The sequence below is a fragment of the Pelobates fuscus genome, chromosome 1 (assembly GCF_036172605.1).
Source record: "Pelobates fuscus isolate aPelFus1 chromosome 1, aPelFus1.pri, whole genome shotgun sequence".
Taxonomy (NCBI): Eukaryota; Metazoa; Chordata; class Amphibia; order Anura; family Pelobatidae; genus Pelobates; species Pelobates fuscus.
Window position 1 is genome coordinate 162,370,440 of NC_086317.1, and position 72,089 is coordinate 162,442,528.

General features: G+C 41.4%; 1 protein-coding gene across 1 annotated transcript; it reads left to right on the forward strand.

The window, feature by feature from the left end:
• Positions 1 to 10,117: 10,117 nt before the first annotated feature.
• Positions 10,118 to 51,747, forward strand: LOC134589771 (N-fatty-acyl-amino acid synthase/hydrolase PM20D1-like). The gene is made up of 13 exons (XM_063444357.1): positions 10,118 to 10,413; positions 28,098 to 28,184; positions 29,100 to 29,332; positions 32,570 to 32,656; positions 32,773 to 32,906; positions 33,921 to 34,040; positions 45,900 to 45,975; positions 47,199 to 47,260; positions 48,248 to 48,326; positions 49,750 to 49,821; positions 50,037 to 50,202; positions 50,458 to 50,557; positions 51,415 to 51,747. Exons 1-13 carry the CDS (start codon positions 10,221 to 10,223, stop codon positions 51,542 to 51,544), a joined length of 1,539 nt encoding a protein of 512 aa, XP_063300427.1. The 5' UTR covers positions 10,118 to 10,220; the 3' UTR covers positions 51,545 to 51,747.
• The last annotated feature ends 20,342 nt before the right edge of the window (positions 51,748 to 72,089 follow it).

Here is a 72,089-nt window from a genome sequence, read left to right on the forward strand (position 1 = left end):
TGACCTGTGGCCTGAGCTATCCCAATTTGCGATAGAACTTCTGGCCTGCCCCGCTTCAAGTGTCCTGTCAGAAAGGACCTTCAGTGCAGCAGGAGGTATTGTCACTGAGAAGAGAAGTCGCCTAGGTCAAAAAAGTCTAGATTACCTCACCTTTATTAAGATGAATGAGGGATGGATCCCGAAGGGACTGACACTGGGCGATACATTTGATTAAAAAAGGCCTGATGAGATGAGCTGCCTTGGGCTAAAAATGGTCCACATGCTGCTGTATTTTAGCTCTGAATGACGTTTGACTTGCGGGACTTATCCGCCACCAACTAGGGTTCAAGCCGCCATGTTTTAGGGCACTTTCTGCCTGTGAAACAAACATCAATTTTTCTGGCCGCTGCTACAGCGGCCTAATTTTTAGGCCCACTGGTGCAGCACTGTGGCTTCAAAAACCAAACCAAAAAAAAAATTCTCCAAGATGGCACCAATATACCAGTGGTCTAAGCATCTTCCCACCTTGGCCTAAAAAGGGGAGGTGATTCAACAATTAAAAATCTCTGCCATTTACACGTCCACTGATAGGAGACGCGGAAGGTATTAAACTGATATGAACAATACTAAACTCACCACTCCTATCTGGTGGCACATTAGCTTGCCCGCGCAGTGCCCCAAATTTCAAGTAAGAGGACCGACCAAGCATCTTCTTCCATCTCCCTGTTACAGAAATCACTGCCATATCCATAGAAATTGTACATAATATCCAGGATAGTTTTACAGGGCCAAATCATGTCGCCTGTTGAAAGAGGTGACCTTGCTCGGGTCCCAGGTGTGCGGTTCCTAAAATGGCTGCCATATACATGTCCACTGATAGGAGACGCGGAAGGTATTAAACTGATATGAACATTTACTAAACTCACCACTCCGAGTGCTGTTATTTATTTAATTTTTTTGTGGTGAGGCTTTACAGGACAGAGTGCTTCTCCACGGGACATGTTAACTCACGGGCAGCTGGCTCATCAAGGAACCAGAGCAGCTTGAACGAGGTGACCTTGCTCGGGTCCCAGGTGTGCGGTTCCTAAAATGGCTGCCATATACACGTCCACTGATAGGAGACGCGGAAGGTATTAAACTGATATGAACAATACTCCACTCCTATCAGTAGGTCCGTCCCATTGTGATTTATGCCCCCACCCACCGCGCAGGGATGGGGGCCGGGGGGGGAGTAAAGTAGGCCCCCCCATTGTGATTTATGGCCCCCACCCACCGCGCAGGTGTGGGGGCCGAGGGGGGGAGGACAGTAGGTCCCCCATTGTGATTTATTGCCCCCACCCACCGCGCAGGGGTTGGGGAGGACAGTAGCTCCCCCCAGTGTGTATCATGGGCTTTGAGGACAGGTGTCAATCCATACCTGCCAAGTGACCCTATGTAGGGGTAACAGTCCCTATTCTGCTCTGTGTCAGTGTGTATCATGGTCTCTGTGGACGGGGAACAGTCTCTATTCTGCTCTGTGTCAGTGTGTATCGTGGACTCTGTGGACAGGGAACAGTCTCTATTCTGCTCTGTGTCAGTGTGTATCAGGGGCTTTGAGGACAGGTGTCAATCCATACCTGCCAAGTGACCCTATGTAGGGGGAACAGTCTCTATTCTGCTCTGTGTCAGTGTGTATCATGGTCTCTGTGGACAGGGAACAGTCTCTATTCTGCTCTGTGTCAGTGTGTATCAGGGGTTTTGAGGACAGGTGTCAATCCATATCTGCCAAGTGACCCTATGTAGGGGGAACAGTCCCTATTCTGCTCTGTGTGAGGAGGAGGAACGGGAAATGAGTAGCTCGGCATCCAACCTTGTGCAAATGGGGTCTTTCATGCTGTCGTGCCTGTTGAGAGACCCTCGTATAAAAAGGCTGAAGGAGAACAACCTGTGCTGGGTGTCCACGCTACTAGACCCCAGGTCTCTATTCTGCTCTGTGTCAGTGTGTATCAGGGGTTTTGAGGACAGGTGTCAATCCATATCTGCCAAGTGACCCTATGTAGGAGGAACATTCCCTATTCTGCTCTGTGTCAGTGTGTATCAGGGGTTTTGAGGACAGGTGTCAATCCATATCTGCCAAGTGACCCTATGTAGGGGGAACAGTCTCTATTCTGCTCTGTGTCAGTGTGTATCAGGGATCATTAGGATAGGTGTCAATCCATATCTGCCAAGTGACCCTATGTAGGGGGAACAGTCCCTATTCTGCTCTGTGTCAGTGTGTATCAGGGATTTGACTATCTTTATTCAGATTGAAAAATTACAATTCCAGGAAAAATTTAACAAACATTTACAAGAACATGTTATGCACATCATAGAAACAACGTGAACCTCTTTAAAGCCACAAACTTAAGACAAAAAATACGTACACACAATGTGTAAGGGTTTGAAAGCATATTCTGAATCCTTACATGTTTACTTTATCGTTTGTTTGATTTTTGTGAACCATATATAAACTACAAGCAGCGTGAAAACTATAAAAACTCAAGTGGCCATGCTGATCAAATTAAATAGTATGCTTTACACAGCGTATAAGGGTGATGTCACAGCACAACGGGAATCTAACAGGGGAAGAGGTGAAAGTCATCCTCCCCCTCCCACGACCCCGCCATATCTGCCAAGTGACCCTATGTAGGGGTAACAGTCTCTATTCTGCTCTGTGTCAGTGTGTATCATGGTCTCTGAGGACGGGGAACAGTCTCTATTCTGCTCTGTGTCAGTGTGTATCAGGGGCTTTGAGGACAGGTGTAAATGTTAGGCGATTTCTGCCCTTTATGGATTAAAAGCAGACTCTGCATCAACTGTGTAATTTTCCATGGGAGTTTTGCCATGGATCCCCCTCCGGCATGCCACAGTCCAGGTGTTAGTCCCCTTGAAACAACTTTTCCATCACTTTTGTGGCCAGAAAGAGTCCCTGTTGGTTTTAAAATTCGCCTGCCCATTGAAGTCAATGGCGGTTCGCGCGGTTCGCGCGGTTCGCCGGTTCGCGAACATTTGCGGAAGTTCGCGTTCGCCATTCGCGAACCGAAAATTTCGGGTTCGCGACAACACTACTGTGAAATAATAGCAGTCAGTTTCCTTCACACGTGTGCGTTTCAGGGCCTGCCAGGGCACAGTGTTACACCAGTGCAACTCATATCTGGTGTAACAGTAGTGTACATTTAAAAAAAAAAATACAGGGGGCTTGTTGTCACCTTTCGGGGACCCTTGGTGTGGTACGTGGCTGGGTGGAGGAAGAGACCTTCAATGACATCAGTGAGGACAAGGAACGGGACATGGCTAGCTTGATATCCAACCTTGTGCAAATGGGGAGTTTGCGGTTGTGCAAGTTGACTGTTTGCGGTTGTTTGGGGTGCATTAAAAAGGGAGTTTGGTCTGTCACTGCGAAGCGGGCGTAACCCTTACACTACCTGATCGATACAACATCATACCTGATGTTTTAAAGCACGTTATTCCAAATAATGTAGGAATGTTAGGTGATTTATGCCCTTTATGGATTAAAACCAGACTCTGCATCAACTATTTAATTTTCCATGGTAGTTTTGCCATGGATCCCCCTCCGGCATGCCACAGTACAGGTGTTAGTCCCCTTGAAACAACTTTTCCATCACTATTGTGGCCAGAAAGAGTCCCTGTGGGTTTTAAAATTCACCTGCCTATTGAAGTCTATGGCGGTTCGCCCGGTTCGCCCGTTCGCGAACATTTGCGGAAGTTCGCGTTCGCCGCTTGTGAATGGAAAATTTTATGTTCGCGACATCACTACTCACTAATATCGATATATTCTTTCTATGGTTTCCTAGATTTTGGTAACCAAGTTCTTGATTGTTTGTAATAATGCACTGTTATGCCTAGATTGTTTGGTAATACATTTTGATCTGTGCTCGTTTAGTAAGGTCTGCTGTCAGTTTTTCTTATTTGCTTCTGTTAATTTCAGAGAAAGTAAATTTTACGCAAAAGAGACCTATGGTGTAAGGAGAAAAATTGTAGGAGAGAAAATAATAATCATAAGCTATCAACCAGACATAGCCTAATTAATTATTGTCTTAATGATATTACCATATCACTCAGGGCATCGGCAGTATACTAGAATGAGATAATGCTATATCTATGTCTGAAAGTCCATACAGATCGGGTCCTAAATAAATGACCAGATTGGATTGTTTTTCAGATCTCCTGCAATATAGATTAGTGTCAAAAGGAGGAAAGCTGGCTACTGAGGACCGAGTTTAGATACTTTTGTGCCTTAAAGAAATATCTAGTGTAGATCTCTTCGTACATATGACCCCCAAATCCATAGAATCACTTCCACCATTAGATAATCCGAAGGACAATCTATCAAAGGGAGAAAGAAAAGCACTAATGGACTTAAGCAAAAATAAAGACCTAGTGATTAAACCCTCAGACAAAGGAGGAAATGTAGTCTTCTTTCTACTGTCTATCATAGGAAAACAAATGTCTCACTGACCCCCCTTGTAGACCAATCATCTCCGGTAACAATTCGCTAATGGAGAGAGCGAGCAAATTCCTGGAAAAACTGCTTCCTCTGCTTGTGATCAATCTGGACTTGTATGTCTAGGAAACCAAGCGAGCACTTTTGATATTGGAAAACCTAATTGTTCGACCATATACACTGTTGCCAAGTCTCGATGTAGTATCTTTATATAATAATATCCCCCATGACAAGGGTTTAAGGGCTACAGCATAATTTTTAAACAAATCTACAAAATTTAACTCTGAACAAATTGAACTCATATTACAACTTTTGGAGTTTATTCACACTCACAATTTTTTTTGTTTTTGATGGTAAATTTTATCTCCAATTACAGGGCACAGCAATAGGCACAGCCTGTGCCCCAAGCTACGCAAATCTCTATCTAGACTGGTGGGAGCAATAATAAACAAACAATACTAAAAGAAACAATAATAAACAAATGCAATCAATTCATCCACAAATGGTCAAGATATATTGATGACATCCTACTAATTTGGACTGGATCATATACAGATTTCAACAACATGGTCCAAGAACTAAATAACAACCAAATTGTACTACAACTTTCCCACATGATCCAAGAAAGACAGTTGGAATTCCTAGATCTGAGGATTTTATTAAATCTGGATGGATTAGTTAAGTTAAGTTAATTTTTAATTAGGGCACTCAATTTTCATCTTCTTATATAAATTTCTACAGCACCTTATACATACACAATGAACCCCTATTTATTTTCACTTTGGGTGTTAGTGGGGCCTCATGTTTGAGTTTCGCCTAAGGCCTCACAAAGTCTAGAGCAGCCACTGCTGCCAGGGTATGCAAACGTTTAAAGCACAACTGTATCTGCTTCACCACAAAACAAAATCTTGTACAGAAAAATTGCCACATACCTAATGCAGATTTCAGTATACAATTCGTATGAACTGTGCAAAACAATAAATACATAAATAAAACAGCCACAGGGAACTACACTTTCCTATTATTCACCAAGGTGGCACTTCCTTGTAGTCTTCCCTCCACAGCCCACAAAAAAATTACACTAAAAAATGTAGTCTGTTAAAAAAGAGCAGTTAGGAAGAACTCTACATACTATTGCCCTTCCTGCCCATCTCTACCTGACCTGTGTGTTTCTGACTGTTTTAAAATGTACCATTATTGACTTCTTAGAATGACTACTCTGATTTCTGCATCCTCTGACCTTGGCCTGTTCTTGATTACAGGAATGTTACTTTTATCTGGATAGTGAAAGATAAATGTGGATACAATTCATAAGAACCTATTTGATTAATACAGTAACTCTTTGTTTTCCAAGACACAGATAAAGAGAATTTCCAGGAAATATTACAAAAAATTAAAATGAAGGTGAGTAACAATTTATTTAATTTTTCAAATATTATCTTTGACTTACAATATTTTAGGCAGATGGAATTTGGAACAGCAAAGATAGAAGTGGTTTGGAAAAGCAGGTGAGTAAATAGCTTTTGAATAGAAGCAAAGTTGAATCTTTACCAACAATTAGGGGTTAAACTAAAGAGTAATCCAGGAATCGGTTTTATGTAATCAGTCTGTCAGAGGGGTACAGCAGGAGCAATAATCCAGTATTCAAAGTCGAGAATTCTGTACATTTCGGGGGTAAGTAATATAGCAGCACCCAGTCTCCAGCCAGGTTATAAATAGAAGTATCAGTCTGTTCAGGTGCAGAATTTAAAGTGACCCTCCACATTCCTAAACTACTTTAGCTTGCGTCCCATTTTTTTCATTTTGGAAAAGTGCAGATTTCAGTAGAAACTGATCCGGTTACGCAAATCGTGTGGGGGGAAGAGACACATGAACACATGTACTCCAACTGAGTACCTCAGCCCAGTCCACCTCCTAGTCACTTGCCAGGACCCTGTAGTGCTTAAACCCCAGTCGCTGAGGCATGACTGGGTCTCTGTGGAGATCCCCTCAGCCTATTCATCTGCAGCTTTCCTTCCAGGCAGGTATGCACCTTTGCCTGCCAGGTCTTTGTGCTGTGTCGGAACGTAGCTGTGGTAGCCATGGTATGCAATGCTCCAAGCTGCCCAAGCTTGCAAAAGGAATATTCAGCCTCCTGAGTCCTCCTCTCTCCTCCAACTCCGCAATGAATTGCTAGTGGGCCAATGAGGGAGATCGTTGATGCTCGTAAAGGCATATAGCAAGGCTAGCACTTATTGCCGCTCTTGTGGACTAGAGGGGTAGATCCGTTAATCTTCCCTGTCAGCCTCATCCCATGGCCATTGCAACAAGTGGGTATTTGCCTGGTTTGCCCGATGGCCAAACCGGGCATGCTCCATTGGCAGGCAATTGTTCAAGAGCACCTGCCTTGAAAATACTTCTCATTGAGCTGCATTAAGATGTCTCTGATTAGGCAGCCACGGGAGTCTGGATGGGATTAGGAAGCATGAAATAATGCACAACTAAACGCACATATTTTCATTGGGGAATGTCTACTAAACATTTATTTTTGTTTTTTTTATTTTGGCAGCGGAGTGTCCCTTTAAGGTTTTAAACAGCTCATATATTAATGAAACGATTTGACCCATTTAAGATGGGATGGTTTTGGAGAGTATAGTGTAATATAGTTTTAGAGACTGCGATATTCATTTTATTTTAGATATTTGAAAGTCTTTTATTCTTAAAAGTCCTCCTTTTTTGAACAAAAAGTTCTGCCTCAAAAATTTATCACCTGGTAACCCCTAGCTTAAATAATCCTGAATCCCTAATAATTCACAGTCCAGCAGTTTCTACGAGTCCCAGCGTTTTGCTGACACACATTGTCACACAGTGACGGCTTTAGCAGCTGGGTTTACACTGTGGGTGTATCCTCCCTAGTTGAACCTTGGCCACTTGTATTGTTCCTCCCCACCTGGTCTAGTGAGTGACAGATAAATCATGAGAATCAGATTGAAGCTCTCTGATTCATATTTATACTCACATTACCAGTGACCACAAGATACAGCATCAGTACAGACAGCAGCACAGCAGCACTCCAACTGAGAACCATTCTCCCCAGGCAGACCCCAAGGTACATAAATGGTCTGTAAATAATAACCTATGACACATCTATTACATGTTTTTGTGTTACGTATCACATATATGAAATAATGACGGTTATGTACTAAATGTCTGGTGCATGTTGTATACAATGAAAATATTTTTCATTGTTTACAATACACCGGAATATTGGACAGGGACCTTTTCACCTACAGTTCCCAGAGGTCAGGCATAGGCAATCTTTGGTACTCCAGATGTTTCAGACTACACCTCCCATGATGCTTTGCCGGCATTATGGGTGAAAGAGCATTATAGGGGATGTAGTCCACAACATCCAGAGTACCAAAGGTTGCCTAGCCCTGCCCTAGGTCATATGTGTTTTGTTAGAATTAAATGTTTGTCTTGTTTACCTATTGTACAGCAGTGCAGAATATGTTTGTGCTATATATATTTAATTATAATTGTAATATAAGACACACCGTTATATTTTAACTAGAAATTTACAATAAAAAAATAAATAAAACAACCAGTATTATTGTTACTGTAACTCTCAACTTATGTGTACAATGCACATACCATGTGTGGTGTTCTGCTTTATGGGATGTAGTGAATGTGTGTGTGCATAGGTGATGTGGTGTGTACATTTAGAGAATGTAGTGAATGTGTGCTTAGGGTACATAGTTTGTGTAGGGGAAGTGGTGTGTGTGAGAGAGGAAGTGTGGTAAAATAAATCTGTGTCCTATATTTTGAAAAACAAAAGGTATGTTAAATTGATATATATTATAGAGTTGTAATCAAAATTATTCAAGCACCATTGGAAATCCGGTTTATTGTCAAAATGTGCAGGCTTTCAGCTTTTTGCAATTAACAAATAAAACAAGCAATTAAAATAGCTCAACACAACTAATGCTTCAAGTGGTTTCACCAAATTTAACACAAAATGCAACTTATAATGACTTCTCCAGTCTCAAAATTATTCAACCAATTAATGGAAAGCATCTTTAGGACTTAGTGGAGCACCCTGTTTCTGTTATGACCTGCTGCAAATGAGATGCATAGCCAGACACCAGCTTCTGGCAGCGTTTCGTAGGATCTTTGTTGTGATCGTTGCCTTGTTGGATGGTCCAATTACGGCCAAGCTTTAGCTACCTCCCAAACGGCATGATATTTTCTCTTAGGATTTCCTGATACTTCAATTATTGCATCTTACCTTCTACATGCTGCAGGTTTCTGTCACGTGTAATACCCCAACACACAGAGATTAGGATAGCAAGGGACAAGACTAGGATATAACGTATGATCAGGCCTTAGAATGGCCGGACTAAATGTCAGATAGAGATAAAGCGCAATCAGAGACGAGAGGAGGTCAGGGTAACTGTAACGTACAACTCAACACGCAGAGTGTAAACCCACCAGGAGAAAATAGAGACAGAAAGAATGTCCCTAAACCGGTCCTTAGAACATGCGTGTGTGGAGGTGCCGGAAGGACGTGGGCCAATAGGAGCCTGAATCCACTTGTGGCCCCCACTGCCCCTTGTGACATAAGCCATGCTCCTAGTACCAGACGGGCAGTGTGACCGCAGGGCCCTTGGATAAAGTAAGTATCACCACAGTTTCCAGTTCCAGAGGATGCAAAGCAGCACCAGAGCACCACCATACTTAACTGTAAGCAGAGTGTTCTTTTTAGTGTATGCTTCACTTTTCTACTTCCAGACATACCACTGATCCATTGGGCTGAAAAGTTCCAGTCTTGTTTCATCGCTCCACAAAAAGAATCCAAAAACTTGAGTGGCTTATTTATATGATTTTGAGCATATTGGTGCAGACGTTTCTTTCGCTTTTGGGTCAGTAGTGGTGTACATCTTGGAGTTCTGACATGGAAACCTTCTGGGCTTAGTACGCAGCTTACTGTGCTCACTGAAACTTCAGTTCCTGTTGCCACCAAGTCGTACTGCAGGTGTTTTGCAGTCACTCAAGGGTTTTTCACAACCTGCCTTCTCAGAAATCTGGTTGCAACCATTGATAGCTTTCTTTTTCTGTCCCGTCCAGGTAGTGTAACCACTGTTCCTTCAACTTTAAACTTGGGTATCATGCTTCCAATGGTGTCTCTAGGAAAATTAAGTGCAATCACTATCTTTTTGTATTCTGTCCACTGTTTGTGAAGGGTGATGATCTCTTCTCTTAATTTTGTTGAGTATTCTTTTGACTTGGCAATACTTCTAACATGCAGTTAAACTTGACACTCAACCAACCCCTAGCCAGAACAGGTATTTTTAAGTATTCTAGCTCAAGCACACCTAGTGCAACTAATGAAGCCCTTGATTAAGTGCATTAGGTGTGCTTGAGACAACAACTGATTTGCATATGTGTGCTGTTGTAAGATGTTGAATAATTTTGAGACTGGAGAACCCATTCTAAGTTGCATTTTAACTTGAATTTGGGAAACCACTTGAAGCATTTCTTTTTTTCCCTGTCCAGGCCTGCTTACCACTGCTTACTGCTGGTTTGCCCCTGCCTGGAAATATACCACACAAATTATCTTCCACTGCAACTAATGAATGGAATTCTTGTTACTCTCCACAGGTGGATCTTGTAGATAATTTGTTTTTCAAAGCAGAATAGACCTTGAGCGCAATCCTGCTGGCAGCAGGAGTGATCACCGTGTTGCAAGGAGGAATACACTGACTGGGTTGGGGTCACTATGACAGCTCGCTGGAAGAAACCTGTAGGAACCTTGCTGGGGGTGCTCGCAGTTGGGGTGGCATTGTTGTTTGCAGTGTTACTGATCAGGACATACACTCTGGCCGAAACCAAGAGAGCCTGGCTGGGCAAAAGGGCTCCGGCTGCCGAGCTGAGCAAGGAGGAGAGAGAACATCTCATGGAGTCACTGAAAGGTGAGTGAATGATGGTAAGCTATGGATCCCTAAGTCCAGCATGCCCAGCAAGCCTGACACTTTGTAAAATAGGGTGGTTGTGACCACTTTGTTTCTACTGAAATAGCAGGAGCATGGTATTGTACTGATTTAGAAGAGTAAACTTCTTATTTGTCGCCAAAGTATTTTTTAAAAAGGAACAAAATAAACGTTTGTCTTGTTTTTGCAACGCTTTTATCTACCTTTATCTTTTTATCTTTATATTGTCTATCTTAGAAACATCGAAACATAGAATCTGACAGCAGATAAGAACCAATTGACCCATCTAGTCTGCCCAATTTTCTAAATACTTTCATTAGTCCATGCGTAATGTAATGTGGAGACCGGAGCTCTATTAAAAAAAAGCTAAAACAAAAAAGTAAAACTACCCCACACCAATGTATATTAATACTGTTTGTTTTCTTTCCAGTCTTCCCTCTGGTCTTCTCTTCCAGTTTAATCCAACATGAAGTTGTGGGTGGTTACAGTCACCTTTTTACCGTTCGAGGCCCAGACAGCAATTTACAGCCATACATGCTTCTTGCTCACTTTGATGTGGTCAAGTGGGAGATACACAATGAATCTTCCCTGGTGGTCGAGTGTATAATGCTCCTGTGAGGTCTGGTGTTCACAGCATTGCTGTGGTAACCCCAGTGGTGTATTCTGGTTTTGTGCTGCCCTAGGCATGACAAAACTCTTGCACCCCCCACCCCTGTTCCAAATTTCTCTTCCTGACAGACATGCCCTCTCTGATGCATGCACCGACATACACTCACTGACAGATACACAGTCATTGTCACACACATTGTTTAACCAACACACTTTCACTGAAACATACACGTTCACAGTTACACACACTCACATGCATCGACAGACACACACATTCACCGACAGACACACATTCCCACTAACTGACAGACGCACACTCACCGACAAGACACACATCCACACTCACTGACAGATGCACACTCAATGATAGAAATGCATACACACTCACTGACAGATGCACACTCACTCAGTGTCAGACCCACACACACTGAGACACATATATACTTACTGACAGAAACATACTGGCAAACACACATACACACTCACTGACAGACATATATACACTCAGTGTCAGACACACACCACTCAGTGTGAGGCACACACATTTACAGACATACACATTCACTACCTGAGATACACACAGTGACATACGCATACACACACCGACAGACACGGATACACACACCAAAACACGCATACACACACTGATAGACATGCCTACACACACTGACAGGCACACACTCTGAGTGTCAGCTACACACACACTGACAGACACACATACACTCTCGATGACAAACACATATACACTCTCAGTGGTAGACATTAACACTCTTTGACAGACAAATACACACTCACTAACAGACACACACTGACACTCACTAACAGAGACTCTAACTTACTCACTAACAGACACAAGCTAACACTCACTAGCAGACACACACTAACATACTCACTAACAGACACATGCTAGAACTCTCACTAACAGAAACACGCTAACACTCTCACTAACAGACACACACTAAGACTCTCACTAACACACACTCACTAACACTCTCACTGACACAGACTAACACTCTCACTAAGAAACACACTAACACACTCACTAACAGACGCACACTAACACTCTCACTGACACACACTAATACACTCACTAACACTCTCACTAACACACGCACTAACACTCTCACTCTCACTAACACACACATTCACTAACACACTCACTAACAGACACACACTAACACTCTCACTGACACACACTAACACACTCACTAACACACTCACTAACACTCTCACTAACACACACACCAACACTCTTACTAGCACACTCACTAGCACACTCACTAAGAGACACACTCACAATTTTTAATGTCAAATCAATCCAGCCTCCCTAATTTTGGGAGCTGGAGTTGATTCTTCCCTGGGGTCCAGTGGGGCTGGCAGGCAGGCATGGTCATTCGAACAATGGAAGCCAGAGTGACATCATATTCCGGCTCCGGCATCACTGCGGTGCGCGTGAGGTAGCTGAGCAGGAAGAGCTCAGAGGAGAGTGCTCCCTCGCCACCTGGGCACAAACAAAACAGATGCCAGCCGTGGTGGGTCCCTGAAGTGGCCAGACGGCCACTTCTTGAGCCCCCAGGACAAGAGGCTGACCAGGCATCTGCCGGGGCTTTTTTGCCGCCCCCCTGAAAGTGCCACCAAGGCAAATGCCTGGTCAGCCTCACACTAGATACAACGCTGGGTAACCCACAGCAACACTCTAAACACTGGCACTTAAAGGAGCAATGCTAGGCCAAGCACTTCCTGAGCAATGTACGGAGGCCATCTTTAACAAAAGAGCACAGTGGTCAGTCCCCGTCAGCCATCCTCTCAATGGCAAGTCTGTCCCAGGGTTGCAAGGCAGAGCCCTGTAAGTTACTCCCCTCTGATGAGCTTAACAGGCGCAGTTTCGCAAACACTAGCATCTAAATTTAACAAGTGCTACCAGGCAAATTGGTGATATCTCTGACAGCATATTTCCTATTTTGTTTCCATTAGTACATATTTTCGGAGAGTCTGGCAGCCTTTCAGTACTATAGGCAGGGGCTATTTTGCTTATACCAGCGTCTAACTTAAGTGTAACAAGGCAGTTTGTCTAGCAGCCACGTAGTACTGCAGGCAGCGAGCTATACTTTTCCTGTATCCAGAAGGTCATTAGACCCTGTAGGAGTGCTCTGTACTGCTAACCCCTTGTAAGCCACAGCTTCCACAGCTGCCGACTACCGGCATCACCGCCGGATCGAGATCCATCTCCTTCCTATAGCCCCTCTTTTTTCATCACGGGGGGTGGTTTATTCACCAACTAGCGAAGACAGGGAAATTTTCTTCAGGGTAAGGGGTGTCATCGAAGTCACTGTAGGGTGAGATGCTGTCCCTTTTCCATACCTTCCACCTTATAAACCTCCTCTCCAAATAACTGGTAACAACCCATCATTTTTTTTATATTTAACAGGGCATATTAATTGTGCCCTTAATTCCGATATCCGCTTTGCTCACAATCTCTTCCACTTCATATCCACTTATTGTTATTTATTCTAGTTATTTAGTGCCCATATACAATAATTTCAGATCTGTTCGGAACATAGCGTGTTCGCGTTCGCCACGGCGGGCGAACACATGCGCGGTTCGATCCGCCCCCTATTCGTCATCATTGAGCAAACTTTGACCCTGTGCCTCACGGTCAGCAGACACATTCCAGCAAATTAGCAGCAGACCCACCCTTCCAGACCCTCCCACCTCCTGTACAGCATCCACTTTAGATTCATTCTGAAGCTGCATTCTTAGATAGAGGAGGGAAAGTGTAGCTGCTGCTCATTAGATAGGAAAATTGATAGCTAGGCTAGGGTATTCAGTGTCCACTACAGTCCTGAAGGACTCATCTGATCTCTGCTGTAAGAACAGCACCCCAAAAAGCCCTTTTTAGGGCTAGAACATCAGTCTGCTTTTTTTTCCTGTGTAATCTAATTGCAGTTGCCTGCCTGCCAGCTTTTGTGTCAGGCTCACAGTGGATACTGTGCCCACTTGCCCAGTGCCACCACTCATATCTGGTGTCACAATAGCTTAAGCTTGACATTTAATTTTTTTTTTTAACTGTAATAGATTGAATAGCAGTTAGTTGTCTGCCAGCATCTGTGTCAGGCTCACAGTGGATACTGTACCCACTTGCCCAGTGCCACCACTCATATCTGGTGTCACAATAGCTTAAGCTTGACATTTAAAAAAAAAAATTTTTGTCACTGTAATAGATTGAATAGCAGTTAGTTGTCTTCCAGCTTCTGTGTCAGGCTCACAGTGGATACTGTGCCCACTTGCCCAGTGCCACCACTCATATCTGGTGTCACAATAGCTTAAGCTTGACATTTAAAAACAAAAAACGTTTTTCACTGTTATAGATTGAATAGCAGTTAGTTGTCTTCAAGCGGGTGTCAGGCCTTCAGCGTGTACTCTGCCAACCTCAGCAAGTGCACTTTGCCACTCATACCTGGTGTGACTATAGCGTGCCTTTAAAAACAAAAAACTTTTTTCACTGTAAGCTAATAGCAGTTAGTTGTCTGCAAGCGTCTGGGTGTCAGGCCTTCAGCGTGTACTCTGCCAACCTCTGCCAGTCCACTTTGTCACTCATATCTGGTGTGACAATAGCGTGCCTTTAAAAACAAAAAACTTTTTTCACTGTTATTGATTGAATAGCAGTTAGTTGTCTTCAAGCGGGTGTCAGGCCTTCAGCGTGTACTCTGCCAACCTCAGCAAGTGCACTTTGCCACTCATACCTGGTGTGACTATAGCGTGCCTTTAAAAACAAAAAACTTTTTTCACTGTAAGCTAATAGCAGTTAGTTCTCTGCAAGCGTCTGGGTGTCAGGCCTTCAGCGTGTACTCTGCCAACCTCTGCCAGTCCACTTTGTCACTCATATATGGTGTGACAATAGCGTGCCTTTAAAAACAAAAAACTTGGTGGCTTGACCGGGAACCAAGCTGGACGCATCTGTCTAGCGCTCCTCACTAACCCCGTTACAGAAAGCTCATAAAGGCAGAAAATAACACGAATTTGGGTACATCACCTTACCCACCCTACTCCCCAAACACCATGGACAAACGCACGCCTCGCAGACAAACCAAAAAGCAACCAGGCGGGATGGCCACAGTGAGAGATCTTTTCGCGGCCTCGCGGCAAACCCGCCAAGATGGCGGCCGGACCAGCCCGAGGGCCTCAGCCTCACCAACGGACAGCGAACCCGACCAACTACAGCATACCCCAACATCGGAAACGGCCCACATTATAGCCGAGATGGCTGCAATGAAAACCTTCCTTGCCCGAGAAATCGAACGCAGCTCTAAAGCGGTAATGGCAGAGATCCACACACTAGGGGCCCGGACCGCTGAACTAGAGCAACGGGTCGAATCCACCGTGGTAGCTCACAACTTGGCCACAGACCACATCAACCGTCTTACCACACGCTTGGAGGCCTCAGAAGCAGCGCTGGACGATCTAGCAAACCGCTCACGCCGCAACAATGTGCGCATACGTGGCCTCCCCGAACAAGCAGATGAAGGCCCACTGTCAGCCACCATCCTCGCAATTCTCCGACCTCTATTGCCAGACATCCCGGATGAGCACTGGCACATCGATAGGGCGCATAGGGCCCTACGCGCTCGAAGAGAGGATAACACGAGGCCCAGGGATGTCGTCGTGCGCTTCCTCCACTACCAAACGAAGGAAGCGGTGCTGCGACGGGCCCGGGAGATCCCGGTGAAACACAACAATGCGGAACTGGCTTTCTATCAAGACCTAACTCCGCTCACCCTCCAACGCAGGAGAGACTGGCGACCGGTCACAGATCTATTAAGGGCTAACGCAGTGAGGTACGCGTGGGGTCATCCCTTCAAGTTACAAGTTTTCAAACAGGGCAGACCCCACGTCCTCCTACCAGGGGCAAATCCAACCCCCTTTCTACGAAGCCTGGGTATCATACCACCCGACAACATCACTCTACCAACCTCTGCGCTCCCGGCCCTGCAAGCACTACCTCGAGATTGGTATGATGCAGCCGAGTAAGACCTCTCCGCCCGCAATCCTGTGCCCTCCCTATACTTCAGACTTACCAAACTAGTCGTGCACCCACCCCTGCATAGGACTCCAGTCCCGCAGACTCTCTCATAGACATTTTGCGACTCAGCAAGACACTCTTCTCCACACATCACAGACGACCGGCAACGAGAGAAAGAGCAGCCCTGATCGACACTTGCCCCAACGCTTCAACCACCCACCTCCCCTGAGATCCTTCTTGAGACACCTGCTGCAGAATCCCCTGATATTCCAACTCACCATGCGAATACCACAGCGGTCCACCGCAGCACCCTCTCAATGCGAGAGGAGTTGGGGGGCTCACCAACGGACAGCGCAGCAGCACAGCCCAGCAGCACAGTTCAGCAGCACAGCGGACATAGACGGACCTTCACTGCCCGATAGATGGATTAGGAAGATGTTGTCGCCCATCAGGACCGGACTGATCGGCCTCTCACCGGAACTGTAATGTATAAGGTCATATGATGCACCAGATACCAGACACCACTGATCACACACCTAGATAAAACCGCTAGGCACACACAGCACATCAAACATATGTGCCCCCACCAACGCTAACCCGGCTAAGCGTGAACGAGCCTTTGGTAAAGGCCTCGTAAGCTATTTCACTATTCTGATACGACTCCGCATGGCTTTGCCTTGACGTAACTTACCCCCACGCTCACCTCACTAGTGGGCCCTGGGCACATTACTGTTTCCATATTCGACCACAGACAGAGAACACCTATAGTACACCCTCAGACAAAACATCCTGACGATACATTTGGGACACCCATAAATACAAAAAAAAATAAATAAATAAATAAATATAAAAAAAAAAAAAAAAAAAAAAAAGAAACAAATATATATAATACTAAGACTGCATGTCTCAGACAATGGGAAAAAGGGAAAAAATAATTAAAAAAAAAAATAATAAAAAAAAAAAAAACAATAAAAAAATAAAATAAAAAAAAGGGAAAAAATAAATAAAAAATAAATAAAATAAAAAAACACTGTAAAAAACAAACACAAAAACACACATGCAAAAGACCTAGCGGATCATATAGCAACATAACGACAAAAGACCTGACACTCTAGCTTGACAACATGACCGAGTGCAAAGAGGCAAGAGATCGAAGACCCGGACTCTTATTTCTACAACAATTCCACACGGACAAGACCGCAGTATTCTGCGGAATGAATGAACGTTTTATATAACCAAATATATGTTGTCCAAATATGCCTTGTATTAATGCATGCTTACGCTACCAAACTATGCTTCTACCTATGTCACGCTGATCACCGCTCACGCTCAATGAACCGACCCTTCCCCCACTCACCCCACCCTAGTAACAGGCTGACCCGCTCCCCCACCGCCACCTCCCCCCCAAAAAAAAAAAAAAAAAAAAAAAAACTATAAAAAAAAAAAACCCCCCCCCCCAAAAAAAAAAAAAAAAAAAAGGGGGAAAAAACTAAATAAACAACACAACATTAATACAAATTACTCTTCTTGGTAAGGGGAAAAAAAAACGCTGGCACCCAAACCGGCATCTCTTCAGCGGACATAGCGGCTTATCCGCTCTGTTTAGACATATGGGTCCATGATGGGATCCTCTCGTTGCTACCCCGACCTATCCAATCTTCACATTCCCACAAAAAAAAAAAAAAAATAAATAAAAAATAATAAAAATAAATAAAAATTAAACCCTGCACGACTAGGACACGAAGACCTCCCCCTCCCTACCCCCCCTACCCACGATTCGTAAACAACCACCCCAAGCGGCACAATATTGCTCACCTGAGCCTGGCCATAGCAGATCCTGGCCGCATTACACTCAAGACCAAATGAAGTACCAAAGGTAACGGGGATATATCCTTAGTGACGAGGTTCATGTCCCTAACCCCCACGACGGCAGAATCCCGACCGGAGATTAGGGCTCAAGTACCCCCCAGTAGCCTGGCAAGAACTAAGACCAGGCGATTCACTTCCCACTCTCCCCACCCCCTCCTCCTCCCCCCTTCCTCTCTACCCATACCCACATACCAAGATTGGTCATCCCAACCCCACATACCCAGCATCCTGGTCAACCATCGACCTAACAACCTTTTACCGATCACCTATATTAACACCAGCTCAGAACAAGGGAGCAGAGGTGGGAGCAGATCTAGCCCAAGACCCCTCCCTGCCACTAACACCACATCAGAAGACAGCTTCACACCACTAACATGGCCATGAAGATATCCTCTCTCAACGTCAAGGGCCTCAACGCGCCTCGCAAGAGACGGACGCTGTTTAGGGAATTAAAAAGACTAAGCCCGGATGTCGCATTCATCCAAGAAACACACCTACCCAGATCTACACAGGTCTCTCTCAGGGACCACATATACCAGGTAGCCGCTGAGGCTCGTGCCTTTCAAAAACGAAATGGAGTGGCGATTCTAGTCCACAAAAGGTGCCCAATACAGCTCACACACACAACTATAGACCCAGAGGGTAGGTTCATCATTGCAACGGGGCACATACACGCACAACCCATCCACTTAATCAATGTATATGCTCCCAACAGCCCATCGCTACAATTTTGGAATAACCTGTCAGACGCGGTTTTGTCCTTGCCAACAGGAATCCTAATCTTAGGGGGCGACCTGAACGCCACACCAGCACCAGCCATTGACCGAAGCACACGCCCGGGACTCCTGAGATCCCACGGTATGGGTACACAAGACAAACACCTACACCACTTCCTCCAGAAAACCAAACTCATTGACGCATGGAGGGCGCAACACCCTAGCTGCAAAGACTACACATACTACTCCCCTCCCCATGACACTTACTCCCGCATTGACCTGTTCCTCACTAACCACACCGGATTCGCAAAGACCCAAAAAACTGAGATCGGATCCATAGCATGGTCAGACCATGCAGATATTGCCTTATATCTGGCAGACCTTCGCGGTCCCACACCATGGACTTGGAGACTTAACACTTCCCTTTTAAAAGACCAACAAGTCGTAGACGACATTAAACAACAGATAAATACATATTTCGCAGACAACCTGACTCCAGATGTCCCAATCGCAACGGTGTGGGCCGCCCACAAAGCCGTAATTCGCGGCCATCTCATCAAAATTGCGACACACAAAAAGAAACTAAAAACCCAACGACTTACACAATTACTAGACACCCTACGCACAGCAGAACAACGACATAAAACAGACCCAGACCCGCAGACGTTGCAACACCTACTAGACACTCGCAGGACCATCAGACAACTATTGTTGGACGAAACAGCCCGCGCACTGACCTGGACCAAAAGGACATACTATGACAAATCTAATAAGATGGACACACTTCTCGCCCGCACACTGAGACCCAGAACACATCGCTCCCACATCACATCCATACGAACCCCAGACGGAAAGCTACAAACCTCACCATCAGAGATAGCGCAAACATTCACATCCTTTTACAAAGCACTATACAACCAGCCCACAACCAGGGACCGTGCTGACGTAGGCCCCCATCAGGATACCTCAAACTTCCTAACAAAGCTGAACCTCCCGAAACTTCATACGACAGCTATTGCAGAACTCTCAACACCGATCACCATAGACGAAATTAACTTAGCCATATCCTCCCTAAAAAGCAATAAAGCCCCGGGCCCAGACGGCTATGAGGGAAGCTACTACAAAACTTTTAGAGAGGAACTGCTCCCTCATATGGAAACCCTATTTCGGGACCTCATGAACGGAGCAGCCCCCACCAAAGACATGACACAAGCCAACATCATACTCCTACCCAAACCAGACAAGGACCACACCCAACCAGAGGCATATAGACCAATATCACTCATAAATCACGACAGCAAAATACTAGCCAAAATACTGGCCACACGGCTCAATCCTCACCTGACACACTTAATCCACGCAGACCAGGTAGGGTTCATCCCCAACAGGCAACTATTCGAAAACACCAGGCGAAACATAGACACCATCTGGACGCTCACCGCAGCCAAAACACCGTCCCTAGTCCTCTCCTTAGACGCCGAAAAAGCGTTTGACCGCGTGAACTGGCCCTACATGTTCACCCTCTTGGACCACCTACACATCCCCCCTCCGTACATAACAGCAGTTCGTGCACTATATACAAACGTCACGGCACAAATAATGATAACAGGGGCACACAGTCCTCACTTTGACATAAGCAATGGCACCCGACAAGGTTGCCCACTCTCCCCTTTACTATTTGCGCTCACCCTCGAACCCCTCCTCCAAGCAATCAGAGAACACCCAGAAATAACAGGAGCCACGATAGGAAACCAGGAATTTCTGGTCTCCGGGTACGCGGACGATGTACTCCTCACCTTAACCAACCCTATCCCCTCCATGCAAGCTCTACTGCCCCTCCTCCAGACGTATAGTGAGCTATCGGGATACAAAGTCAACATGGAGAAATCCAGCGCCCTCCCTTTACATCTTACACAATCGGCCATACGCCAAATCGCATCAGAGTACCACATTCGCATGTCGACCACCGCACTCACATACCTCGGTATAAAGCTACCGGCAGATCCCACAATGCTATACAACCTAAATTATACACCGCTCATAGCCAAACTCATTAAGGACATGGAAACATGGACGGACAAACCAATATCGTGGATAGGGAGGATCCACTCGATCAAGATGAATGTCCTACCCCGCATCCTATTCCTATTTCAAGCCCTGCCCATACCAGTCACTAAACAGGACTTAATACCACTCCAGCGGACAATAGACCGCTTCATATGGCAAAACAAAAGGCACAGAGTAGCCCGCAACATACTTTACCGCCCCAAGCCGAGAGGAGGCCTGGGACTCCCCCACCTCTACTTCTACTACTTAGCAGCCCAACTATCCCAAATAGCGATGTGGCACACCCCCCCAGATACCAGAAGATGGGTGGACCTCGAATCAGCACTAATGCAATCAGATCTCCCGCAATTCTACATTTGGACACCCAGGGAAGACAGGGCACTCCCCAGAACATCATGCCCAGCCATCACTAACTCCATTCACTTGTGGGACAAAACGGCCATAAAATATGGTTTGACAACCACCACCTCCCCCCTCACCCCTATATTAAGAAACAGGGCCTTCACCCCGGGTATGCGACCCAGGGACTTTAAAGGCCTTGAAAGAGCGGGCCTCCAAAGGGTCCTTCACCTATACATAGGAGACACGATAGTCCCCTTTGCAGACCTACAAACCAGAACTACCCTAACCCCAGCCGACTTTTTTCGGTATATCCAACTGCGCCACTACGCCACCCTAGAGACCGTGAAAAGAGCCGCTAAAACCAAACAGACCTTCTTCGAAAGGATCTGTCACGCAGAACGATACCAACAGGGCATGATCTCACAGTTGTACTCCCACCTCTGCTCCTCCACCCAAGAATGGGGAACACTCCACTACACTGATAGATGGGAATCTGACTTAGGGGAGACCTTAGAAGGCACTGACTGGCAGGATATATGGGAGGCGAATACTAAAACCTCAATATGTGTGACAATGCAGGAACAGTCCTATAAAACAATGCTCCGGTGGTACACCACCCCGGTGCAACTCTACCACATGAAAAAGACACCCAATGATCTATGCTGGCGCAATTGCGGTGAAAAAGGGACCTATGTTCACATGTGGTGGACTTGCCCCAAGCTAAAACCCTACTGGACAGCAATCCAAGCATTGATCTCACAAGTCATAGACAGACATATTGTATTAAACCCTTGGACCTTTCTCCTAGCCAGGCCTGTAGATGACTGGCCCATGTCGGCCCAACGCCTGCTCAACAAAATGACTCTAGCAGCCAGAAGGGTCCTGGCCCAAACATGGTTAAAGCCAGACCCTCCCCCAATATCCACAGTTATATCCAAAATCAAAGACTGCCACCTAATGGACGACCTTACGGCCAGAGTACATGGCTCCACAAAAGCTTTTGCCAAGACATGGAAACTATGGGAAGACTACCTAAATAGATAGGCTCCATAACCAGACTGATCTACTGCCATGATCGGACTGGCGACCAGGATGCACCCCTCCCCCCCCCCCTCCCCTCCTCCCCCAACCCACTCGACCTCCACGGGTCCGGGATACCGGTACCCCGGCCCAGGTCTTTTACAAAGTTATGTTCTGTTTGCACAAATTTTGTTTAGTTTTATTTTTATGTTACTAAAGCGATGATACTTGGTACATGACACAGGCACGCAATTGAGAGCTGCCCTACTTTGGGCTCATGTATTAACACACCAGCAAGCTGTGTAACCATAACCCAACGGTATATGGGGCTCTTGCGTGAGCCAAATCATACAAGCCTTACTTTATGTCATTGCAGAATATCACGTGTTACTGTCTTGTGTTGTTTTTCTGTTAACAAAACAAAGACACCTGGAACTATCATGTGTTTTGTCTCTTATGCTACTAAAACGAAGACACTTGGTACAGGACACACGTACGCAAACGAGAGCTGCCCTACTTTGGGCTCAAGTATTAATGCATCAGCTAACAAGTGTAACCATAACCCAACGTAAAATGGGGCTCTTGCGTGAGCCAAACCACACATGTCATGCTTTGTGTCATCGCAAAATATTACGTGTTTTGTTTTGTTTTGTTTTTTATGTTACTAAAACGATGATGCTTGGTACAGGACGCAGGTACGCAAATAAGAGCTGCCCTTCTTTGGGCTCATGTATTAATGTTTCAGCAAACTATGTAACCATAACCCAACGAAATGTGGGGCTCTTGCATGAGCCAAACTGTACGAGTCTTATCTTGTGTCATTGCAAAATAAAGAATTACAAAAAAAAAAAAAAAAAAAACTTTTTTCACTGTTATTGATTGAACAGCAGTTAGTTGTCTGCCAGCTTCTGTGTCAGGCTCAAAGTGGATACTGTGCCCACTTGCCCAGTGCCACCACTCATATCTGGTGTCACAATAGCTTAAGCTTGACATTTAAAAACAAAAAAAAATGTTTCACTGTAATAGATTGAATAGCAGTTAGTTGTCTGCCAGCTTCTGTGTCAGGCTCACAGTGGATACTGTGCCCACTTGCCCAGTGCCACCACTCATATCTGGTATCACAATAGCTTAAGCTTGACATTTAAAAACAAAAAAATGTTTTTCACTGTAATAGATTGAATAGCAGTTAGTTGTCTGCCAGCTTCTGTGTCAGGCTCACAGTGGATACTGTGCCCACTTGCCCAGTGCCACCACTCATATCTGGTGTCACAATAGCTTAAGCTTGACATTTAAAAACAAAAAACTTTTTTCACTGTTATAGATTGAATAGCAGTTAGTTGTCTTCAAGCGGGTGTCAGGCCTTCAGCGTGTACTCTGCCAACCTCAGCAAGTGCACTTTGCCACTCATATCTGGTGTGACTATAGCGTGCCTTTAAAAACAAAAAAAGTTTTTCACTGTAAGCTAATAGCAGTTAGTTGTCTGCAAGTGTCTGGGTGTCAGGCCTTCAGCGTGTACTCTGCCAACCTCTGCAAGTGCACTTTGCCACTCATATCTGGTGTGACTATAGCGTGCCTTTAAAAAGAAAAAAAGTTTTTCACTGTAAGCTAATAGCAGTCAATGTCCTTAAAGCGGGTGGCAGACTTTCAGCGTGTACTCTGCCAACCTCTGCCAGTCCACTTTGCCACTCATATCAGGTGTGACAATAGCGTGCTTTTAAAAAGAAAAAAGTTTTTCCACTGTTATAGATTGAATAGCAGTTAGTTGTCTGCCAGCTTCTGTGTCAGGCTCACAGTGGATACTGTGCCCACTTGCCCAGTGCCACCACTCATATCTGGTGTCACAATAGCTTAAGCTTGACATTTAAAAAGAAAAAAAATGTTTTCACTGTAATAGATTGAATAGCAGTTAGTTGTCTGCCAGCTTCTGTGTCAGGCTCATTTATGAGCTTATTTATGTCGAGATTGTCCACGTTTACACATTACACTGAGTATACAATTAAAATGTGGTCCTAGTTTAGCTGAGCAGGTCTAACGAAACCTTGGCGGCACAATGCGTTATAAACTTTATGGAGCATTTAATTTTAGGCACTGGCTTATCTAACTGATCTAGGACACTTGAATACAAATGTAACATCGCTAACTATAGTATAAAATATTCAAAGATCTTGTTACCCTGACTAGGCACAGGAAAAGCATTGAAAAGTAGTTAACAGCTGACTGATGATTAGTATAGTAGTACCTAGTTGGAATAATACTTATAAAAGTTAAACTATGTGTACACAGCTAGGGGGGCGTCATACAGCAGTTAGCATTGCTAATTGTGCATAGGGAAATCACAGCTGGCTTTCAATACCATAACAGCTAGGAAAAGCATTTTTCGTTGATATGCATTTTTATTTCTTCTTAGATAACAAAAAAATTCTGAGACGACATTGGCAGGGCGATTCACTTGTGTGATCTGTCATGAATTGTAATTTGAATGTTAATTTGAACTGTGGGGCACAAGAACTTGAATAGAAAACATCTTTAAGCCAACTATGTTTTCACTAAGCTTAGTGAATAACTAACATGAATGTGTCGGATTAAACGCACTATGCACTCGAGGTATGATCTGTTTAAATGACCCCACTCTGGGCCCTAAATGGTAAAACGTTTCACATGGGCATACGAAAGGTACGCATGGCAATTAAAATCAGAAAATATGTAAAACATTTTTAGATATACTGGAAATTAGTACACCAATATGATTAAGCATGTTGATTAATAAAATAAAGAAATGTTAATCTATCAAAGCGGCTTGAGAAAATATATGTTTAAAAAGATACAAAAATATCAAAATCTGCTTATAAAAAAAAATACTGCCTTAAAATTCAAAATGCAAGTATGACTATTAGCAAACACAAGCTATCTACCAAATGTGAAAACTATTATTTAGCTTTTCTGGCAACTAAACGTAACATACTACAGAGTTTACTATATTCAGTGCAATATCTAAAGGAAGTACTGGCTAAAAAATTCAATGCAAAACTAGCAAAGTTGTAAAAAACTGTATTAAGTTGGTTGTTTTCTTTTTATCTGGTGAATAAAATGTCTCTACATTATATCACACAGCTATTTGTCGTCTTCAAAAAATTCTTCTTGTGGTTTTGTCTTTCTGTACTTTCAGGATTCATGTTTACACGATTTTTTTTTCAGAAATTGCCAGGAATCTATTTTTGAAGCTGTTCCCCTCCTCTTGACACGATCAATGACCTGAGAGTCTCCGTAAGCAGGGTTGACCTTTTAGTCCCGTTTTCCATTCAAGTTGCAGATGATGTCCCGGCTAGGTTTCTAGGGACAAATGTTGGAGCCTCGGCGTTGCGCCAATATGGAGGGAGCGTGGAGTTTGTTGGAGGCATCGATGTGAGTAGCGAGTCCAGAGGTAGACCCAGTTGCCCCAGGATTTCCTCTGCCTCCTGCATGTTGCGTACGGTATGCCGGGCGTACGCATGGTGACTTCTCCCTTCAGTATTTAGGACACGCCCCCCCTAGCCCGCCAGCTTTTACCATACAAGCTGGTGGAGTCTGAGGCGTTCAAAAAATTTGTAGCTATTGGGACACCGCAGTGGAAGGTACCCGGATGAAATTTATTTTCTCAAAAGGCAATCCTCAACCTGTACTCGATTGTGCAAAAGGAAGTAATGGCATGTCTGGCACACAGTGTTGGGGCAAGGGTCCATCTGACCACTGATACCTGGTCTGCAAAGCATGGTCAGGGCGGGTATATCACTTACACTGCGCATTGGGTAAACCTGCTGACGGCTGCCAAGCATGGAATGCGTGGCTCTGCAGAGGAGTTGGTGACACCGCCACGATTTGCAGGCAGGCCTGCTGCCACCTCCTCTACTCCTCCTACTCCATCCTCTTCCATAACCTCCTCGACTGAGTCCTCTTCTGCTGCGTCTTGCTCCACATCAACGGCACCCCCCCAACTCCCCAGGTACTATTCCACATCCCTATTCTGCTCTGTGTCAGTGTGTATCAGGGGCTCTGAGGACAGGTGTCAATCCATATCTGCCAAGTGACCCTATGTAGGGGGAACAGTCTCTATTCTGCTCTGTGGCAGTGTGTATCATGGTCTCTGAGGACAGGTGTCAATCCATACCTGCCAAGTGACTCTATGTAGGGGGAACAGTCCCTATTCTGCTCTGTGTCAGTGTGTTTCAGGGATCCTTAGGACAGGTGTCAATCCATATCTGCCAAGTGACCCTATGTAGGAGGAACAGTCCCTATTCTGCTCTGTGTCAGTGTGTATCAGGGTCCCTGAGGCAGGTGTCAATCCATGTCTGCCAAGTGACCCTATGTAGGGGGAACAGTCCCTATTCTGCTCTGTCTCCGTGTGTATCATGGTCTCTGAGGACAGGTGTCAATCCATATCTGCCAAGTAACCCTATGTAGGGGGAACAGTCTCTATTCTGCTCTGTGTCAGTGTGTATACGGGATCCTTAGGACAGGTGTCAATCCATATCTGCCAAGTGACCCTTTGTAGGGGGAACAGTCTCTATTCTGCTCTGTGGCAGTGTGTATCATGGTCTCTGAGGACAGGTGTCAATCCATATCTGCCAAGTGACCCTATGTAGGGGGAACAGTCCCTATTCTGCTCTGTGTCAGTGTGTATCAAGGATCCTTAGGATAGGTGTCAATCCATATCTGCCAAGTGACCCTATGTAGGGGGAACAGTCCCTATTCTGCTCTGTGTCAGTGTGTATCAGGTTCTCTGAGGACAGGTGTCAATCCATATGTCAAGGTGTCAATATGTCATATGTCAGGTGTCAATCCATATCCATTGTGATGTAGGAATGTTAGGTGATTTATGCCCTTTATGGATTAAAACCAGACTCTGCATCAACTGTGTAATTTTCCATGGGAGTTTTGCCATGGATCCCCCTCCGGCATGCCACAGTCCAGGTGTTAGTCCTCTTGAAACAACTTTTCCATAACTTTTGTGGCCAGAAAGAGTCCCTGTGGGTTTTAAAATTTGCCTGCCCATTGAAGTCAATGGCGGTTCGCCCGGTTCACCGAACGTTTGCGGAAGTTCCCGTTCGCCGTTCGCAAACCGAAAATTTTGTGTTCGCGACATCACTAGTCACCTAGTATTTTGTTTGAAATTGCTAGTAAGTAGTTATTATTTCTGTACCATCTTTATGGAGATCTGACACCTGCACCCGTTTTTTGGGGCCGTATTATGCCCATGAGGGCGCCCCTCAGTGTTAGCTAGCTAACTCCGCACTCAGTGTGCACTACTTTTATGGAAGCTTGACACAGGTACCATCCTTGTGATGCTCTCGTACCCCTACGAGGGCATCCCTTAGTGTCAGCCTATATAGATTTATATGTATTTTTATTATATATATATATTTTTGTAGGTATACTGGTATATTTACATTTTTTTCTATGTGGTCAGTCTTGTTTGTTCCCACTATCTATCGAATGTTTTATCAAAATGTTTTAATCGTAAATAGCTCTTATATAGCTCTCGCAAATGTGAGTGGTCCTCCTACAGTTATCAATTCAATAATTCTCACTTTGTTAAAATGGTGCTGCACTATTATTGTCTGTTTTTTATTCTGAAGTCCTCAACTAGCCTTCCTTACTACAACTGTATGTACGTATGATCTTGGGCGCAGTATACGTTTTATCCTGTTTTTGCTTTACTGTCACACAAGGTCCTGGGAATCCTTGTATTGTATACAGCAGCCCTCATTTATTAGTTGTGTTATAGAGAGCGCCTATTATTTTCTGTTTCTGTATTTGTTAATTCTAGGCCAATATATCCGAAGTGCAAACATGCCTTCTGTTTTTCCAATTCAGTTATTGTAAAACACAGCACATTTCTAATTAGTCAATATCCCGGAGTATTATGAATCAAAAAGATTTTAGTTTCTGCGTGTTGATTCATCAAAACTGTAAAGAAGCTGTTTTCATGTATATATTTTTCAAACTCTAAAGCGACTCATGTCCTCTTTTTGTTAAATGTGTGACAGGTGCAATCCGTATCCCCACTGTATCATTCTCAGAAACAGAACAAAACAACACAGCCTTGGCAGAGTTTGGACAATATATTCGCAAAGGTACTAATCCTTCTCGTTTTACTTCTTTTTCTCTTTCCCATTGCCTTCATGGTTTAATACAATGTTTGGCCTTACTCAGCTGTTGCCAAAAACTATTTATTATGCCACATCATCATCTTTTGTGGCAGGTGTGAACCTTTATGCTAAAACTGAATGCATACACGCAATATGAATGAACTTTATAAAAAATACACAAAGAGCACTTTAAAGAGCAGCAATGTTTATAATTCAAAACCTTACCAAATGTATGTAGCTAAAACAATGCTACAACATTAAGAGGGAAAATTAGCCGGGTTACTCAATAGCATTCAAATTGTAGGGAATACAAAGTGACTTTCATATTTCAGGCAATATTAGCCAAACTGAAAATATGCCATTCTGCACTACTATTTATAATTCACTTTGAATTCTTGACAAATTCATGCTTTTGTGAATAATCCCGATGCATACATTTCTGTGCTGGAATCAATTCATTTAACAATTTTACAATACTTGTTTGTGCCAACATAAACAGGAAAAAAAATGGATACAAATATTTATAAAATAACTATGCTTTGCGGTTTTTACTATCATATATATAATATGATAACAACATATTATATATGATGTCATTTGTAATGTATTGGTCCAGTTGTACTACGGTACATCTTGCAAACCAAATGTGTAGGAGTGTTTATCTCTCTCTACATAGAACCAGTGTCTAGAAACAGGTACAGGGAATTGTGGACAAACTACATACCCCTACGACCACCTGTGTCTGTGTTTAAAATGTAGTTGATGGAGGATCATGGAATTTGTACTTCATCAACAACTGATTGGAATTGATGTATCTATGTTTTTCACCTTACCTTTTCTTATTAGTTTATCTTTTAGGCTTGGTACAATGTATTTTCATTTTGTTTGTTTTCTTTCCAGTCTTCCCTCTTGTCTTCTCTTCCAGTTTAATCCAACATAAAGTTGTGGGTGGTTACAGTCACCTTTTTACCGTTCGAGGCTCAGACAGCAATTTACAGCCATACATGCTTCTCGCTCACTTTGATGTGGTTCCAGCAACCCCCGAAGGCTGGGAGGTGCCACCATTCTCTGGTGAGGAGCTTAATGGATATATCTATGGAAGAGGAGCTATTGATGACAAAAACTGTGTGATTGTAAGTTTGAAAAAAGCTCAATCAATGATTTATAGCACTTTATCTCAATCCACTAAATAAAATGAATGGAATTAAAGTAAATCTAGAATTCTAATGACTGAGGCATTTGGGGACTGTATCCAGTAACTTAAATACTTGTTATTCATTTTCATTAAACAGATTAATGATGCGAGGTTTACCCTGAAGATGAATAAATGTCATAATGGCAGTGATTGCTGGATATACTCTTTACATTGGTACCACACAACTGTACAAAATATCAGCGGAGTATTGTAAATTCTACAGAAGCTTAATAGCAACATTAATGAACTGTCACAAAGTTCCCAAATGATATATGTGTATCTATTTGGAAGTGTGTTTTTTTTTTGTTTTTTGTTTTTTAATTTACTTATTTAAAAATCTTTCAGAAACATAGCTTTTTCCAAGCCGGTACAGTGACACAGAAGCACCTTAAAGGGACACTATAGGCATTAAATAACTTTAGCTTTATGAAGCAGTTATGGTGTATAGGTCATTATTCTGCAGCCTCAGTGCTCAAATCTCTGCCAGGGGGCTCGCTATGGCTGCATAAACAGTGCTTTAACTCCTAAGTGGCAGACAATTGCCCACTATCTAAACCAGGGGTCAGCAACCTATGCCTTTACACCGCACTCAAGGCTGCAAAAGAAGCCTCCCCCTCATACTAATAATGCGCACACATAAACATAGTGCCTACAACCATAGCAATACTGATAATCCACATACATGCACAGAACCCCACAAGCAGCATCTTACACGCAGTACCCCAAGCAGCTTCCCACATACACACTAAACACACAATGTGACATATCATAGATGCACAAAATTACATTAACAGTTCCCATACAAAGCCCACATTCATAGGTACCATACACAATACTACAAACTACTCAAGAATTTGTACTGTACAATATATCAGCCCACACAGTGGTGTATCCTGGTTTTGTGCTGCCCTAGGCAGAACAAAACTCAGGCGCCCGCCCCCCCCCCCGCGCGCCACCCCCACCCAACCTTTACCCCGCCCCGCATTCTAAATACACACACACACATTCACTGACAGATACGCATACACTAGCTAACAGAAACACACACTTGCTAACAGAAACACACACACTAATAGACAAACTCACACTCAGTAACAGACAAACTCACACTCAGTAACAGACAAACACACTCATTAACAGACACTCACTAACAGACACACACTAACAGACACACACTAACAGACACACACTCACTCACTAGCAGACACAAACTAGCAGACACACACACTCACTGGCAAACACACACACTAACAGACACACACAGTCAGACACACACACACACTCACTCACAGGCAAACACACCAACAGACACACACACACTAACAGACACACACACACACACTAACAGACACACACACACACACACACACACTAACAGACACACACACACACACACACACACTAACAGACACACACACACACACTAACAGACACACACACACTCACTAACAGACACACACACACTCACTCACTAACAGACACACACACACTCACTCACTAACAGACACACACACTCACACTCACTAACAGACAGACACACACTCACACTCACTAACAGACACTCACATTAACACTTTTTTTTACTTTAACCCCCCCAGCCTCCTTACCTTTGGGAATGCTGGGGGGGGGGGCTTCTTTTTTCCCTGGTGGTCCAGTGGCTTTTTTTTTTACTTTAACCCCCCCAGCCTCCTTACCTTTGGGAATGCTGGGGGGGGGGGCTTCTTTTTTCCCTGGTGGTCCAGTGGCTGCTGGGCGGTCGGGCGGCGCTGTTGGGCGGCCGGCGAGGGAGCACTTCCCTTGAGCTGTCTGTTCAGCTCCCTCGCGCGCCGCACAGTGAGGCTGGTAGGCGGAGCCGGAATATGACATCATATTCCGGCTCCCAGCCTCACTGTGCGGCGCACGAGGGAGCTGAGCAGACAGCTCAAAGGAAGTGCTCCCTCGCCGGCCGCCCAACAGCGCCGCCCGACCGCCAAGCAGCAGCCCAGCATGTCTGTTAGCCGCAAGGCTAACAAGACATTTGCCTTGGGCATTTGGGGGGCGGCTTTTTTTGCCGCCCCCTGGAAAATGCCGCCCAAGGCAAATGCCTTGTTTGCCTTGCGGCTAATACGCCCCTGAGCCCACATATGCACAACTACAACGCTAGACTGCAGCACCCATAAAAAGCACAAGCAAAATACGGCAATATATATACCTCAATTTAAAAAAAAGAGGATCAGCACGCCATGGGACTTTATTTGTTTAAGCAAAGTCCTACTAAAAGGTGGCCAATCCCTGATGTGTACATTAAAACTGTTTTTGATGCCTATGGTATCCCTGTAAAAATAAAAAAAAGAACAAACAGGTAAGGTGTATAGTGTAATACAATCACTGTACTGGGGAAAATAAGCCCAAACTAAAAACTCTCTCAATCTACATGTGAGACTCATTGCCAAGGCTCACAAATCATGTGGTCTGCAAAAGGCACATAGCCACGTCCACTGAGTCCTTCTGAAATACACATAAGGATAGTTTATTGCTGCTGTTAAGCTCCTGGAGAACTTACAATACACAGCTGATATTTTGTGTGTTTGTGTGGTAAATAGGGTTGTTGGGGGTGGATATTGTGAGTTATTAATCTTCAGAAGGCTTTTTAATGTTTTTGCAGCTTAATTATTTTACATGTCTTCGTGTTCTACTAGTTTGCACTTAAATTATTTACCGAGTTTACATTGCCAGGATATGAACCTATATCTTTAAGGTTTGGATGGTTTCAAGAAAGAATGCAGCTATTACAGGTGTATAATGGGGCATACTGTCTTCTTTATTACTTTTGTGCGTTTTTTTTTTTTTTTAATTCTTTATTTTTATTGTGCATTCTTTAGCGTTTTTCAGGAGCTGCACTTGCGACCCGCCAGCTTGTTATATAATAACAAAGTATTTAACCAGGAAAGGTACATTCAGATTATTCTGGTTTCCAAGTACATCCTGGGGATGTTACCTTAGCCCAACATCCAATTTAATGGTACTCATTTTATCTACCTCGGAAGGATGAAGGACTGAGTCAACCCTGCCGGGATTTGAACCTGCGACCCAAGGGTTAGAATAGATTCTGCTGATGCATTAGCCCACTGAGCTATTTCACCGACATACTGTTTGCTAATGAGCTCAGATAAAACATAGTTTCTCTTTACTTTAGGGGATTCTACAAGCACTGGAATTACTCCTGAAGAGGGGCTACAAACCACGTCGCTCCTTCTACATTGGATTTGGACATGATGAAGAGGTAGAGTATGCATATATTGAAACTTGTAAGGCACTGGAGGGAATTGCTACCTGTTATTGTAATGTCTTCTGCTTATAGGAGGTCATTTTGTAGACCTTGTACTGTATTTATTCTAGATCTCAGGTAATTACGGAGCAATGAAGATTGTGGAGACATTACAATCCCGAGGAATAAAGTTGGCTTATCTTTTGGATGAAGGTTTTGCTGTTCTAGATGGTGTAATCCACGGCACAAGGAGACCAGTTGCCCTGTAAGTAAAATATAGTGTGGGGAATGAGGCTGAGTGACTCCAGAAGTTAAATAAAGCTCATTCTAAAAAAAAAAAAAAACAACAACATAAGTCTACATTGCTGCTGAATTTGTTAGTACTTAATAAATTAAATATTACTAGCATATTGCTACACAAAGCTCTTTGCGTGTTTGGTTTGTGTTTTCAAAGTAGCATTCAAAGTCTACCTGCTTTTTAACTTAATCTTGATAACGTAGAATGTTTAAAATGCAAATTTAGAAAACGAATTCTGATTGGGTGCAACCATGATACATTTATAAATGGCATTCAGGGGCTTTAACCCCTTAAGGACCCACAACATGTGTGACATGTCATAATTCCCTTTTATTCCAGAAGGTTGGTCCTTAAGAGGTTAAATACTGGCAAACCATCAATTTTTATTATTTTTCTAGAAAATCAGTTACCTTAAAATCTCATAACAATGTAAAAATGTTTGGATATGGGTATCTTGCATTTTGCACACATTATGTACATTATGTACACAAATATAACTCAAATTGAGTCAAGCTGTTTTATGTGGTATATTAGAAGCAAAACCTAACTGTGTCATCACAGTCATGACTAGCTTATTTTCGGGGGATGTCTTAATTTTTGTGGAAAAATGGTAGCAAGGATATGCAAGAAAGCAGGTATATATGTTTGGGGGAATTCCCCTGAACATAGACCAGTTCACTAGGGCATGGAATCCGGCAAATCTATGTTCTGGAAAACTTCCCCAGACATAGATTAGCTTAATAGCACATGGAATCCCGCAAATCTATGTAGGAGAAAATTCCCTGAACATAGATTAGCGAACTAGCAACAATCTCAAATATGGTTTATTTTTGCTGTAGGGCTTATTTTTGGGGGATGTCTTATTTTCGGGGGGAAACGGTAGTACTAATAACTAGTGTGTTTGGTTTTTCCAGTCTGAGACAAATAGTTTTTTTTCTGAATTCACTTACACTTGCCTCAATATAATTGCTTTATCCTTAGGATTGGTACCACAGAAAAAGGTCAAATTACCTTGAATTTGTCAGTGGACAAACCTCCTGGTCATTCTTCAATGCCGCCTCGTCAAACGAGCATTGGGATCCTTTCTGAAGCTATGTCCAGGTGAGGAGACAATGCTTTAGAGTGCCAATGAAATGTTGCAGTAAATGATTTTTTATTTTTTGTATAACATTGAACTTTATTGATGTTTGGGTACATAAAGCATAGTGCGAAATCGACAAACTGAACATGTAAAACTACAGAAAACATTTTCCTTTATACCTGATAGATTGTTCAATTAAAGGGATATTCTGGCTTCATTGAGATGGGTAACCTCTTTCTGAAAATAAAACGGATTAGAACCTCCCCAGGCTGTTTAAATACCTAATGTTAGTCTCAGACCCTCAGCCTTTAGTTGTCCCACAAGTGGAACAGACATGTGGCAGGATGGAAGATTTGTTAGTGGGACGACATGGTTTGCTGGCCAGGGAGCCTGTTGCAGGCTGTCCTATCTAGGCCTTAACTTCAGTTTCGCATTAATAATTCTTACCAGATGTTGCTAATAGACGATGTAAAGCACTATTACAGAACCTAGACCGTCGAGGCAGAACTTATTTCAGTGGTTCACGTAGGTGCTCTTTGGTGGAATGTACACTCGTCAGCCTTGTGTATCATGGCTTCGCTGTTTTGCTAATGCGTAGATGGAGAAACAGTTTCTGATGCCAAATTTGAATCAATCTGTCCACCACCTTTCCGACATGTTCTTAGGAAGTTCCTCTTCCACTTTAAAATATACTTTGGTAAGGATTTACATTTCATTTTGCCTTATAAAGATGTTGTATCTTTCTAGATGTTTAGTCAGAGACAAAGGAGAGAAACGTTTACTTTGAACAATATTCAAAGATTAACATACCCAGAAAAAAATAAGAGAAAACCACAATAGAGATAGTTAAGGAAGAAGTATGAAAATAAATAGGTCACATGTTTAATGGAAAGAGGTGAACATAGTTTTATTTTACCTTAATCTCAATCTCTCTAATTAAAGGAATCTTACCTCCCATCCAATTAGGTGCAAGTAGTTAATGGGATGGAGGTCCTTCCACTGGGCACGAAAGTAACATAAACCACGGATATTGGTCAAATGGTATATGCAAAACTTCTTGGAGAAGGCTTCCCACCTACCTTCAGAACATTGTTAATTTAAGGCATCCCCACCACATGAAGAGGTCAGATCCTCTATATCCACAGCAGAACCAACATAGGTCAGTAGAGGATCTCCCCATGCAATGTAACTTAACAGGGATTGAGAGACAATTCAGACTGAAACCTTTCCCCCAACATGTCTTCCCATGTGATGCCCTCCAACACTTGTGATACCCTTAGACTCACAAACACTTATGTAAACAGAAAAAATATTAAGAGTGGAGCAGTATTTTTCCAATTACTGCTCCACTCTTAACGTTTTTTCTGTTTACTTTAAGTGTTTGTGAGTCTAAGGGTATCACAATTAGAGTGTTTTTCGAAAAAGATATACTTTTCATGTCAACTCTGAAAAGTGTTTCTTAAAGCCATTTTTTATTTAAAGAAATAGAGGTCTCCAAAATCATCACTTTATTCACGACTACTTGTGTATATAAGTGTGATTAAGCTGGTATTCCCATCTCAAGCACAGCACCTCAAAAAATGTAAGCACAGCACCTCACAAAATGTGAGCTCATTTTCCACTGCTTTCTAAATCACTTCAGGTTGAGCAAAGTTACGAACTTGGAAATACCGGAAATAATCTCTACTTGTAAGAGAAACCTCCCCTCCCTCCACAAATGTAAGTACCTCTTGCATCCAGTGCATTCCTATGCACCCCAAAATCCCAAGGCCTCAATCCTGGTGGAAATAAACCAAGCAAGCAGTAACTGTAGGTGGTGAGGGACTGAACTGGGGGTCCCTCACTTATTGTGCCATATAAAAGAGTTAATAGCTCTCTGTAAAGACTCAAGGTCTCTCCTGGACAGGAGGTGGGAATGGGCCTCGAATAAGACAGTATTATTATTTAAAATGTACATTTTTAGGTTTCCCATCCAAATTTCCAATGTCCCGGTTCAAGGTAGTGAATGAGGGGAAGTAGGTTTTGAAAAGAGAATCATAGAACAAAGTAACCTGTACTCCTAAATTTCCAAAGGAGGATATTTTCGGCCGACAGATTAATGGGCATAGCACAATTAATTTTGAACCGAGCTATTGCTACATATTCTTCACGCAAAGTGAACAGAGGGGGCTTGGAGGTTAGTGGGGGGCTACAGTCAAAATCACATCACCAGCATAAGTTGCTAGTTTATGGCTATCTGCCACTACCACAATCCTCTCATGGTTAGTGCAGACTACATGTATCAATTGTTCCAAGGAGAGCGCAAGTAAAGGGGGTGAAAAATGGAACCCCCCACCCAACCCTTCCCCCTTGCCCCACATTCTAAATACACACACATTTTCACTGACAGAGCCACATACTCACTAACAGACATACACACACACACTCACTAACAGACTCACTCACTAACAGACAAACACACACTCACTAACAGACACACACACACAAACCGACACACACACACTGACACACACTAACAGACACACACTAACAGACACACACACACACACACTGACAGACACACACACACACAAACACACACTAGCAGACAAACACACACTAACAGACACACACAGTCAGACACACACACACAAACAGACAAACACACTCACACACATTAACACACTCACTTTTTTTTTGCCTGAGTTTCCACAAAACCAGGATACACCACTGGGAGTGGGTCTCCTTAAAGATCTGCAAGAGCTGAGGAGTTAGAACATTTATAGTACTTCATCTGGTTGCATAGACCTGGTAGTCAAAGAGAGTCTAAAAACCTCTTTAGCTTCAGCTTAAATGTCTCTGTCAGAGATGAGTGCTCCAGGGTGTCATTTAAATCAATCTGTAAAAACCTGATTGATTTGGTCTGAGGATGTTGCCTGGACTCCCTTCCTTTTTTAATTGCAGTTACAGGTTGAGTCCTACACTGTGGTTTGATTCCCAGAGGCAAGGCACCCAAACCATAGTATTTGTTTAACTACGTCATCTAGGAGAACATTTTTGAAGTGAGTTCAAAGGGTCTGGAGTCCAGTTCAGGAACTACTGGTCAGGTCACTCCTGTGTTTGAGATCCAGCTTCCTAAGCACCTTTAAAAATTTGAATAGGGAGCAAGATTTCACCCTCTTTTTGTAAATAGCAATGTGAATTAGATTGTCCTGGATTATGGCTTCATGGGCCATCTAAATCATTGTAGGAGTAGTTTTGGGAGTGTTATTTTCAGTAAAATAGAAAGTAAATGTCTAAGAAAGCTCCTCTACCACCTTCTGATCGTTCAGCATGGAGGAATTAAGTTGCCATGGAGGTAAATTGCTATATCAAAGTAATATTATTAATCTCTGAACTGACTTTCAGGTAGTGGTGTTTAGAATTTGTTAAAAACATGTCTACGTGGGAGTAAGCTCCATGTAGGTTAGAATAAAAGGTATAATCTTGCATGTCAGGTTGCTTAGCCCACCGAATGTTGACTAACTCTTGCTTGTCTAGGAACCATCTACATATTTTTAGGTCTGGGTACTCCCTGCTAGGTGCTTCTGTTGGCCGTTGGACATAAGACTGCTTTGAAAGCCCCCTCCCAGTAATTAACAATGGTGTCCCAACAGCTAACATAATCTTTCTGTTTTGCCCAAAATGCCATATCTACCATCATAGGGTATTAAGTTTGAGAAGATTAGACCTCCCTTCCAACTCACCTATTGTATTCACCACCTGAAACGTACACCATTGTGTTTGCAGAGGGAACTGGAGGTGTAGGCTTGAGTATACGTATATGATCAGTTAGGGGAGTCTGTCTCACCCTGGGGAGTTGTGCCTCTTGGATAAAGGCAATGATTGCTTGCACTGTGTTAACTTCTCTAAGCAGTCTTCACCATTTTCTAGTAGAGTTCAACCCCTTAACATTTAAGGAGATGTACTTTACTAGCCATGGGAGTTATTTATCAAGTAGCGCTGATGGCAATCAATTTACTGGGATCTCAATAGCTTCTGATCTTGGGAACATTGGCAGAACACCTCCAATTTTTTTTATAATCTGCTGTGAGAGATGAAAAGAAAGGAAAATAACAACATAAAACAGGGGGATATCATCCAACCAAATGTTTAAATTCTAACAATGTTAGACAATAAACATATGAAAAATAGGGTGTAACATGAATTGAAGTTAAATATATAAGTGCTGATAATGTAAGATTAACATCATATAAAATATCAACATAGTAGACAAGACAAACATGGTATGGCTGATCCAGTTAACCTCCAATTACAGAGAATATATATGATTGATTTTGTCTTCCCAAACAGTCCAGTGGTATTTTAATTGTTCGACTGTACATGATGACTAAGAGCCAACTCATGATGTTTATTATCCAAAACTAAGTACAACACTTTCTAAATTGCTTGAATGTTATTAGTTTTCCTTGAGTAGTGAGGCGGTAATTTAAATATGACCTATCATAAGTTTGTCTATTTGGTTAAGTCATTAGGGAAAAGTTTAGATAACCATAACTCTGGCATATTATTTGCTATAGAAGGATCTAATTATTCTCAATATTTTTCCAAAATACCTTGACACGAGGGCAGTACCACCACACATGTGAATATGATCCCATCTAGTCACATGGACACCAACATTTATTTGAAACATTCACATACATTTTATGTAGTGTAGACAATGCCAAATACCAATTTTATATGACCTTGTAATGATTTTCTGGGTGAGAAGAACATTGTGGGTCTTTTTAAGTTCGAGGTTATATCTATACACTCATCTAATTTGAATTCCCTTTGGAAATCCTTCTCCCATGCTATCATGAAATCCATCTTATTAGTAGGCCTAGATGTTATGCATGCGTAGCACATGGAAATGGAGCGTTTCCTGTCTGGATCTTCTAGACACATTTTTCTAATTGTGATTTTTTTCTAAATTGCATATGATATGAAAATTGCAACAAGATTTATTGTATTAATGTATGCCGGTTAGAAAATAGTGGCATTTTTTTTTTACTATCGATTAACAGCTCTATATCTGCAGCTTAGCTTAGCTAGATGTATTCCTTTTTGGTTAGGTGTCATTGAAGGCATAGTGTCTACCTAAGCAGTTTAGTTATAGCTACACTAGCTTGATCTTTTATTACAAGTACATAAATTATCAACTTTGTTTCATTGTAATAATATTCCTTAGCTACCTATTGTCTATTAGACATTGGGATACTTGCTACTTAGTTGCTTATAAATTTATTTGATACTGTGTCTTCCATACCAAACATTATGACAGTCTAATCTTAACTGCAGTTATAGTTGAATCAGTGATGCTTTTTAATTAAAGCTTACTGACTGCAATAAAGAGTATCACAAGTGATTAATTGTACATACTTTATTATTATTATTCTTTCTCTTATTTCCTTTTGGTTTGTTAGATTTATGAAAATTTGTTAACAATTTTATTAAAGGTTAAAGGGACACTATAGTCACCTGAACAACTTTAGCTTAATGAAGCAGTTTTGGTGTATAGAACATGCCCCTGCAGCCTCACTGCTCAATCCTCTGCCATTTAGGAGTTAAATCCCTTTGTTTATGAACCCTAGTCACACCTCCCTGCATGTGACTTGCACAGCCTTCCATAAACACTTCCTGTAAAGAGATCTCTATTTAGGCTTTCTTTATTGCAAGTTCTGTTTAATTAAGATTTTCTTATCCCCTGCTATGTTAATAGCTTGCTAGACCCTGCAAGAGCCTACTGTATGTGATTAAAGTTCAATTTAGAGATTGAGATACAATTATTTAAGGTAAATTACATCTGTTTGAAAGTGAAACCAGTTTTTATGTCTGGTAGGAAATAATTTGCATAAATAACTTAGACCACACAATAAGCACAGACATCGTTCATTTTATTTCAATGGGCTTGGCCGTGGTGTTTATTAAAGCTTGAAAATGGGGCATACCACCAGTAACTTGATAACGGTAACATATTCAGGAAAACTTTTCACTTAACTTCAACTTTTACTTTCATCATTACTTAGTGCCAGTCAGTCATAGCTAACCTGACCACCTTATAAATACAACCATTTATCACCATCACTAAGTGCCAGTCAGTCATAACTAACCTGACCGCCTTATAAATACAACCATTTAACACAGATCCTTCCTCAGAATTTGAACCTGAGGATGACTTTTGCCCCAAGCTTCCAACACCACGACATTACATATAAACACATTTAACAATTTAGTGGGAGGGTGGGTGTCAGTCGGTGCTTCTCCCATCCTGTAGAAAATACAGCTGACAGGGATTGTCTTGCACTGTCACCTTTTATACTTACCTGGTTTCCCGCTCTTTTTCTGTCTCACTGACAGCAACCAATCATCAGCCAGTTCTTGTCCCCAGCAACAGCTGTGTCACCTAATCTGCCCAGCTACTTGTCCCACTCTGCCCAACAAGATTATCAGGGGTCATGAACTTACACTGACATATTAACCCTCTATTGCCACCATACATATATGCCACAGTGCTTAGTGCCTGTGGCCTCTTTTTTTCATGCAGGCTCTGTCAATCATAGCCAGGGGAGGTGTGGCTAGGGCTGCATAAACAGAAACAAAGTGATTTAACTCCTAAATGACAGTGAATTGAGCAGTGAAATTGCAGGGGAATGATCTATACACTAAAACTGCTTTATTTAGCTTAAGTAATTTAGGTGACTATAGTGTTCCTTTAAGTTTTAAACTTTCATTGGATACCTCCTGCTTTTGCGTTATGTGAATACTCATCTAGGGATGCCCCCATTTTACTGTCCAGGAAATTAATTGAAGGTTGAACTTTCTCCTTTTATTTTTTATTATCTGACCAATTAACCCCTTAAGACCGCAGGACGTACTATGCCGTCCTTATTTGGGCGGCTCTAAACGCCGCAGGACGGCATAGTACGTCCTGGGCGGTCTTACCCCCCACGTGGCCGGCAGCACATGGCCGCTGCAGATCGCGGTCGGGGGGCATGCCTGGCCCCCCAGGCAGCCCCCCTGTGCCTGGGGACCGCGGTCTGCAGCTTCCGATCGCAGTGACAGGCTGTCACTGCGATCGGTATTTACCATGTGTCAGCCGATTTTAAAATCGGCTGACACATGGAGCCGCGGCATTTTTAATCTGCAGATCGCGGTCGGGGGACATGCCTGGCCCCCCAGGCAGTCCCCCTGCGGTCAGTGACCGCGATCTGCAGAGTCTGATCGCAGGGAGAGGCTGTCTCTGCGATCTGAATGCAGAGACAGCCTCTCCCTGCGATCTGATCGCAGTGACAGCCTGTCACTGCGATCAGAGTTACTATGTGTCAGCCTATTGGCTGACCCATAGTAACTCCAGGCAGGATCCCCCTGCAGATCACGGTGGGGGGCATGCCTGGCCACCCAGGCACTCCCCCTGTGGCCAATTACCGTGATCTGCAGGAGGTGATCACAGTGACAGCCTGTCACTGTGATCACTGATCCTGTGTGTCAGCCAGTGATGCAAAATCACTGGCTGACACTGTCTCTGCCCCTCTCCTGTAATAAAAATAAAATATTAGTTAAAAAAATAAATAAATTACAGTTACACATCAAATATACTTAGATCATTTATATATATATTATATATATATGATCTAAGTATATATATATATATATATATATATATATATATGTATGTGTATATATATATATATATATATATATATACACACACACACTAAGTGTATTTTAATATTTATATATATATAATTATATATATATATATATTAATATCAAAATACATGTAGAAGGATATTGATTAAATATATACATAATTATAATTATATATATATATTTTATAATAAAAAAAATATAAATACGTTAAAAAAAATAAATTAAAAAAATTTAATTAAAAATATATATATGTGTGTAATTTCGTTCTAACTGTATTTTGATATTAATATATATATATATTGATATCAAAATACACGTAGAACGAAATAATATATATATGTATATACCTAAGTATATACGTATACATCACTATATGTATACCTATATATAAATAAAAATAATTGTAAAAAAATTATATGCATATATATATACATATATATATCCACACACGTGGATATATAATAATTTTACATATATATTTATGTAATAATTTTACATAATTAGGTATCCTAATTAATTACAATTAGCGGGACCTGCCTAACAACCCAGGCCGAAAGTATAGGGAATTTAATTTGCTAGCACTATATTTAACCCTATAACTTTCCAAGACACTATAAAACCTGTACATGGGGGGTACTGTTTTACTCGGGAGACATCGCTGAACACAAATATTTGTGTTTCAAACCCGTAAAATGTATTACAACAATGATATCGTCAGGGAAAGTGAAATTTATTGCATTTTTCGCACACAAACGGCACTTACACTGACGATATTTTTGCTGTAATACTTTTTACTGTTTTGAAACACAAATATTTGTGTTCAGCAAAGTCTCCTGAGTATAACATTACCCCTCATGTACAGGTTTTAGGGTGTTGTCAAAAGTTAGAGTCAAACATAAGGCTTGCGTTTCAGTTTTTTCACAATGAAATTCGCCAGATTGGTTACGTTGGCTTTGAGACCGTTTAGTAGCCCAGAAATAAGAATTACCTCCATAATGGCATACCATTTGCAAAAGTAGACAACCCAAGGTATTGGAAATGGGGTATGTTCAGTCTTTTTTAGTAGCCACTTAGTCACAAACACTGGCCAAAATTGGCTTTCAAATTCGTTTTTTGCATTTTTCACACACAAACAAATATTAACGTTAACTTTGGCTGTGTTTGTGACCAAGTGGCTACTAAAAAAGACTGGACATACCCCATTTGCAATACCTTGGGTTGTCTACTTTTGCAAATGGTATGCCATCATGGGGGTAATTCTCATTCCTGGGCTACCATACAGTCTCAAAGGCAACGTAACCAAACTGGCAAATTTCAATGTGAAAAAACTGAAAAGTGTAACATGCTTTATTTGACCCTGTAACTTCCCAAAACACCATAAAACCTGTACATAGGGGGTACTGTTTTACACGTGAGACATCGCTGAATACAAATATGTGTATTTTATTGCAGTAAAAGCAAACAGTATTTTGACATTCACAGTTAGAATGTCACATAGAACTAAGAAAATTTAAAAAAATCTTATTTTCTCTCATTTTTTTATATTGTATTCATATTAAGTTATGTTCCATACCTAAATATTTGCTGTTAAATGAAAGCCCTGTTTCCCCTGAATAAAATGATATATAATAAGTGTGGGTGCATTTAATATGAAAGAGGTGAATTACGGTTGGACAGACATTTAGCGCAAATGCCAGGTTTTGTTTACGTTTTTTTTGGATCACAACTTGTACATTTGGCTGCGGTCTTAAGGGGTTAATTACTAAGATTTCAGATCTTAATATATGCAGTAGTGTTGCTTTGTCCATCAAGAATCTGTCAATGTGAGAATAAATGTTATATACTATGTAACGGTACCTATAATCCCTTTCACATTCATGAGCTCCAAGCATCATAAATCTTATGATAAAAGATGTTGAGAACACGTTTGCCAACCTTTCGGTTGCATACTTCTCTGACAAATTATTATTCTCTCTTGTATTATTTACACCATGGTCTAGTACTAAATTCATATCTCCACAAATTATTAGTCTCCCTTTACTTTCTCCTATTACTTTCTCCAAAACATTCTTCAAAAACATAAATTGCCCTGAATTTGGGAAGTATGGGAAGATTAGGTGTTTTAAAAAAAAAAAAACCTGTTACAAACTAATAAAATCTGTCAACATTGAAGTTGCTGTTTAGTAGTTAGGAGAGTGCGCTGGATCTTGTGTACTGTTTATTATATATATATATATATATATATATATATATATATATATAGATAGATAGATAGATATTTATAAAAAAAAATGAAAATGAAAAATAGTAGGCCATTAGGGGGAAGCCAAAAGCAAAACACAAAATCCCCTCGTATAGAAAAAAAACGGGCTATAATAAGGTTGGGGGGTAAGAGAGTGAAGGCCTGAGTTTCACTCTAGTTATCTACATGTATATTGCACCATATGCACATAAAACATATCTCAAACAAAATACCATTATATCAAACATAAGAGAAAATAAATAAAACTATAAAATATTCTAAATATTCCAAAATACAATTGTGTTAATTATTAGACGTTGTAAATGTGTTCACTGTTCATAGTCTTCGTAAAGTCTTGCAGAATTCTTCAAAAAGGCTAACATCCTGATGAATAAACTAAACCAACATATATAGAAAAATATCCTCTCATTTTAGTTAATCAATAATCCCATTCATAGAAAGGAATGAGATCTATATGTAAAACCAGTAACCATCAGGTAAAATTGGATTTTGTCTATTGTCTGAATAGACTGAATAGTAAAAAAGGATCTCGGAAATACAATGAATAACTATCACCCAATAATATATTTAAAGTGTATATTAAAGCAGTACTGTAATAGTAATATATCACAGTGGTAAAATTAAAATGTCATATGTGTCTTTAAAAGTGGGTATATTTATTAAAGAATAAAATCAAAATAATGATATTTTACCATCCGGTCTGGTGCAGGTCTAATGAAAAACTTATAGACCATAACGGCCCCTGATGCCCTTCTCCGAGAGTGTCCATTTATCTTTCAGAAGATCTACAGCACCAGAAGGTGTCCTAAAGGCCAACTCACACCTCTTGGCTTCAATAACATTGTGCAATACTTAAGTCATAGATGGAATGGTATCAGACTTCAAATACTGAGGGAGAACTGAAGTTGACAAAACCAAGAGATGAGTCAAAATAATTTCTGTAGACTTGGACAAATTGTTTCTTCAGGAGACACAATTCTGGTGTTATAGTATGAATCTGATCTGTAATGGTGTGTATTAGTGTATGAATGTTGTTCCAGTAGGTGTTCAGCTTAGGACAGGACCAAAAGATGTGGATTAGTGTACTTACCTGCCCGCAATCTCTCCTAGATGTATTCGTGCTAGATAAATGTTGTTTAAAGAGCCTGCAGGGAGTCATCAAACATGCTAGTAGATAGCAGAAACAGCTTTACCGTAGAAAGTGTAAAAAAAAAACCCACCCTTGATAGATCCCTAGTGTACTGCCACTATACAGTATGTAAGAAAAGCATTTACTTATCACAAATTGTTTCTTAGTATTAGCAGCAGTGCGAGTTTCCTTCTCAATTTAGTAAATTATATGTTGCATGAGAATTGTGTTACTGGTTAGTTCATGTTGCTACTGAGGGTCTGAGAATAATATAAGGTATTTAAAGGGCCTTCGGGAGGTTCTAATCATTACGTATTTTATCTGAAAGATAGTTTTATCAAATCGTATAAGTATGGAAAATAACATTTGGAAATCTCTTCACATTCAAAGGGACACTATAGGCACCCAGACCACTACAGATCATTGAAATGGTCTGGGTACAGTGCCCCTATTGTCCTTAGTCCTGCAATGTAAATCATTAAAGTTTTAGAGACATCCAGTGTCTGAGAAATCACCATATGAAATCATTGACTCAATGCTTTCATATGGGGAGGACATAATGCGCTCACGGTGCTGGGATCAGGTAAGGTAATAAAGAGTTTTTAAACTTGTATTGGCCGGGGGTAGTGAGGGATGGGGGTGGCAAAGAAAGCTTTGTATTCCTAACACTATAGTATCCCTTTAATGCCAATGTGATATATTGTAACCTATGTACACTAGTTAATTAAATATTCCAGATAATAGCTTTAAAATAAGCATATCACCAGTGTCTAGCATTAATTATTCACACCAACCTCTCTCAATATCACACAGACTGGAGAAGAATCCAATGCCCAACATGTTTGGTGATGGTCCTGAGAGTTCTACATTTGAGGATCTAGCAGGAGAGGTAAGTTCTACCAATGTTCTCTATGTTGTAGCCTGCATGTGGATCTTAACATTATCTGGTTTATTTACTAAAGTGATAATTCAAGTAAATGATTACATTTAAGGTGAGACTAGCCAAACTAAAGGCATAACTGGCTTACAATTTGTCCAGTTTTGCTATTCTGACCTTAAATTATAAATTTCTTTCTGAGCTTTAACTTTATTGAATATACCTGCCAGTGTTTTACTATTGTGTCAACTCCCTTTCTTGAAACACTTTCTTGCCCTTTGTCACTTGAGCATCAATTCCTCACCTCAATTACTTCATTCCTTCCTTCCCATATAACTTCCCTCAGCCCTCAGGGCTTTTTTACTACATTACTCACTATGTCCCTTACTTGAATTTACCTTCCTCTGGTGTCCCGGGTTGTTAGCTGCTGAAAGGTTGATCCTTGTACACACATCCTCCATTCCCTCATTTATCGAGATCTAAATGCACCTGGCTGCTCACAGGCAGGGCTGTCTTTCCGCATGGGCACAATGAGCAGTTCTCTGGGGGCCCCACAAGCATAGGGGTCTCCACATGATGCCCATGTGCTCAGGCCGACAGGGGAGCTACTTTGATCTTAACTCCTGGCCCATGGAGAGCCGGTCTTGCTTGCTTGCTGTGGGCCTTCTCCGGCCTGTGAGGAGATCAAAGATCTTCCTTATTGTCCCAAAGGCCCTTTGGCAGTGGAGATGGAGGGAGGACCTGGGAGGCAGAACGCTCTTCACGCTTGCAGGCTGTTTGGAGCGTGCCATGGCAATGCTCTGACACAGCTCAACTTGGAAGGAGTGAAGTCAGCTTGCAGCCAAAGGAGCTGCAGGCTATAGAGAACTCACCACCGAACCACCAGTGCTGGCTGCGTCCCCTCCCTCCTTCACCAAAGATAAGAAGAAAGGTGGGGGGGGGGAAGCATGACACTTTTATTATTGTTCCTTTAATTTTTTTAAAAAAAGACAACAAAAAAACATTTGCTTTCTGCCCGCCTCACACACTAACACTTAACTGAAAACAGAGCATCTCGTGAATAAGGTTGACACAAGTTATTACGGATTTTTCAATTTTTTGTTCAATGGTGTAAATTCCAAGGAGTTTAAATTACACTCCTAGCGTATTTCACTCTCACACTTATATATGATTTGGTTTCTTATTGCATCCATTGTCCTAATGATCTGCTTATGGATAATATGTATGTCTTCCAGTTTGTTTTCCCACTCAACATCGTGATGGCAAATCTGTGGCTTTTCTCACCCATCGTTAGCAGGTTAGCAATATTTATGTTTTTTGGTTCACCTGGGTTAATGTGTAAGAACTTCTCAGAAAGAAATTATACCCACAAGTCTGTGTTGCGTGTTGTAGTTTTTTGTTTTTTTGTCTCTGTGTGTTTGAAATGTTTGAATGCTGGATTATTACTATACTAACTACATTATAAGCAGTAACGTTTTTCTTGTAATTTGTATATTGATTATTTAAAGTCATATGTGTTCGTCATGGAAATTAAAAAATAAAATAAATATAAAAAATAAAACATACACAAAAAATCCCACATTTAGAGGTCTATTCACTGAAGTTCAAATGGTTCCATACCAAACTGAGCAAAATTATGCAGTTACACGCATGCCCATTTGGACTGCAAAATTCAGACATGTTTTTTTTTGTTTTGTTTGTTTTTTAACAATATCGTGATTTTTTACTACTGGCTCAGAATTCCTCCAAATTTGGTTTGGTTTTTAGACGGACTGAACGCTGATAGCGGAAATCAAGACTGTATGCATAAAGTACGGGGCCAGCGCTTGTAGCTAGCTGGCAAATAGGTAAAACCCTTGGCAGTGCGAAGATTATCCATTTGGTGGCTGACCAGTGCTTGCTGAGTGTAACATTTAAAACTGTAAAAAACTAAAAGAAACAAAAAAAAACTAAATAACCTTCTCCGCCTACCAGGCAAACTATCACTGACTTATCCAGGGAGAGTGTTTGAACGGCTACTTATATGATAATTGATGCAATATACCAGGCACTGTGTCTTTGACTGCTCTACTTGAAGATCTTTGCACATGTATCTCCAATAGGTTCACTTTATCTAATTGACATGTTTCAGTTTCCTTCTCAAATGGATGCATGTAAACCACTGTCTATTCTTTTCATGTCCTTTGTTTACAACATAATAAAATGCAATAATAAAGTCATGTGTATGTAAGTTAGGATAATAGATTTGCTTAAAACAAACTACAATAATTATGTTCAAATTCAGAATTATGGAACAAACTCCTTCTGGCAATGCCTTTGTTCGAACAACTACGGCTCTCTCTATCTTCAATGCGGGAATTAAGGTACATTTACTGAATTCTACAAGGTTTTATCAGGTTAATTTAAATTAAAAAATGATCTCTGATGCCTGAAAAACAGTCAGCCTTTATTTTTATTTATGTATTCTCTAGCATGATCTAGACTAGTGTTTGATGTAAAACATTAACTGAATTGCAGTGAATTGTAAACTAAATTGAAAAATGTGAGCAACATATAGCTAACACACATTCCTAAATTCACTTCTTTCCAACTTGCACATTTTCTTTGTTTTGCAATTTAATTTCGAGTTAACTAAAACTATCTAGTAAATACAATGATACATTACTCTGCTTTAAAGCAACTGAGGTGAAAAGTACCAAGAAATATACTCCTTAGGTTTTTAAATATCCCCATATACCGGAAAATTGCTTAGACAGACCTGACACCATTATTTTCAGAGGTGTCTGCACATATCTCATACATCCTTGTCCATCAGAATTTTATGTGACATTTTGTTTAAAACTTAGCCGCAGTTTAGGTTTGAGAAATGAAACTGCAGGCTAAACTAACAAAAATCATTGCCATCAGCATACAGACAGCTTTGTAAGCTGTAAAGGGACCTATGAAGATGGGGACTTGTACAGCGTGTGTAAGTAATTGAAGCCTCTAGAATGTAAGCTCATTGAACAGGGCACTCCACCTCTCTTTTCCTGTACGTCCAGTTGTCTGGTTACAATTACATGTCTGTTAGTCCACCCATTTTACAGCGCTATGGAATCTGATGGCGCTATATAAATAATAAAATAATACTAAAAATAATAATAACCAGCAGAGAAGCTTACCTTCCTTCTATGATAATTGAGGGGACAGGTTTTTTTTCTTTACACCAGTCTCTACAGTTAGACAATATTATGTGCAAGTGGAAAGATAATTGGAGCCATGCAATATATATATATATATAAAACACCTATGCATAGTGCATACACTGTTACAGTACTTGAGGTTCCATAGTGTTTGGTTTTTGAAAGGTTCCACATTACCTACAGTGAAACTCCTCACTAGAACTATTGTGGACCTTGTATCCTTTTGTTTCATGTTCTGTGCATTAGTCTTAAAACTTTAAATGAAATATTCAAAAAAATAAAACAGATGATGGTCATATAGTGTCATAAGCACAGGTAAATAGTTCATTTTCTGTATGATATTGCAGATTAATAAAAATGTATTTGAAATTGAAAGGTTCAATTTTTACATTTCCTTTGTTTTAGCATTTGTTTTTATTTTTGGTTTGTACAACATATACCTGATTCGCTTGCTATTTCATTGTTAGTGTCCCTTTGGCTATAATGGAATTACTTATAAACATGTTTCCCAATGGAAAAGCACCAGAATTAATATGTAATATGATCAGCGTTTTCTATTAGTTGTGCAATAAACACCTAAAATAAAATGCATTTTTCCCCACAGTCAAACGTGATCCCACCAATTGCCAGAGCTATTGTCAACTTTCGACTGCACCCTGCCCATACCGTGGAAGAGGTACAAAAAAACCTTTTTTAGTAAATATACTTTTCCATATCAGTAAATCTCACGTGTTACTGTTGCATGTTTTTGTGATCAGAATGTATGGCCGATATTGAAATTACTGTTTGTGAAATAGTTTACAAAGGATTTTCTCTTTATAGTATAGAAGCTATAAATAATCAAAAATCTTGGCTACAGTGATCACATGAGTGTTGTATCTATTTTTGTAGGTGTTGAACATTGTAAGAAACACCATCAAGGATGAGCAAGTGGTCCTTTCAGTTGTCAAAGCATTTGATCCACTTCCAGTTAGTCCTTATGATGAGGAAAACTTTGGGTACCAAACACTAAAACGTACCATCCATCATGTGTACTCAGCAGCACCAGTAGCTCCAGGTGAGTCTGAAACTCCAAAAGAGCAAACTGACAGGAAAATAGAAGTGACTGCAAGAGTTTTCAGACAAACTGCACCCCTCGGTCCTTTACATTACATTTAAGCTTAAATAGGCATTGTAGGCTGCACTAAACCACTGATCACTCATTCCATGTATAGGTATGTGGCATGCCACATACCTGAATAGGATGAGGGATGCAGGTGAAGGTCTGAAGTCCTGTGCTCAACATTCTTTATATTCCTGTGTTCTTGTTCAGGTGTGTGTGTTGGGAATACAGACAGCCGCCACTTTGTAAACCTGACTGACAGCATCTACCGGTTCAGTCCCATAGTCATGAAACCAGAAGATTTAAGCAGGTAAACTAAGGACCACTGATTTTGCTGTTTTGTAATCTATTCTTGTGTGGGACTGTAATGGATTTATTGACTAATATTGTACTAAATTTAGGAAGAGCAACCAAAATTGCAAAAATTGGGTAAAACAGCTTTGGTGGATTTAAAAAACGAAATCTGTTTAGTAACTTAGTGCCTCGCTTATCCCTTTGTTGGCTTGCTCATGTTCTATCCTTTTTAGTAAATCTTCAAAATCTTATCTTTATTTAAAAGACAAAATGTAAATTAAAAATTTGCATTACAAAGTACATACATTTCCCTAATTTTGAAGAATGAGAACTAAAAAAATAAATCCTTTTCCAAGGATCATTACACATTCACGCAATTTAATATGATCATACATTTCCCAAGCCTGCCACAATGACAATGCTCCCCTTTCTTGGGAGGTCCCATCCCAGCAACTTAATGTCTGCTCTTATGAGATTAATCTACTTACTTGGGATATCATTCCTTCTGACACTCTCTGCAGATTACATATATATGTACATACATATAATCATTTTGTTTATTATCATTTTTTCACGTTAGGGGAAAATAATGCAATTTTCGAATTCTATAGGAAATTGCAATGCATAGAATAATTTTTTTTTTAAATGCTCATTTCACTTATATTTACTTCAATATGTCAGAATAAATGTTATGCATTGAATGATATAGATATAGATATTATAGAATTAGAATTTAGAATTTTATAGGAAATTGCAATGCATAGAATATATTTTTTTAAATGCTTATTTTACTTATATTTACTTCAATATGTCAGAATAAATGTTATGCATTGAATGATATAGATATATATATATCTTATTTTTTTCTTTCAGGATTCATGGTCTAAATGAACGGATATCAAAAGAAGGGTTTGAAGCTCTTGTACAGTTTTATTACCAGCTGATTCAAAATTCAGACTCTGAGAAAGTGCCCGGGCCTCATCATATACCAGAAGAATTATAGTCAGAAATGGATGAACTTCACTAATTTTATGGAAATGTAGATTTCCAAAGTGCCTTTAAACTGTGCAGCATTGTATCTGTATACTGACAGCAGTCATTGTAGGCAATGGTATGCACTGACCGTAATGTTGGTTGTTAGTACAGACATGACCTGGTGCCTAAATAAATACATAATACGACCCTGTAGTTGTAGTTATGTACTTGCTTAGCCTCCCATGTTTTGTTTTAGTTTTTTTAAGAAATGCACTTGGTAGTGAGTGCTTTAATGTGTATATCGTGATTGCTTTTAAAAATTCAACTAACAAAAATGTTCCTTACAAAGATCATGCATGCCAAAGCCAAATAGACATCATTTTTACCTTTAGGGCTTATTCTTATACTGAAGACATGGGTTAAAAAAATTAAAAATAGGTTAAGAATACAAGAATATTTTAAATTAAATGCGACTGAGGAAGTCTTGGATTTTACAATATGGTCAGCGCACAAAGCGGTAATAAGAGGTCTGTTCCTGAGACGCGCTTCCTTTATGAAAAAACAACATGGGTTAGGTCTACTTGATTGCCATCATTTCTAAACAAAATAAAATCCGTCCTTCCCCTGAATTAGCGGACAGCTCACCGTAATCTATGCAAGACTGAAGGTACTTAATGCGGAAGAAACCAAGCGTATGCTCCATAAATTAAGAGCCAAGGCATATCATAGTGGTGGGAAAGCCAATAAATATTTAGCCTCCAGATTTTCGAAATAAATATTTTAACTTTAAGGTACCCTATGTAATGGGAAGTGAGGGCTTGAAAAAATAAGCACAAGATCTAGGCCCATATTTATTAAAAGTTTTTCATAAGGCCTTGGGTAAGCTCCCGACGGAGATGCTTCGAGCTACTATAGTAACCATCCCTAAGTCCGATAAATCTTTTGATGCATGTAAAAATGATCACCCAATATCACTTTTAAACACCGATGCGAAGATATATGCGAACATTTTGGCAAATAGGCTTAATGGGGTGTTACCATTCCTCATTGGAGATGATCAGACAGGGTTTATACAGGGGAGACAGGGGATGGATAATACTAGAAAGCTAGCACTGATTTTGGATCACTTAGGGAGGGCCAGAGGAGGCGGACTCTTATAAGCACTAGATGATGAAAAAGATTTGACCGCCTCAGCTGGCCCTTCCTGTAACAAACGCTCCTCGCTTATGGGTTTCCACAGCAATTACTCGAACAGATTTTTGCCTTATATGCAGGTCCTTTGCCCAAGTGTTACAGGCAGGCTTCATGTCTCCGCCATTTAACTTAACCAATAGAACAAGGCAGGGGTGCCCGTTGTCCCCATTACTGTATGTTCTCGTATTAGAGCCCCTCCTGCGAACCATTCAAAACCATCCCCTTATACAGGGTATTCAAGTCAAAGGAATAGAATATAAAATCAGCGCCTTCGCGGATGATATTTTACTTTATATCACCGATCCTTTAAACACCCTCCCTATACTCATGCAGATAATAAAAGAATATGGTCTGCACTCCTATTACCAGTTAACCACTACTAAAACTCAGGCCTTGGGAATAGACCTATCCTCTCAAGTTTTAAATATATTATATAAAACATACCCCTTTGAATGGAGACACGATAACATTAAATATTTAGGGATAATCTTCTCCAGAAGACATACGGATCTGAGTGCAGGCAATTATATTAGGGTATGGAAGGAGTGTAAGCAAACCCTGATAAAATGGAGGTCCCTTTTCCTTACTTGGACCGAAAGAATAGTAGCTATTAAAATGTCCATACTCCCGAGACTACAAAATGTATTTCGGAACCTTCCGTTATCGATGCTACAGTCTTACTTTAAATCGATTCAAAAGGATATTACTAAGTTTATTTGGGACAAGGGGAGCCCCGAGTATCTATGAAACTTTTGAGAGCACCGGCTAGGCTAGGAGGATTGGCAGTCCCCGATATTCACACTATCATGCATCTATATTGGCGGCTTGCATAACGCATTTTTCCAACCATAATCCTCCCCAGTGGGTTAGAATTGAACAGCATATGATGTCACCATATGACATCACTCATATATTATGGCTCCCCAAACAGTTCCGACCCCCTTTAAAAGCAGTCCCTGCCCAAATAGCTTTGCTAATACAAATCTGGGATATACACAGACATAAGTTAAGCAGATACCCAATTTCCCCCGCCACTTCTATGGAAGCTCTTATATATTGTATACCTACTTTCTATGCTAAACCATGGCGGGAGAGGGGTCTTACACATTTAACTTATTTTTATGCTAATTCTAGGCTACAGGATTTTCAAACCCTTCAATCACTCTATGATATCCCATTGACCTCTCAATTCTCCTACAGACAACTACATTTCTTTTTACAAAAACAAAATATACAGCGTCTTTCTCGCTGTATTATTAGTAAACAACTTACGATATTGGAAAAAAAATCTCTATTTACAAAAAACTACCCGCATTATGTAAACCAATTTCCACATGTTACCAATTATTATTAGATTGTACACCACTTTCAGACTCTACACCAGAGAAACAATGGGCAAATGATTTGGCTATGGAGCTCACCCAGGAACAATGGATTAATATATCCATAAATATCAAGAAATGTATTAAATCAGCTTCACTTATTGAACAAAACAAAAAAAATATTTATAGGTGGTATATGGTCTCAGAGCGGATACATAAAATGTTTCCTTCCATTTTACCCACCTGTTGGAGATGTCAGAATAATATTGGATCAGTTTTACATATATGGTGAAACTGCCCACACCTTCAACCCTTTTGGGAGGAGGTTCATACATTGTTACAAAATCTCACAAAAGTTAAATTACCATATGACCCCCTCATGTTTTTGTTATTGCACATCTCTCAGATATTCCCAAATACCTTAAAAAACACATTTTCCATACGGCACTGACGGCTCAACGCCTTATTGCACGAGCCTGGAAGACTTCAAACATTCCCAAAATCCAGAAAGTATATTCTGAGATGAATGAGCAGAGGCTTTATGAAGGTTGTTTTACTAACACATACTATCCTACTCAAAGTGCTATAGCAGCATGGGATATTTGGGACAAGTGGAGATTGGTAAACCCTATAGGGTGAAGCAATAACGTATTATAATGTTCATATTTACTGTCTTAATATATGATGATTTCAGAATATGTTAATGTTAATTAAGTCTCATTCAAAGAAACTATTTAGTTATAAGGGCGACTCATGAGTGTTTATGAGTGTATCCTTATGTTTTCTATAAATGGAATAAAAATTGTCACATTTCAAAAATAAAAAATGAATAAAAAATAAACACAAAATATGACAAGTTTTTTCAAATGTAAATTAGTTGTGGCCACCACAAAGGTACTGCTTGAATTTCTTTATAAAAGAATATAAAAAAACTGGCGCTTAAAGGGTTTATACAACAACAATTGTAATGATAAATATAAGTTAAGAGAAAAATGAATATAATAATAATATTACTAATGAGGATACAGTTACCACTTAAAGCCGATATTTTGGTTACAGTGTCAACAACATTACGATAAGTTATTCATTTGCTGATTAATGTAACTCGTTATAACAATTACAGCAAATCCAAGATGTTCTAGTATCCAACTGTGTCTCCACTGTAGCTTACAACGTGGATGGCTACAAAGGACCCATACAAAACTGCAGAGTCTAAAACGTACTTTATTCAGCAAAAGCCGGATTCAGGGTTTCATGGACCTGATGGTGAGGATTTTGGTTGGTCTTTTTATTGAAATGCATAAAATGAAGTGTACTGTAGTAGTTATAGTACCAAGAATACCATCTGTCAATCTGTTTTGTCATGGTGTAACGCTTACCTTGATTCTGGGCACCTTATCCAGCCGTATATCAATTCTTTACAAAATAGGAACTCATTCATTCGCTGAGAGATTGAGCGGATCCTCTCAGTCACTGGATGAGCTCCTATCTTGCACAAAACTTCTATCCATCTTCTGCAACTGAAAGACTAGAAGTGTGGGTACCAGTGAAAACCAAGCAAGTGTAACATAACAGTTGCACAGGTTACAGTAGTATAACCTGATGCATTTCCATGTGTTAAATGTTCCCAGACCAAATGTTAATTAAGTGATTTGGGCACATTAACCCTTTAGTTTAACCCTGCAATGTAAAACATTGCTGTTCGTTAAACATGGTAATTGCATGATTGCAGCGTTAACACCTGAGTGGCAGTTAGACTTGGTTATTCAATAAAAGGCTGCTCTTAGAAAATTTGTCTAATGCAATGCTGGATTATACTAATAATGCATATTAGCCTTCCTATGGGGGAAGCCTTGTATTGGCCAAGATTATGAATCTTGATGATTTCAGCCAGAGAGGCAGGCAGTCAAGGTAAAAGTTTTGGGGTTCTTTCCCCTCATGGGGGACAGACTCTTAAATAGGTAGGGTAAAGTTATCCACATGTTTGTATTCCTAACTCTATAGTGTTACTGTAATGTAGGGATGTCTTCATGTGCAGAAGAATTCAAATGCAGTAATGAAGTGTAGTTTGAGAAGTTGTACTATTTTACAGTATTATAATTTGTGAATGTAGATACTGATCAGCTACAACATTAAAACTACCTGCTTAATATAATTTAGTCCCTCTTGTGCTATGCATTGAGGCGTGGACTCCACAAAACCTCTGAACGTGTCTTGTGGTATCTGGCACCAAGTCATAAGCAGCAGATCCTTTTTCCTTTAAGTCCTCCAGGTTACAAGGTGGCCCTTCATGGATCAGATTTGTTTTACTAGCACATTCCACAAATGCTTCACTTACTCATTTAACTAAATATAAATGCACCTGGCTATACATTGGTGGAAGGGGTAGGGGGGTTAGTTTACCCATTCTCCTGGAATCTAGCCATGTTCTTGCCATGGAATGATCATGTTGCTCCATACATCTGCACTTTGCACTATCCTTCTGCACCGCCCTCTAATTCTTCATGTGCCATTAACCTGTTTATTGCTGCCATCCTGAATTCATCACTTTTCCATACTGCCCTGTTCCTTACAGGGAAGCTGTCACTTCTTTATTTCCTTTTTATGATTTTTTTTTTTACATATAATATTTTATTATGGATTTGATGTGCAAAAAATGTACATTTGTAGAAATCCACATATCTTTATCCTGCAGTTGGGTACCTGTCGGGATAATTGTTGTAAGTAAGCTCTGTCTTTGCACCTAGCAGTCAGCAAAGAAAGCATGTAGAGAAGATTAAAAATATTTCAGCTTCTCATCTTCATTTGCATTGTTTTCCCCATTTTAATTTATGTCTGAATTGGATTATGTTAAAAATGTTTCTCTTTAATAAAAATTTTAAAGAAAACAGAGCATCTCATGAATTAGGTCAACACAAGTTTTAGCTGACTTCCAATGTTAAATTCAATGGTGTAAATGCTAGAAAAAATATGTATGTCTTACGGTTTGTTTTCCCACTCAACATCTTAACGGGATGTTAACTATCTTTGTGTTTACCTGGGTTAATGTGTATGAACTTCTTAGAAAGAAGGAACGCCCAGAAGTCTGTGGGATGGTTATTGATTTTTGACAATTGAGAACCGGGTTATTACTGTCTTATATTTTCTATATTGTATTATTAAAGTCACAGTGTATGTACGTTTTGATAATAGATTTGCTGAAAACAAACTAAAATAATTATGTTTAAATTCAGAATTCTGAAACAAACTCCTTCTGTTAATGCCCTTGTTCAGACATCTATGGCTCTCACTATCTTCAATGCAGGAATTAATGTACATTTACTGACTTCCATCAGCTTTATCAGGTCAGTTTAACTTGACAATGCTCATTGATCGAAGGTGATCAAAAATTGAACATCTTTATTTATTTTTGCATTCTATAGCAATAACTAGTATTTAGTGTATAACATTCATTTTAATTGCAGTTAACTGGAAACGAAATTGAAAAATGTAAGCAACATAGCTAAACTGTACAGATGTTTAAATTCACCTGTTTTGGTATATATGATATATTTTGTATCAATGTGCAGATTAGTGTTATTCAATTTATCTCACAGTTTGTAGGTGGCTTACTTTCTTTTTTCTTCTTTTATTGAGTAATATTTGTATTCTTTAGCCTTTTCCCTAACCCTTAAAATTTCAGTTCCTATGGTATTCGAGTTTTTATAGTAATTTTTTTGTTGACCAAATGATCAGGGTTAACCCCTTTATTATATTTTGAATGGATTTTACTATACAGTCCTACCTAAACGCACAGTTGTTAACAGAGTTGTTACAGATTGACTGGTAACATCTGTATGAATTTCTCCTGATGCATATATTTTAACAATATTAATTTTTGCATATATTTTATCTTCTGTCTAATAAAACTGGTTTTTATTTTGATCCAGTTTCAGAACCTTTGCTTTTTACTAACTGTTGTTACACTATGCAACATTTTTTTAGCCTACAATTCCATATACTGTATCGCTATACTATTACTACCGGTATTCTGTACTTTTTCCATCTGCATCTTTACAAGATACAAAGTATATTATTTGGTACAAGTGCCAGCCATTCTGTTCCATAGCAGTAATAGAGGCACTTGCACTGCACATTTTTGCTTAGGACACAGATTTATCTTTCTATTTATTTATTTATTTATTCATTTATTTTTTTTAGTTAATGTATCATCTATCTACAAGATATCTATTCTCCATCCAGATATATCTCATCTATGCTATTTGATTATATCTATCTATCTTGCTTTTATATTTTCTTGTGAATACTAGTCCCTCTTAAAGGCACAGTACCATTGCACACATATCCGCTTTTGTATCCAGATTCTCACCCAATCTCAGCCATATTCTAGGCCAGCTCCTGGTATCTTTATATGCACTTTATTTATAATTAATGTGTTTTGTTTACATCACGTGATTTACTTGTCATGTGTTTGTAAACACATTAGTCATTATGTCCTAGAAAGCAGGCTCTCAGGATTTAAGGGCTTAATGACACATTATAACCGAAGCAGTCCCCCAGCAGTCAATCGGAAATGATTAGAGTCACGTGATTACAGTGACTGTCTTTCACCGTATCACTAATACAATGTCACAGTCTATGAATTCTAACATTGACTGTGACAATTTTTTCTGACTCTTTCCTTCTTCACTTTGATCAGAGGTGAAAGATCATTGCTACTAAGTGTTCTGTATTCTACAATTGCTAACTATGGTTAAAAAATGCTAGTTGTGACCCTTATACTGTGGATCAGAGTGTTAGATCAGAGTTATCAGTAGACTAGTATTTTTTTTGGGGGGGGGGGGGTTATATTTTTGGCTTTTTGTATTAAGAAAATGACTTTTTTTCTGTTTTAACCCTTTTAGGTTTTTTTGTTTTTTTACCATTCAGCTTTTATTTAATACAAATGAGGTGTTAAAGGTAAAGCCAATGGACGTACAAACACAAACATACCATTAAATATTAAACATCAATTCTTGTTCAAAAGAGGAGTAGCTTAAACTCAGTATTCCTTAAGGAATAATTAACATGAGTTATTCAAACAATATAGGTAGGAACAACCTTTTAATCAATGATTGTTGCAGCTTTAATCCAAGTGTTTTTTTAGTTGTTAACCCCTTTCTATGACTCAAACATTCTGCCTGATCAACCTGACCTTAACCCTTTCAGTGCTGACAGCAGCTTTTTATACTGCGATCAGTCAGTTCTTTTACTTTTTTTGGTGTAGAGTTCTCTTTGGGTGGAAGTGGAAATCGAGGTAAAAGTTGAGGAAGTTGGTGTTAAACAAGTAGGAGATTTAAAAAAAAAAAGATTCTTCATGATTCGCTACTATTCAGCGGAAAGCGCTAGTGCCATTTAAATGTATCAGACAGAGAGAAACCTTTGATATATCTGATAGTGACATTGTCTCAGATATAGAGCCCTAAGAGAGTCTTCTGGTGACGGTACTCCCACCCTAACTACATCTACAAGCAGGTACTCAGAACGCCTAACTATGTCAGAAGAAAACTGGGTACTGTGAGCCAGTAAATCAGTAAATTATATTCAACTTTTTATGACAGACAGGATCTTTGAGCAACTCAGACTTTGTTTTAAATATGTTTTTATTTCACATGTGTAATCATAGCATATATATCACATTTAGTCATTTTGCTGCCTGTGCAGAGGCACTGCGTATTGTACATCTGGTATGAACTTGTACATGTTTAGCCATCGGGTGCGACCATTGCAATAGTATATTGTTCCCAGTATCTAGGTGGCTATTGCCGATAATTGTGCTGATATTGGCATTGCCACCTGTTCATATTTGCGTTGAGTAGTCAGAGCGTTTTTGTGGCTCAATGATTACACGTATGTGTGATAATGTCGGTGTAGTGTTGATGTATTTGCGTAGTTCAATACGGATGGTTTATTGGTTTATGAATGCGTCTTACCAGGCGGGGCTGACTCTGTCTTGGTGATGGTGTATGCGTGTCTGGGTAGTGTCATAGTAGTTGAAGGGCTGTGCAGCCATGTATGCTGCGTGTGTAGTCTGTGGTTCTTCTCCCGTTTGGTGGGGTTTTGGGTGTCTCGGTCTGAAGCATCTGTCGCGAGTCTTGTTGTTCTGGTGTGAAGCTTATGGGGTTGTGCACTTATCTGAATCGTATGTTATGTAGTCAGTAGGGGTCTTGTTTATGTTCGCACATCTGTGTGCATGTGTGTCTCCCTCTAGGGGATGGGTTAGTGTGAAGCACACTTAAGGAACTTGGGTGGGACTAAAGAGAGAGAAAAAAAAGGGGGGGGGAGGTGGCTTGGGGGCAGGTGGATATCTTTGCCATCTGGTCATTCTTTATCTCCCGTCCCCATTCCGGGTAACCCCGCTCCGCTGGTGCCCCAGGTGGTTGCCTTTCACACGCCTCCTGTGTGCTCCTCCCGGTGTTCAGATGCATTCAAGAGTGTCACAAAGTCATCCAAGGCGATGTGTCTTAGCCAGTAGAACCATCTCTTTATATGTTTCTCTTTTGCGTTCGCTGTCGTTGCCTTCAGGTCCTCGAATTTCCGGGTGTCTTCCACCTCCTCCACCCAAATCCTGAGTGAGTGGGTGCGTGGTTGCCTCCAGAAGATTGGGACTGTTGCTTTCGCTGCATTGAGGAGCCTCGGTATTACTCATAGTTTATATGCTGGCACGGGTATTGTTGTATGGTGTAGTAGAAAAGGTGCTGGTGTCATTGGGACGTTTTCATCTGTATTTTCGTTGATCACTCAGCCTACCGTTTCCCAAGACGGCCGAATGAGGGAGCAGTCCCACCATAGGAGGAGAAATGACCCAGTCTCCCTTCCTCATTGCCTGCACGTGTTTGATTTCGAGCTGTCCCTAGCATGTAGGTTCGCTGGGGTGATGTACCATCTCGTATATACTTTATACAAATTTTCTTGGAGCCTTGCTGATCCTGGGGTCTTCTGGGTGAGTGTAATGATTTTATACCAGTCTGCATCCGTGAGTGTTTCGTCCAGGTCTTCTTCCCAGTGCCTGATGCACGGTGGTGCCAGAAGGCATCGTCCAGTTGTCAATGAGGTGTATATCTGAGATATCGCTCTTGGGGGGTGCATCTTTCAGGCACAGGGACTCAAACTGCGTACAATCCCGTGTAAGGCTCGGTCGTTGGGGGATCGAACGTGCATATCGCTGTAGTTGTTCCCTTGCTATAGTGTGTCGGAAGGTGTGCCTTTGGTCTGGAAACAGGTCTGCAATTGGCTTTATTGTGCATGGGGGTGTCCACCATTCAGAGTATTGTGGTGTTGGTCTTCAATCTCAGGGTGGGGCCCATGTCTCCTGCCGGGAAATCCGGGTTTCCCCTGAGGGGGAGTAGAGGGCTCGGGTTGGTAGTAAGATAGTATTTGGGGCCGCTTTGATGCCAGATACTGAGGGTGGCTTTCACAAATGGATTTGCGTGTTGGGTGCGTCGGCTCGCTTCTTGTGTGAGCCATGGTAGGGCTCTAAGGTCACAATCAGAGCTATCCGCTTTTAGTTGAACCCATAGTTTGTCTCGTGGTGTTGTCGACCAACCGATGATTCGGGTGAGGTGGGTTGCAATGTAGTACTTCCTGAAGTCAGGAAGAGCCAGTCCCCCTTTGAGTTTAGGGAGTGTCAGTTGGGAGTGGGCTATTCGGGGGGACTTGCCCTTCCATATGAAGTGACGGACAGCCACTTGGATGGATGTAAAAAAGCTCTTCGGCACTGCAACGTGTATTGTTTGGAAGACGAATAAGAATTTAGGGAGTAGGGTCATCTTCACCGCGTTGATGCGGCCTAGCCATGATATGTAATAGGTGTTACAGGCTTGAAGTTCTGCCTGCACGGTCTTGAGAAGTGGTAGGAAGTTATGATTGTATACGTCCGCCGCGTTTGGTGTGAGCCATACCCTTCGGTACCGCATCTTGGTGGTGCACCAGCGGAAGGGAAAGCGGCGCCTGAGCGTCTGCATTTGGGTGTGTCTGACATTGAGATTTAAGATTTCTGATTTGGTGTAGTTGATGCGTAAGTTGGAGATGTTGCCGTATGTCTCGAATTCAGTCATGATCGTGTGCAGCATCGTGGCCGGGTGTTGTACAATGAAGAGAAGGTCATCTGCATATGCCAGGACTTTGTGTTGTGATCGGCCTATACTGAGTCCGCGGATCGCCTCGTTGCCTCTGATGTTACTAAGGAATGGCTCTAGGGTTAGTACAAAGAGCAGGGGGGATAGGGAGCATCCCTGGCGTGTTCCATTGCGTATGTGGAACGGGTCCGTGAGGGCCCCGTTGATGCGGAGTCTAGCCGTCGGTTCACTGTAGAGCACCTCAACCCATTGTACGTATTTGGGGCCGATGCCCAGGCTCCGGAGGGTTTCGAAGAGCAATTCACAGTCTACCCTATCAAAACATACATAGACTTTGTACCATGCACATTCGCAGGGAAGGGTGAGCGGGGCTGTGCAGCACTGAGCCAGGAGGCACCTCCAGTGGCCATCTCTGAAAAGGCAGTGTTTGCATGAAAATGCCTACATAGAATGATTATACTCACCAGAACAACTACATTAGCTGTAGTTGTTCTGATGACTATAGTGTCCCTTTAAGGAGCAGAAAGGATCTGTAAGGAGCACAAAGGAAAAGTAGGAGAATAAGCACAAAGGAAGTGTCAGCAAGGAGCTGGAAAGAGCAGCAAGGAACAGAAAGTGGCAGCAAGGAACTGGAAGGGGGAAGAGAAGCACAAAGGTAAGTAGGAGAAGGAGCAGAAAGGAACAGAAAGGAGCAGGAATGGACTGCAAGGAGCAGAGAGGGGCAGCAAGGAGCACAAAGGTAAAGGAGCAGAAAGAATCAGAAGGCACACAATGGTAAAGTCGGAGAAAGAGCAGAAAGGAGAAGGAACAGGAAGCCTTTGGCTTTGAACCATGTGAGAGCGGGGTAACCCATTAAAGGAAAGAGTGCGCACAGGGGCCTCCTGGCATCATAGCATTTTCATTTAGATTAAGTTGTTATGGTAACCAGAATGTTACTTTAATTTACTTAAAGAAACACTATAGTGTCAGGAAAACAAACATGTATTCCTGAGACCATAGTTGTGAAAACGCTATTTACGTATCCTGCCCACTTCTCCCCCCAAACGGTGTCCTGGGTTTTTATTTCCAAAATCTAGTCACCCTGGCTTTATGTGATAATAACTATGCCCCTCCCTTTCATGACACTGTCAAAAAAGGGCCAAGCATGGATGTCATTACAATTATAGCCCCCACCCCGGAAAAATCCCTGCGGATGCCCATGCTTTGCACGCCAGCCATTATCTCACTGACAATCTCAGCTCAGGCTGCACTATAGCAAAAAGATCACTTGGCACCTCACTCAAAAGGGATAAGTATTAGCAGGGCCGGTGCAAGGATTTTTAACTACACAGACGAAGATGCATTTTGACACCTGCCCCCTCACCCCCCAACAAAAAAAAATATTCTTCACCTCTGTGTCTCGTAACCCCACTCTTGAATTTCTTACCCCCATCAGTGTTTCATATCCACTCTCTTGAATGTCTTACCCCTTTGTGCATTACACCCCCCTTTAGTGTGTCTCCTACAACCCCTCTTATGTATTTCTTACTTCCCCGCCAGCCCCTTTCTGTCTCTTTCTTCCCCCTAGCCCCTATCTATTTCTCTTCTTCTCCCATATAAACATAGATACAGGCAAAATACATATATGCACATATAGACATACAACCATACAAGCACACAGACATAGTTATTCAGGCACACAATCATAAAGATATACAGACACACAGTTCTAAAAGGCACACAATCAAACAAACAGACATACAATCTACACATACAGGTACACTGTCATGCAAACACAGACATACATTCATACAGACATAAAGAAACATAGAGATAGGCATATAGAGACATACATACACAGTGATACAAAGACATACATACGCAGACAGTCATACAGAGACATACAGACAAGGCATACAGAGACATACATACACAGACAAACAAAGAACCCTGCACACTGATCCCATGTAAATGCTCCGGCCATCCACAGTGGTGGATGCTCCATGTCAGGCGGACATCACTGGATCCACCAGTAAAGTCTTCAAAAGGAATAAATGCAGGTAACACTCCAATAGTAAGGATGGTATATTTATTGATAGGTGAACCACCCCATAGAAATTGCGACATTTTGGCTCAGCAGAGCCTTAATCATGCAATAAGGCTCTGCTGAGCCAAAACGTTGCACTTTCTATGGGGTGGTTCACCTATTAATAAATACATCCTTACTATTTGACTGCTGCATGCATTTATTCCTTTTGAATACATACACAGACTGTCATACAGAGACATATAGACTATATGTCTCTGTATGACTATCTGTGTATGTACACAGGGTGGCTAAAAGATAGATCCCCATCTGTCGTGCAACTTCAGCAATGCTTTAAAAGCTGGGGTTCTACCGATTCACCATGCTTGCAGGACTGTATTTAGCACTGAGCAGTATTTGTGTGTTTGAATGTAAGCATGTGTGTGTATGGAGCATTGGCGGATCCAGGGGGGGGGGGCAATTGCCCCACCCGAGCTTGCCACCTGCCGGCTAATGCAGGGCTGGCATTGCCCAAGTGCCAGCCCTGCAATGTGCCTGCGGACCGGGAAGGGTGATCAGTGATCTCCCTCCCCGGTCCGCAGGCATCGTGCCGGCAGGGGAGGGAGGGAGAGAGGACCCGGGAGCTCAACTTGCAGCTCCTCCGGGTTCTCCTGTCGCGAGATTTGGAGCGTTGCCGCGGTTACCACGGCAACGCTCCAAATCTCGCGAGAGTGAACTCTAGCCCTGGAGCGCGGGCTAGAGTTCACTGGAACCACTGGACAACCAGGGATTCCCCACTGGGACCACCAGGGATCCAGAAATGTCCCCCCTCCTCCTCAATAAAGGTAAGGGAGGGGGGACATAAATATATTTATTTTATTAAATACATTTTTTGTTTTTTTTATTAAAAAGCCTCCCTTCCCTCCTCCCCTCCCCCCCATACACACACTGCCCCACATACACTGTCCCCATACACACTGACCCCATACACACACTGCCCCCATACACACACTAACCCCATACACACACTGCCCCCATACACACACTGCCCCCACACACACACTGCCCCCATACACACACTAACCCCATACACATACTAACCCCATACACACTAACCCCATACACACTGACCCCATACACACACTGCCCCCATACAGACACTAACCCCATACACACACTGACCCCATACACACACTACACACACTCCCCCCTTACACACACTGACCCCATACACACACTGCCCCCACATACAAACACTGCCCCCATACACACACTGCCCCACATACACTGGCCCCACATACACTGCTCCACATCCAAACACTGCCCCATACACACACTACACACACTTCCCCCTTACACACACTGACCCCATACACACACTGCCCCACATACAAACACTGCCCCCATACACACAAACACTGCCCCCATACACACACTGCCCCACATACACTGTCCCCATACACACTGCCCCACATACACTGCCCCACATACAAACACTGCCCCCATACACACTACACACACTTCCCCCTTACACACACTGACCCCATACACACACTGCCCCACATACAAACACTGCCCCCTAACACACACACTGCCGCCCTTACGCACTCACACTCACGTCACCGCTCACACACACACTGCACCTTTCACACACACTTCACCCCTAACACACACCACTTCTCCTATGCCCTATATCCCAGCAGACCCCAGGTAAGTTGTCAAACTGTTCTTAAACGGTATGACTACTTACTCTGGGGTGGGATCCTGGCACTACTGGCACCATAACTACTACACTGAGCTGTAGTGGTTATTGTGCCAGGATTATTTTTTTAAAATAATCTACAAGTGCTCCTCCCAAGATCAGGCTCTGGATCCGCCACTGGTATGGAGTATGTTTGTGTGAATGTAAGGGTGTGTTTGTATGTAGTCTTTGCATTTGAATGCAGCATGTATTTATGTGTAGTGTGGGTTTTTGAATGCAGGGGTGTGTTTGTATGTAGTGTGGACATTTGAATCCAGGGGTGTTTGTATGTAGTGTGGACGTTTGCATGCAGGTGTGTATTTGTGTGTAGTGTCGGCGGTTTAATGCTGAGATGTATGCACATATACACATAAACTGCCACACACACACACACACACACACACTGTGATGCACTTACACAAAGGTACAATATGGTGAGAGCAAAATATATGGTGAATGAACCAATAGGTGAGGTAGAAAACATGCAATATTACCATGTATATCTTTATCCTAAAAATATAAAACACAAGACATAGTATAGCCTGTATGATAAATAAAACAAGATAAGAGAAAAAATACTCTCACTCACAATTTGCTGAGCCTATGGAAGTGGCTCAGACTTAAAGCGCCTTTTTGATAATGAATGGGACCAAAAGTGCTGGATGTAGTATAGAAGTTTCTCTGCAAATCCTCAATTTCCCTCCTGGATGGTTTAACATACGCCAAGGAGAAGGTATAGGTGCAGGAACAAAATCTTTATTTGTACAAAGCAGCATAAAATGGATCTCCAGTAAATAAAGTGCACAACGCGTTTCGACCGATGGTCTTTTTCAAAGTGCTAAATTCTGTGACTACTTGTCAGGCTTAAATATCAAAAAAAGGCGCGTTTTCTGTCTCCGTTTACGTCACTTCCGGTGTTTCAATTACGTCATTTCCTCTTGGAGTGTTTCCGGGTCAGCGGTCATTCTTTCCTCTAGTAGTGAACTTCCGGTATTACGGGGATTTTTCTTCACGTGAACCCGTTCAAAATGCGCATGTGCATTATAGCAAAGTCCATGAAACTTTTCTGAGTCCGAAAAATATCGGGCTTATATTACATATGCATAAAACAAGGTTCATAAAAAACTTCTATGTCTAAACAAATACCAAACTTATATAACATAGAAAAAAATACAATACAAATACAATATTATTCATTCTGCCTTAAAATTATATGCTGAGAAAAACTCTAATCCATATATTTTATAAAAATACTGTACATCTAACAATAATACATGTTAAAAATTAGAGTTTAAAATAGATAAAAACTCGACATCATATTTAGGAGAAGAGAACGAAGAGAGGAGAAAAAAAGGGGGAACAAATGGTTAGATAAAAATGAATAAAAATATATGAGTGTAAATACAGACATCATAATATTACTAAAAAATAAATATAAACATATTTATAAAAAGGAGGTAATCTCGAAGTCAACATTTAAACCCTCTGGTGTTAATGTATTTAAATTAAACATCCACTTCATCTCTGCCCTACTTAAAATATTATCTTTGCTTCCTCCTCTCCAGTGGACTTTTATTTGTTCTATGCCTATAAATGAAAGACCTTCAGGACTCCCTCCATGGTGTTCAGAAAAATGTTTAGACACACTATGGTTGGTACTACGGTGTGCCGAATTATCGAGACCCCTGGCACCCAAGTACTCACACCGCTGACAGGTGGATGTGGTGCTTAGATCCCTTAGGGAATGGCCGGACAATCCTGGTTTGTCACTGAAACAACTTTCAGCCAAACTAGCCCTCTTATTATGCCTCGACTCATTTAGATGTGTGGCGGACGTTAGGGCTTGCGATATGGATGGCTTCTCTCTCACACCAGACGAGGTTGCCTTTACCATGTCGAGACGATCTAAGTCCGATTCGTCTTCAGTGTCAGACACCACACTATGCGTGGTCAGAATGCTAATGGGTATGCCGATATCAATACCCCCCTTCGAACTCATTCGACGGGTCACCTCCTGACGTCGTACGTGAACCCTCATGGACCGGTGACTACCGCAACACTGGCCAGATTGGTCCGCTGGCTATTGTCTTTCGCGGGCGTCGAACCTTGTTTCGGAGCCCACTCGGTCAGGGGAGCGGCGGTCTCACAAGCAAATTTCAGGCCGACGCTCCCCTAGCCGGCATTATACGCTGCGCGGTCAGGGCGCGAGAAAGTACGTTTGGAACGTTCTATTTCGACAACATCTCATGCTTCCTTCACATTGGTCAATTCAAAGCTTTAAAAATGCAAATATGAAGCCTCCTGTCATGTGGTAAAATTGAAGATTATATTAGCTTTAGTGTACTAATAATCTTAATTTTAGTAATGACAGGAGGCGAATATTTCCCACCCTATAGGATCCCTCCCATGTTTCCTCGTGTGGACCAGAATATGCCCTTATGTTCAGGAAGGTAAGTACGTTATGGTTTGTATGTTTGCTAATTAGACCTGTATCTTGAGGGTCTTGTATAGGTTGAATATTAGACACGAACCTTGAATTATGTTGTGTTTATAGCTTCTTAAATATCATTGCTTTAGTATTAATATATATTGATATGTTTCACACTCTAATGTTCGTTGGTATGTCAGATGCTTAATGCTTATTGTATGCGGACAAGTTATCACGCCAGAAACCTTTCACCTTTTTCTTTTTCTTGCAGCGTGAACGTCCTCTCATCGAGACAAAGATTCACCTTCATCATTATGTCTCTTGTTGTTACTTATTGTTTCGCTTCAAAGAAAGAGGAAGTGATGTCATAGACAGGGCCTTTTATGGGCACCATATCTTTTCTCTGATTGGTTGTTACTGTTTCTATGCTGCTGGAGTTTTCAGTAAAGAAAGATATGCAAATATTCGCCTCCTGTCATTACTAAAATTAAGATTATTAGTACACTAAAGCTAATATAATCTTCAATTTACCTCCCAGGCTGTGAGGTTACTGCAGGTTAATTGCCGAGTGCTGGGTGGCCGCAGTTCGTGCAAACGAACACGTGGCGGCGGCCATCTTTGTTCATTCGAACGAGGTCAGCGGTATGTGTAGCCAAGTCCATGCAACTAAAATCGGCTACACATTTCCGCGAACACCGCTAACCCTTACCTTCTCCCATACTGAATTTTCAGCTGCAGAGACTCGTTCGAAGTTTTTCTGCATAAAATTGGTCATAAAGGACTTCCGTCTAACTTTTGATCTACTAGATGGATTTGGCTGATTTTTGAGAGTGTTCATGTTTAAAGTGTGCTGATTAATAATATGTAATATATCTGTAATTTTTATGAAGATTGGATGTATGGTTTTAAAGTTACAGTGTATGTGTAAAAACTGTATTTTTACTGTCTGTGATAACTATGTTAAGTATGGTGTAACATAATTATATCACAGGCGGAGGGGAGGATTTTGTGTGTAATTGCTGGGAGTGTTTTCGGATATGTACGTGTATGATTGGTTGTTTTGTAACATCCTGTGGGTGGTCCTATCTAAGGGGATCCTGCATAAAATAAGGTTCTTTTGGTGCCAATAAAACAGAATGACTTGTCCCTCTAACTTGCAGCCTTGACTCATGTTTGTAGTAGGCATGTGCATGGGAAAACATTTCGGTTCGGTTCGGCATTCTGAAATTCTGGATTTTCGCTATTCGGGAGTTCGGCAATTCGGCACTTCAAGACTTCGGAACTTCGGCAACTTTGGAACTTTGGCACTTCAGGACTTCGGATCTTCGGCAACTTCGGAACTTTGGCACTTCAGCACTTCGGAACTTCGGCAACTTCGGAACTTTGGCACTTCAGCACTTCGGAACTTTGGCACTTCAGCACTTCTGAACTTCGGCAACTTCGGAACTTTGGCACTTCGGAAATTCGGCAACTTCGGAACTTGGAACTTCAGCACTTTGGAACTTCAACACTTCGACACTTTGACACTTCGGAATTTCGGGACTTGGCACCTTGGGACTTCTCTTGCAGCCGCTTGGTAGATAACTCCCTAATTCCCACGGTATCAGGGAGTTATCAACCAAAAGGCTGAAAGACCTAAATTGGTATTTCAGCCAAATTTACTAATACTAAGTAAAAATTACTTAGCATTAGTAAATTTTGCCCCTACTCGCTATATCGCGAGTAGGGGCATGTCTAGTAAACAGTGAGCAGCCTGAGCGGTGGGAGGGGGCCCTAAACTAGAATAAGGGGGGGACCTAGTGTCCTTCCCCCTAGCCCCCACCCCTGAGCGGTGGGTGGGAGCCCTAAACTAGAATAAGGGGGGGACCTTATGTCCTCCCCCCTGGCTCCCACCCCTCAGCGGCAGGTGGGGGCCCTAAATACTAATAAGGGTGGGTGAGTGGGGGCCCTAAATACTAATAAGCGGCGGGTGGGGGCCCTAAATACTAATAAGGGAGGGAACTTAATGTACTCCCCCCTGGCCCCCACCCCTGAGCGGCGGGTGGGGGCCCTAAATTGTAATAAGGGGGGGAATCTAAGGTCCTCCCCCCTGGCCCCATGGGAATTAGGGAGTTATCTACTTATTCATTCCTGTCAATACATTTTATATGAATGTATCTTACTTGATTGTTGTAAGTGTTGCAAATGCTTACAGCTGAATCCTGGCTATGTTTGTATACTTTTTATTAAAAATTTTATACAATGTAACATTCTTCTTCTTTCACTGGGTAAGTATATTAGTACTTAGGCAATACTGTGCTTCGGAACTTCGGCACTTCGGCCCTTTGACACTTCGGAACTTCGGCACTTCGGAACTTCGGAAATTCGGTAATTTCGTAATTTCGGGACCTCGGCAATTCGGTACTTCGGCAATTCGGACATTCGGAAGTACCTGAATTTCGGAATTGTCCAAAATTCGTCCGAATTCCTATTCGGACCGAAACGAATTGCACATGTCTAGTTTGTAGGGGACAGCTATAATCACTACAGGGATCGCTATGCTCTTCATACTCCCTTAGCTACTGAGCTCTTGTAAGAGCTGTTGTTCCTGATCCTGCTTCACTCTACAGAAGGAAGAGGTTCACCTAGTGGAACCTGGAGCCTGGTCATAGGTCCAGGGCGCAGAGCAGACGGCGAGATACCAGCCCAGCAGCGGTGGTTCGTGGAGTCTGCAGTACTTATGGTGTCTACGCAGTAGTTATGGTGTCTACGGTGCTGATGGTCCTTTGGTGAGCGCTAGGAGCATTCTTTTCTACGGTCCAACTTCCAGCCAGCCTGGAGGCAACCGTAACAATTGCTGACTCTGAATGGTGTAAATTCTAGAGAATATAACTTTTCGCTTCTAGCAGTTCACTGAATGTCTCAAATATTTAGAGGTTATTAGATGTGAGGATCCATGAGCCAGGAGTACTTTATATTTACTTTTTTTGCTCCTGCATGGTTTGGTTTCTTGTATTCATTTTCCTGGTGATCTGCTTATGGAGAATATGTTTGTCTTGCAGTTGGATTTCCCACTCAACATTGTGATGGCATATCTGTGGCTTTTCTCGCCCATCATTGGCAGGTTAGCAATCATTGGATATTTTTAATTTATTTTTTATTTTGTCTTACCGCTGGATTGTTATTATGACTACATTATAAGTAGTTTATCTTGAATTCTGAAATTCATGTGTCTAACTTGGAATAAATTGCTTAAAACAATGTTTATATGACATTCTGGAACAGACTCCTACTGGTAATGCCCTTGTTCGGACAACCACAGCTCTCACGATCTTCATTGCAGGAAATGAAATCCAGTGAAAATACTTGCTGTACTATTTTAGTTATTTATTTTTTGTCTATTTTATTTCTGCATTCCCAAAAAATAAATATAAAACATATTGACACCATCCTCATGAGAACCACTATTTAACTCTACATCAGTATCATGAAATACTAGCTTTCCCCAAGATGTATATGACAACTTTCCTACTGGCAATGTACCTCCTCCAAACAAGGGAACAAATATGACACTGACACAATATCACCTGTAAGCTACACATTTGTTCATGTTATACTCTAGCATCTGATTTTCAGTGCAAAAAGCTAAAACCACTTCCAATACTTTTAAAGGAACACTCCAAACACCTGAAACATTTCAGCTTACTGAGGTGCCATAAGAGTTAAGACAATCCTCTTTACTTTATAAAAAATGTTTTCAAGAGACTGGCAGTGGAGAGTAGCCTCT

What these genes read in the sequence shown, in the direction of transcription:
- LOC134589771 (XM_063444357.1), top strand. Translation starts at nt 10,221, where the DNA reads ATGACAGCTCGCTGGAAGAAACCTGTAGGAACCTTGCTGGGGGTGCTC. An exon ending in GATTTGGACATGATGAAGAG is followed by an intron (nt 32,657 to 32,772) that starts GTAGAGTATGCA and finishes TATTTATTCTAG; the next exon opens with ATCTCAGGTAATTACGGAGC. An exon ending in TCTTCAATGCGGGAATTAAG is followed by an intron (nt 48,327 to 49,749) that starts GTACATTTACTG and finishes TTTTCCCCACAG; the next exon opens with TCAAACGTGATCCCACCAAT.